Source organism: Chanodichthys erythropterus, chromosome 1 (genome assembly GCF_024489055.1).
Source record: "Chanodichthys erythropterus isolate Z2021 chromosome 1, ASM2448905v1, whole genome shotgun sequence".
In the NCBI taxonomy this organism is placed as follows: Eukaryota; Metazoa; Chordata; class Actinopteri; order Cypriniformes; family Xenocyprididae; genus Chanodichthys; species Chanodichthys erythropterus.
The window spans coordinates 37,500,590-37,572,678 of record NC_090221.1 but is presented as its reverse complement, the minus strand read 5'-3'; the positions used below and the strand labels follow the sequence as shown (position 1 = coordinate 37,572,678).

The following is a 72,089-nucleotide window of genomic DNA, read 5'->3' as shown; positions in this document are numbered from 1 at the left end:
CTAACTCTGTGCCACCGCATAACTGTAGATGTGTTAAAAAATAATGAGAATATATATATATATATATATATATATATATATATATATATATATATATATATATATATATATATGTATATATATATCCGAGTCCTGATCGGGAGGTAACGTCCGATTCCGATCGAGTCTGAAACCACGTGATCGGGCCCGATTTCCGATCACCTGATCGGATCTGGACATCCCTACTAGCTAGCTACCAAGGGGACACCATTGCACCCTCTATGAGGGCAACATCAACACCACACACCCAACCCCAGAAAGAGATTTCAACCAAGGGGTCACTGAAGTTCTGCACTGGGGACTCATCTGACCAGTATCTGCCCTGAGCAATTCTGATACTTTCTTCTTCTTCTCTTTTCTACTGCACATTCTATAAAATAATGACTCACTTCTGTTGCCAAGAATGCACACATTCAACACTCAACCAAACACATGCAGTACTTTTACTTTCACTTTACTTTTACTGCAGTAAAAGGAAACTGAATTTTAAAAACTATGGATTTCATGTTTTCTCCAGGTGGAACTGAAACATGAAGTAATGCAGTTTTCATAATGCCATCAACTGTTAGTCATTGTGCTTTGATTGACTATATGTTCATATTGGATAGAAAACTAGTGCTATGTTTTGACAGAACGACTCGATTTTGAATCAGGTTTGCTGTGTTTTGACAGAGTTAGTATGTGTTGAAAAAGGTTTTTAGCATTTTGAAATGTAGAGTTTGTGTTTATTTGACAAAATATGGTTTTGGGCAGAAAATGAACTATTTGGCTAATTGTGTGATGTATGTGTGCTGCTGTGTTAAGAGTTTAGAAAAAGTATTTTAAGAAGAGGATCTGTGACTTCTGGAAGCATCTCTTTCAATAGCTTAGTCAGTATAGGGTCTAACATACATGTTGTTGATTTTGATGATTTAACAAGTTTAGACAGTTCTTCCTCTCCTAAAGCAGCGAATGAATTGAATTTTTCCTCAGGGACACTACAATGCACTGTCTGACGCGATACTAGACGGTTGCATGGTTATAATTTTCTCTCAAATACTATCAATCTTGCAAGTAAAGAAGTTCATAAGAAGAAGTCATTACTGCTGTGCTCTTTGGAAACATCAGAAGTTCAAGCTTTATTTCTTGTTAATTTAGCCACTGTATCAAATAAATACCTAGAGTTGTGTTTATTTTCTTCTAAAAGATTTGAAAAATAGCCAGATCTAGCAGTTTTTAAGGCCTTTCTGTACTGTAATCATTCTCTCTCTCCACGAAATGCAAAAAAACTTCTAGTTGTTTTCTTCCAGCTGCACTCCATTATTTTCTGGCTGCTTCCTTTAGGGCCAGAGTGTGCTCGTTGTACCACGGCATTGAATTAATTTCTTTAATCTTTTTTAAGCACAAAGGAGCAATTGAGTCAAAGGCTGCGTTTACACTGGCACAAAAATCAGATCTTTTGCTCACATCTGACACAGATCAGAATTAGTTGCACACGTGTAAGCAAACAAATCCACACAAGATCCAATTTTTTTCACATCTTTCACATTTTTCACATTTTTCTGTAAAATGACACTAGGATATTGGATTTATACCACTGTAAATGGGTATGGGGAGACATTTGAACAGACAGAACTCAGGGTTTAAGTACACAGGGAGAGTAATCAACGTATGAATGGAATCAAATCAGTAGCTAATTAGAGCACAAAGAACACGGGCAAACCAGGGTTTCCCTAAAGCATCGTTAGCCAACTATGGTCACAAGTTCCAGCGTTGTCAGCACAGTTTAACGAGTTGAACCAAAAGGTTTGGGAAACAGTAATGACTAGCTAGTTGAGTTACATCATTGTATGGGAAACACATCCCAGATCAGGTTTCTTATTAAATCTAAAAATAGACCCTACAAAGTTTTTATGCCTTTTCTCCGCCCAGCACAGACATCCTCCATCTCTCAAAAATATAAAGAGGCCATTGAAACACAAACTTCAAATCAAATGAAGGTTCATGTTCTCAGGCTGCTGGCATTTGAAGACAGATTACTGAAACAGTTGACATGTAAGTACATTTTTATAGATTTATCCATCATTAATAACATTCAGTCAGTGGTGTAGTCTAGTGAGTATATTGTGATTTTACCCTTCCAACCTTATACTCACCCGTCCCAGAGTGACAAGCTTATGTGTGTGTTATCAACATGTCCATTTATTATAAGCAACACAATGAAATTTACATCCGGAGAGACTCGACTGATTCTCTACTGTTTAGTGTCGATCACCATCAGCCAGTTAAGATCTACATTTAGCCTTAGATGTTATATGAATATGGTTGCTGGATCATAGGTTTTATCAGCTGGCAATTTTCAACGCACATTTAAGAGTGCAAGTTGAAACTATTATTAACAATAATGGAAAGATGAGGCTTATCAGTATGTCACAATATCATCGTCTTTGGACTGTTTTTTCTGTTTTGTACCATTTCCTGCCAGTCTATCATCATAGTTATGCATTTCGATACACAAGCTTTCAATTCGATTCAGTTTCAGTTATTTTGGATACTGTATATCAGGTACAGTACATGGCAAATTCTCTCAAGAAAAAAAATCTCAGCTAATACTGTATAATATATATATCAGTTGGAACTACATTAATATTGAAGGTTAAAATTAACTGATTTGTATACAAACTTAAATTATGCTTAAGGAATTTTTTTTATAATAATAAAGTTATAATAGGCCTATTTACTTTAAAATTATTTCTACTCCAATTCATTTTTTGAAACATTAACATTTAAATGGTGGCTGTCTGCTTGATAATTTTATTCAAACATGTAACATTAAAAATTATTATTAATATGAAATATGCATTAACTTAGCTAAATACTCCTCTCTAGAGTTCATTTTTCTAGCTGACTAACGAGTTTATGTTCACTGAATGTGGTTGTAAATGACGTAATGTTTGTTTGTTTACAAGCTGTTTTATTAACGTCTTTCCGAGGCTGAAACACTGATTGAGTGATTACATGATTGAGTTGTACTGTATCTTTTAAAAAGTAATTAATAATACAATAATGTCTAATTGTTCATGTGTTTATTCTTGTTAGAAGATTTAGTTTTTATTTTACTGATAATGAACACAAATTAATTATGACAAACCAAATTAATTTTAATTGTATTAATTATACTATTGATTAAAACACAAGCTGATACCAAGGTATTTAGTCCTATAATTATAACATAATTTTACATGATTGTATTTATTTATTTATTTATTTTCTAAAGTAAGGTTAATGTTAGCAGCTTCTCCAAAATGTGTGAAAAGTGCAAACATTACCGCTTTAATGACCGTCGTTTTTACTGTCCAATGACAGCCCTATATATATATATATTTTATATCTACTCTGAGTGGCATGGGAGAGAGTCTGAAGATGATTTGTTGCCCCTACGAGTTTATAATAGCATATTTTAACTAGATTTTCATGTCTGTTTGGTGATGTTTCACAGATATTGTGACGGACGGTGATGATGGGTTTCAGCGTGATCATCATCTTTGCTCTGCTGCAGATCCGTCTGCTGAATGCTGGGGTGAATCCAGAGGATCTTTCTAGCATTGAAAGCACTGGTATGTTCACCTTCAGTTCTGGTGTTTCAACAACTCCTAAACTAATCCATGTGTGAAGCTAAACCTATTTATAATTATTGTTAATAATCAATAAGTAATCAGTCTTGGGTTTGTGCATTTCTTGGATTTGTCTTGCAGACTCTTCTAATCGCCATCAGCGTTATGCTCGTGCATTGCCCCTAAAGAAGCTTTTTGCTGGGAAAGATAAGGAGGACCGGAGCATTCTTGACCCGAACACTTACTTGGAGTTGGTTGACTCAAAAACTCCACCTGAAGATGCAGTTAAAGTTCCCAGTGACTCCAATAATTACATTATTCTAACTGGGAAATGTAATGATGTGAAGTTAGAAATACTTAATAGCCAAGCTGCTAATGGTAAGGAATGTCGATTTCTGGTGAATAAAGAAAACTTTGAAGATTTACAGTGGAAAACATGGGCAGATATAGAGAGTAGCAAGACTCCATTTGCTCCAGTATGGATTTGTGAACATTATTACATTGCTAAAGATGAATATGGTAAGACTTCTTTGACCAAACAAATAGATAAAACAAAAAAGCAAACTGAATATCTCTACCTAAACAATGACAAATTGGAGACATTACATATGGATTCTGAAGATCCAGTACAGAAAACGCCAGGAAATATAGAAGTGCTAAAACACTTCATATTTGTCAACAAGAACTGTAAGTCAGCCAAACATGTGGTGAAGTTGGATCAAGGCAGTGATGAATCAGATTCTTCTCAGAAGGGCCGTACGCATGCGTTCGGAGGATCAGTCTCTGGTGGAACACTTAATTTGAAATATGACTACAGTCGCTCGAACACTATAACAACATCCAATGTTGATAAGATGCTGCACTCCTGGAGTATGGAGATAGAGGTTCCTCCCAACCATTCTTGCTCCATTAAAGTTACAAGCAAAACCTTCACGAGTACAGTCCAGTACTCTGGTACGCTCACCCGACAATACGGGATCAGTGACGTACGCAAAACCTCTGTTACCGGCATCTATGAAATTCAGGAAGCAGCAGACCTCGAATCTGTGTATAACTGTAAAGCCGAGAAAGAAAAGGTGAACTGTTGAAATGCATGAAACCTGTGCAACTTCTAAAAAAACGAATGACATGTTGCTGTGTGTGATTATAACAGAATGTAAAAAAGTAAAAAAAAAAAATGCATTCAAAATGATTTCAAGAATAACCATTAAATTTAGTTTTAACATGCTTTTTATTTCACTTTTATATTGTCTTTTTATTCCTATATTGTATTTCTGTTTTATTTTTACAAGCAGATAACAACAACTTTGTTTAGAAGAACACATTTAAAACTACTAGACAAAAAAGTGTCATCTGAGAATTTTAAAAAAATATATATTTTGCATATTAATGTTAGAAACCATATAAGATCAGATGTTTCATCAAGCAATGTTTATTTTCACATTTAGGTGTATGGCAGAAGGCCATGTAGTATTACAGTTTTTTACAATCACTTTGCTACTATTTTCAGTACCTTGATGTCATTTTTCAAAACTCTAGACACAAAACTCAAAACGGTTATCACTTGTAACACAGGCTGTCTAATGTTCAAAACATTGCATTGTGCATTCACATCTTTAAAGAAATATTGCACTTGCACAATCATTGGTTCAAAATACAAATTCACTGTGAAATATCATTGAAACATAACTATAGATCACCAACACACAAGCAACCGATAGTTTCACTGTGTCATTGTTCGTACAATCATTAAATATTGTAGAACAAAATAGGTGATACAGGTTTCATTATGGAACTACATGTACTCTGTAAAACTGCAGTAGTAGAGAGAATACTACAGACAGAATCATTGAACAAAGTTTGTAATATATTGATGAAAAACACTACAGTACAATCACAACATAGGTTTATTTGAATCAAAGCAAAAATAATTAGCTATGAAATAGAAAAGAAAAGTCAGTACTGTAAAACATCAAATGCAGTGTTCCTCAACTTGCTTGCTTGTACTGTAAGAAACAAAACAGGAGTGCACTGCAAAACATGCTGTTCTTACTTAGAGTTTTTGTCTTGTTTCTAGTCAAAATATCTTATATTCATGAAGCATTTTCTTGACAAGTAAAAATTATTTTCTTGTTTTCAGGAAAAATAAGTCAAAATTAAGTTTTTTCTGAAAACAAGAAAATAATTTTTACTTGTCAAGAAAATGCTTCTTGATTTAAGAACTTTAAGATATTTTGACTAGAAACAAGACAAAAACTCTGTAAGAACAGCATTTTTTGCAGTGTGAGAAGGTGGTACAGTATTTGGGGCCATAGACACAGTGTCTGATGAAGGATTATGATAAAATATTAGGCTACATCCATGGATATTGTAGTCTAATTGGTTCATGTTCCACACTAATTGGTGACAATGAATCTCGTTAACCTGAAACTTTCATGATTTACAGTAAACATGGAAGATTGTTTTTCTGTTTCCATACAACTATGCATTAAGAGTAATGCAACAGTTACTTATCATTTTGAGAAGTTGTATCAGTTGATAGTTAGATCATTGTAAGGAAATGAATAGACACTCATTTGAAATGTAATGTGTGAATTGCCTTTTGAAATAGTAGTAATTTGATATTAAGTTGAACATATTGAACAGGTGATTTTTGTTGAATGAACGAATGATCTAAGTTTTATGTGTATTGTATCCAAGCAATTGAGAAAAGGGTTAGAGTTTTGAAAAATGTGCATTTTGATCATTGGTTGTGAGTTTTGTGTCTAGAGTTGTGAAAAATGACATCAAGGTTCTGAAAATAGTAGCAAAGTGATTGTAAAAAACTGTAAATAACATCAGACATGCATTACTGTAATCTTCAAATGATATATTCAGCCATTTTGAGAAATATGTGTCAGGATCACCAGCTGTAGTGCTCTGATTGTCCACCAGAGGTCACTCCATCACAGACTGCTGTCAATCCTCCAGCAGAATGGACCAGATTAATTCTTATTATTCAGTGGAATGAAAGACGTTTATTAGGACAGGAATTTAAATGATTTATTAATAAGTTAGAAACAAAACCAGATATAATTTGCATACAGGAAACTTAGATCCTCCACCAATAACACATGCAACATTTATTAAGCAAAATATACAATACAAGGTAATGGAGGGAAAGGACTGGGATTTATCATAATGGATGCATGGACAGATGATGGTAATATTAAAATAGCAAATTATTATAATCAATGCCAGAAATGAACTAAAATGAAATTACACGTAGAATGTAAGATCATTTGTTGTGGAGATTTTAATGACCATAATACATTGTGGGATAATTATAACAATATGAATGGAGAGATTATAGAATTCATGGATAAGAAAACTCTAGTATGTGTTAACAATGGAGATGGTACTAGAATAAATGTTATAAATTTGAACAAGTGAATGAGAGAATACATTAAATATATTTTTTGTGTTTCCGTTTACTCGAAAAACTCCACAATAATGTTTTCACAACTTTCAAAAAGAGGAAACAAATAGAGAGCGATTGATAACGGCAGTCAGAAGAGAGAGAGATGTCATTTTTACTGTCATTCCCACAGCGGCTGTATTAGAAACACCCTCACAGCAGCGTTAATTAGGTTTTTGTAATTTGATGCAAAGGTAATATAATACTAAGTATAGTGTTTTCAATGTACATGTTTTTAAAAAAATTAAAATATATGATATACGATATTGATGACTGCTCAAACGCGTCATTACAGTCTGTGAAAAGGGTCTATTCACCAAAAAAATTATTTGACACTTCCTAATCTTGAAAAACAGGTCAAAATGTAATAATATAACTTTTGAATTTATGTGAAAAATGCCATAAAAAGGTGCCCTAGAATCAAAAATTGAATTTATCTCAGCATTTATCTCCTCCTTCTTATATAAATCTCATTTGTTTAAAAGACCTCCGAAGAACAGGCGAATCTCAACATAACACTGACTGTTACGTAACAGTCGGGATCATTAATATGTACGCCCCCAATATTTGCATATGCCAGCTCATGTTCAAGGCATTAGACAAGCCAGTATTAACGTCTGGATCTGTGCACAGCTGAATCATCAGACTAGGTAAGCAAGCAAGAACAACAGCGAAAAATGGCAGATGGAGCAATAATAACTGACATGATCCATGATATCATGATATTTTTAGTGATATTTGTAAATTGTCTTTCTAAATGTTTCGTTAGCATGTTGCTAATGTACTGTTAAATGTGGTTAAAGTTACCATCGTTTCTTACTGTATTCACGGAGACAAGAGCCGTCGCTATTTTCATTATTAAACACTTGCAGTCTGTATAATTCATAAACACAACTTCATTCTCTATAAATCTCTCCAACAGTGTAGCATTAGCCGTTAGCCACGGAGCACTATCAAACTCATTCAGAATCAAATGTAAACATCCAAATAAATACTATACTCACATGATCTGATGTATGCATGCAGCATGAATGACGAACATCTTGTAAAGATCCATTTGAGGGTTATATTAGCTGTGTGAACTTTGTTTCTGCACTGTATTACAGTCGAGAGCTCGGGGGAGGGGAGCAGGAGATTTAAAGGGGCCGCAGCCTGAATCTGTGCATATTTAATGATGCCCCAAAATAGGCAGTTAAAAAATTTATTTAAAAAAATCTATGGGGTATTTTGAGCTGAAACTTCACAGACACATTCAGGAGACACCTTAGACTTATATTACATCTTGTGAAAGAACGTTCTAGGGAAGAAGATCATGCCCAATGCATGAGGCAAGCCAGGCTGGCAGACATGGTAATGTGGAGTCAAACTTTTCTGGTCCAAATCATCTGCTTTGACATCACTCTATATGACTGCACAGTCCTGCTGGTCCCTCAGCCATGGGTCTGCCACAAATGTTGGTCTATCAATTTCACAGAATCTGCAAAAGAAGGAACTGTTGCTGACATTTTCAACAAAACCCCCAACAGCATTTGAGTCTAGATTATCTCTGGCAACGGCTTTCCTAATCTCACCACTGGGCATTTGGATGCCACTCACCTCGAGGTCTATGAGATCCTTTATCAACTGCCCATCACCAAGTCTTGTCTGAAGAACTTGAAATCTTTCTCTCTGCAAAGGAGAACAAGTTGCATATGGTCAGTGGTGGATCGATTATGAAGCAAAATGTCTCCTAAAGTGAAATAGACAGCAAGCACTTTATGTTTTTATCTTCCTGAACCTAATGGATTGACTACTTCAGATGAATCCTGATAGAGAATCAAGCCCAAGGACTTGGGATCTGACTTAAACAAAGCATTTTTTTGCAATTACTATTCCATCCCAAATGTCCTTAAGAACATCTTTGTTGTGAACTTGCAAATGGGTGTAGCTGTGCTGTTCCTGCATGGACTCGCTCTTGAGAAGACCAGCAACTGGTTTTTTTTTTTTTTTATTATTGGAAAGTATTGGGCAAAACATTCATTTCCTGCTTCATTGTTCTCTAAACGAAAGGGAACTGGTTCAACGTAGTTGAAGATTTGTTTAAACACGGTTTTCCTCCTCTGATCTGTTTTCAATATCCGAGTATTGCAAGTGTGGATCTACCACTCTTTCTACTTCTGTCTCAGGAACTCCAAGTAGAATCATTTTTCTTTTTGTTTATTAGATTGTCAATTAGACTGTGCTCTTTCCTTTATGACATCTTGATAAATGTGATGTGAATGCTGACAAGACAGTTTATGTCTTTTTGCAGTGATTAAATGGACAAGTTACTGCTGTGTCCTCTTTCAAATGGGTTTTTAGATGTGAAAAGAAACCAGTCAAGTTCTCACAATACACAGAGCAACATTCAATGTCAAATCAGAAATCATCAGTATGAGTGTGACTTAAACACATTAAAGCTTTTGAACACCAAACTGCAGTTAGCAATTCCACACTTAAAAGTTGTATTTGGCAAATTCCTGTTTAATTTCATATGCCTTACATAAGTAAAAACCATATCAAATTCATGTGAGCAAAACTGACCTTATTCTTTTGAATGCCAACTAAGTTATCCTTAATTCCCACGCTCAGAAAACAATGCTATCTGGAGTCAGACATTAATATGCAATGGATAGAAGAAGGAACGAGGCTGTAAGCACGAGAAAAAAGTGAGTGGGACTTTTAATGTATTTAAATGCTATGTATCTACAACATACAACCTTGTATATTATGTCTAAACAAGACACTAGAATACATTTTGCATGCTAATTATTAACTGAAATTAATTATCATACAAATGTACAAAATAAATCTTTTGATAAATCTGAACCACATCTAAATCCATTCATTCTGTGCTTCAGCATCAGGGGGATTTAATCAGTTTCTGTCACATTTTTCAAGCAATGAGGTACTTGTCGGGATGCTCTTTATCAGTTGGAACAAACAGCAGGCATTTAAGCCACCAGTTGAATCTGCTCAATCTCCTCGTTGGTCCCCCTAAGGGACTCTTCTGCCTCTGCGCCTGGTGTGAACTCAGAGTGTTCCACTTTTCCATTTAAAAAAATGCATTCAAAATGTGGACACAGTGTACTTCATGCACCTGTTTTACTTTGCTCGATGGAATTCATCCTGACATGCTGAAAGGGAAAGTTAAGTGTTCGCTGTGCAGGTGATCAGCTCATCAGCAGCATCACACACTCACAGAGAGTGAACCAGTGAACCATGACAGGTACAATCACGTACACTATTAATATGTCATTAGTAGCACTTTTCCCCACAATCAAAATATAGCACTTTAATTCAGTGGTCAATTCAATTCCTGGAGGGCCACAGCTGTGCACAGTTTTGCTCCAACCCTAATCAGACACGGAACACACATTTTCAAAGCAGAATATCTGGCTGTAGCATTATGTTTCTGAGGAACAAGTAGGTGAACTAGCATGTTTTCTAAATATCTGCAAACATATCGAGGTATTTTTATGCTTTATTAAAGTAAAAATCTTACATAGAGCCCCTTTAAGTTTAATGTGGCCACTAGAGGGCGATCTTATACAACAAAGAGCTTACCTCTGAGTTTGCAGAGTAGTTGTTCCCCTTCAGCTCCTGTGTTCCGATTAGCAGCAACTGACACATAAATTACCTTCTTCCTCAGTATTCTGCTGCCTTCCAGTATATTACAATAAACACTTTCTGTGAGACTTGCAAGTTGCAACAGGCGCGAATACTGACGGCTGCGACACGAGCCAGAAACGAAACGCGCCGTGCGTACAGTCAAGTCATAATAAAAGTCCCCTGAGTTATTTTAGCATGCTTTAAAAAATAAAGCAGTTTTATATTCAGGAAAGCTGCTTTGAAATGACGTGGACTGTGAAAAGAGCTATTCAAATAAAATGAACTCACTTGGCCTAAATGAAGATAGCATGAATTTGACATTGTTATGAAGCGTATGTCCTGCTAAAACATCTTAGAACAGCTTCTTCTAATGTGATTTCTTAAATGATAACCAGAGACATTTCCTAGTTCAGCGGTAAAAAATATAACTGAAATCTCACTTTTAATTATCTCTTATGAATTATGTAAAACCTTAATAAATGCACATCTTTCTGATTCTATAGTTTGTATCAGAACTGTTCAAGGATTTTGTTGAAGAGCCTCCAAATACTGATGTGAGTTTTTTTTTTTTTCTTCAGATCTGATATAAACACTCAATATATACTCAGAAATACACATTATGCAGCAGAATGGGTTGTGAATGGTGAAACACTGATTTTGAGTTTTGTGTGATGTGCTCAGGATGAAGGAAATACACACACATTTGTTTTCTTCAATAGATTTTATATAGAAAACATTAAAAATGTCAAATTTAGAGTCTCAATGCTAGTGTATTACAGCAATATTTATACATGTCATATTTCTTAGGTTTCTCTCTAAAATCATTTAACTGATAATAATTATATGAAAATGCATAGCTTAAATGTCTAAATACACATAAATGAAAATCCAAGCAAAAACATCTGAATTGCACATATTGTCACACATATTTTGTTAGAGTAGCCCTGCCAGAGCAAATCTCTGATCCTACATATAAACTGCTGCAGATATACTGTCTAACATGAAATATACCATCTACTGACTTTCATATGAATATAACATACATAATTCAGCCTTGAGTTTTAAATGAATGCAGACTTGCAGTTTGTGAAATGAAATGGTGCCAAAATTTCAAAATTGCACTCAAAAACCCTTTACTTCAGCTGATCGCATTGATTCTCAACATTCATATCTATGCAGCTCAGCAGTTTTGGGTTTTTACGCTGTACAAATACATGAAATATGATCTCCATGAGCTCATTTCTGATCTGACAACACAAAACCACTGAAACAAACAAAAAACATCTTAAAGGAATAATGCACTCACAGATGAAGCTTCTCTCACACATCAGTCATATGGACTATTCTGATGCTTCTGTTCTTTCAATTCAAATCATCATTCAGTTACAGTATGGAAAAGTTTGCACTGCACACAATGAAATATTATGGGTTTGATAAATGAAATAAGATTGTTAACAAGTCCCAAATACAAATACAATAAAAAGTTAACTAACTTCTAGACGCAGCAACAACTGAAGAAATAATATTAGTAATAATTTGTCAGATCATGACAGAACATACAGACATTTACCCTGCATAGGTTTGTGCTAGAAGTCTCTCCATCTTAAAGTCCCCCTTTATGCTGTTTTAATGTTGTTTCAGAGTCTCCTAAAACAGGTTTACGTTCATCAAAAACACTTTAATTCTCTCATAATATCCACTGCAGCATCAGCTCTTTTCTCTCAGTGTCTGAAAGGCTTCGATCAAAGATTCAGCCTCTCTGAATCCCGCCTCTCTGAGAGCTGCTCTGCTCTGATTGGTCAGATGGCCCAGTCTGCTGTGATTGGTCTCAAACCAGATGCTCATTATCATATCTGAATCTCAGCTCTTGATACACAGTGATTCAAACAGTAACGATGGCGTCGGTTTTACCGTATCAATCTCATCAAAGTGGAGAAAACAGCGTCTTCTCGACATGAACAACACGAACCAAACTCTTCCAGACTCAGACACAACTACAGCGATTGAGGGCGGGGCAAAGAGACGCTGTTCAGCCAATGAAGACCAGAGGTGGGCATTATGCAAATTAGTTACAGTCCTACACAGGTTCAGCAGAAAAGAGAGACTGAATGAACTTCTTTCAGTTCAGAATCGATTCTTTCTTTTAGGAGACAAAAACTTAATTTACTTTGAAACTTTGCCGGCATTTTACGTTCTCAAACAGCTCGATCACACCCTACATGAAAGGAAATATCTGAAAAAGCATAAAGGGGCACTTTAAAGAGACATTAATATTTCTCTACTTTGTAGCTTCACAATTACACTAATACAGGAACGGATGAAGACAGTGTGCAGCAAATATCCCTGCTAAAGTTGGTTGAGAAATACTGTACATTACACTATATTCAGAATAACTTCTATTGTTTATAAAACACACACAGATATGTGCAATAAATAACACCTGAACATAAATAAACGATGAGACAAAAAAGTAACATTTAAATAAATATGTTACACTCAATATTGCACTTGCAGTTATTGTTAAAATGGGTGGAGCCTACATGGAGCTGTCAATCAAAACAGACCAGGCCAATCATCATTAAAGGGTGGAGCTAACATGAAGAACTGTCCAATTCATAGTTTTCAGTCACATGACACATGGAGGGCAAAAAATCCACTGAACTGCAGCACAAGCCTGTTCATTTTAAAGCATTCAGATCACATCTCAAAAGAAAAACAAAAATATGTTAAGAAAATATAATCAGTATTTCAATCACTACAAACAGCAGGACATACTAAAATGCTTCGTTCATGTACAAAAACAGTGAAATTAAGAGATTAAATTCAGTATACAGCTAATTAATCATGCATACTATATACAGACGAGCAGAATGCAACACTCTCAATAGTTTAGTGTTTCTTTATAAAGTGTTTTCTATGGAAAAACGGTGTGTTGCTTTTATATTCTGAGTTCTTCTGCTCGTCTGTGTATAGTATCATAAGATTTATACAGAATTTGATCTTTTAATATCATTACTAGTATATTAGTGTCGATGGAGGAAGGCCTTGTTTTGTCCTCCAGGAGGGCGTTACGTCACGTGATAACTATGATTTAAATTAAAGGTGAAGCATGTCGTTTATGCCGTCATCTGCCGCTGTTCAGCGACACAAACTCAATAAAGGACATGTTGGAGTGAATACATGATCTCTGCATAATAAAGAGGGATATATTTAACATAAACACGAGTTGACCTGCAGGGGTCAGTGCGGATGGACGGGTCGTGGGTTGAGTTTGTCACTGAGTTTCTGAATGAGGATTGACAGCTCTTCTGTGGCCTGAGACTTCTCCTCCAGCAGTTCATATCTCAGGCTGGAGATGTCCTGCTTTATCTCCTTCAGCTCGCCTGCAGATCAAACATCAGGACACAATCCGTCAGGAACATGTGCGGCTAAAATGTACAATGCATTTTTCAAAATCTTTATTTATTCAATGTATTTTGCTTTTAATTATGAGGTGAAATATGTTTTAGTGAGACTCAACTGTACATAAACGTCAACTTCTGAGTATTATTATTACATCATAATCATATTATCATCATTTGATTTTTATGAATCCAGTTGGTTTGTTTTTAACAGTTCCAGAAACCCAAGAATCTCTCAGTAAATCACACGTCACCTTCATTCACTTCGTCGTTCTCTTTGTCCACTTGTGCTTTCAGAACGTAGCGTTTGATCAGACGCTTCATGATTTGCTGTGAGCAGAAAATCAGACAAAAGAGATCAGAGAGAAATCTGCAGTGATGATTCATCATATGAGCGAGAGAAAGTGTGTGTGTGTGTGTGTGTGTGTGTGAGACGACGGTGTTCTTGCCTGATAGCGTGTGGGTTGGTTTAAGATGCTGTTGAAGCTGTGTGAATCTGTCATCTTCATGCTGGACTGAGTGAAGAGGTTCAGCTGCAAACATTGAGAATTATTGATTATTGATAAATACTGATTGACTCGTTCAACTTTTCAGTAGTTGATATCAAAACCAGCAAAATTTCACAACTTTTGATACCACAATCAATCTTAATATGCTAGTAATTTATTAATTCATTAATATCATACATTTAATAGTTGTATAATCAATATAATATTAATATTGAATATCCATTCATCCATTTCAAATCCAAACCCAAACCGCTTGTCCTGAGGGTGATGCTGGAGCCTTAATATTAATTATTTAAATATACATTTAAATATTAATAAACCAAAGCAATGCAATGAAAGCAAATCAATTCAAATAATTAAGTAAACAGTTAATAATAAAAAAAGCAAACAAAAAAAAAATCAAAAGAAATAGAAAACAAAAACAATAGAATAAAGACATGTAAACAGTTTCTCAGGTCTCTGTCAGCAGTTTGAAGTGTTCAATTAAACATTCAGCAATAAATAACATTATCAAATGTAAAATAAAAGATCATATGTAACTTTTGGCCACCAGAGGGCGAAACACACCAGAGAAATCACCAGACTTTCTCAGAGCTGCTGTTATCCTGAACTGAAACTACTAAACATAGTTTTTGATAACTGGAATAAATATGAACAAAAATAAAATATAAATATCACATGAAACACACACACACACACACACACACACACACACACACACACACACACACACACACACACGTATGTATATATATATATATATATATATATATATAGTTTTATTTTAGTTCAAATTTTTATTAGCTTTTATTTTTATATTTTTAGTTTCCATGTCATTGTAGTTTGTAGTACTTTTTTTGTAATTTCATTATGGGCTTTTGTCACTTTCTTAGTCTTTTTATTTCTTTTATTTATTTATTTATTAATTAAAACATTGCTAATTAGGTTTAATTTATTTTTATTTCAGTTTCAGTTTTCATTTACTTCCAGTTAATAACTTTAGAGCTTCACATTAAACGTATTTCAGTTTATTACCAAGACAACATTTCTAAAATTCATTTAGTTTTTTGACTAATATTTGTATTTTATTTTATTTTATTTCAGCTTTATTTCAGTAAACAGAAATGTTTTAATAGCTTTAGCTTCAGTTAATGTTAATAACCCTTAATTATTCTATATTAAAGTTATATATAAAAAAAATAAAACAAAAAAAAAAATTCCAAAAGCACATCATAAAATTATTTAAAAAAAATTACATTTAAAATAAAACTGAAAAAAGCTAATTCAACATAAAAATTATATTTAATTTATACATGACAGGATAAATTATATTAAAATATGTGGTTATAATTTAACTCAATTTATTTTATTTCAGCTTTATTTCAGTAAACAGAAATAGTTTTAGCAATAATAACCCTTTATTATTCTATATTAAAGCTATATATAAATTTTATATATATATATATATATATATATATATATATATATATATATATATATATATAAAAATGATAAAAATACATCATAAAATTACAAAAAAAAAAAAAAAAATTACATTTAAAATAAAACTGAAAAAAGCTCATTCAAAATGATATAACAGTATATAAATGATGCTAAAAGAAAGCTGTTTCTCAGTAGTTCCTGTACAGACGGCCTGTGGTGGTTAAAAATAATATAAATCACAATTTTATGTGGTTCTAATTGAACTCATTCAACATCTGAGAACAGCTCCAGACCAGCCCGTTCAGTCGATGAAGTGATATCTGCCCTGAGGACACAACGATCACCCTTCAGCTCTTCATCAGGGTTTGTTCCCGCTCTTCCTCGCGTCGCATCGATTCTCTCCGCAGGATAAACACGGACAGGAGAATCTGTCCTTTATTCGTGGAAACACTAAAAACCGGTTTTGCTTGAGAAATGTCAATAAGTTAATGACAGAGAGAGGCATTATGTGCTCTTTATTGGACAGATAGATCACTGCGGCTTATTCTCACTGGTCTTATTGAGAATAGAGGAAGATTGATCTAAAATTAATCGTCTTGAGTGAATTATCACAGAGAGAGAGAGAGAGAGAGAGCAGGACGGATGAGAGGAGAGGAGCTTCATCCTTTAAATCTGAATGGAACTGTCACACAAACACACACACACACACACACACACACACACACTCACTCTGGATTTGGAGTTGTCCATGCCCAGCTCCACGTCCTTCTTCAGGCGGCGGCGGCGGCAGCGCAGCAGGTTGATCAGTCTCTTCACACACAGATAGAAGGACTTGGGGCTGGGAACGATGCTGAACGGAGGCGGGAGAGTCTTTCCGTTGTCAAAATACGACAGCCAGAGTTTAGAGCGGGCGAACTTCCACTCCACATCTGCATCGTCCTGAGACAAACAGACAGTTACAAACTCTATTAAACTATTAATCACCTTCACGTAAGAGAGATCAAACACTTTCATAACATGAGGAAGATCATCAGAGCCGGCCGAGAGGATGCTGTATTTATCTTCCACATAAAAGAGTTTACAGTTAAAGGGTTAGTTCACCCAAAAATGAAATTTCTGTCATTAATTACTCACCCTCATGTTGTTCCACACCTGTAAGATCTTCGTTCATCTTCAGAAGACAAGATATTTTTGATGAAATCCAGTCACGTGACTGCAGTGGTTCAACCGTAATGTTATGAAGAGACGAGAATACTTTTTGTGCACAAAAACAAAAAAAGTAACAAATTTGTCTGTCATTCTCATACGTTGTTTTCTTTGAAGCTTCCATGTTTACGACAGAACGCCGGCTCAGTATTGGCCAAAGCTGATCATGTGATCAGCACGACGCATGCATGTGATGCTGATGCAGCCAATAATGAGTCGGCGTTCTGATAATGAACCTGGAAGCGCTGGACGTAAACAACGAATGAGAATGACACAGAAGAGAAGAGATTGTTGAATAAAGTGGTTATTTTTGTTTTGTTTTTGCGCACAAAAAGTATTCTCGTCTCTTCATAACATTAAGGTTGAACCACTGCGATATCTTTAGTTCCTTTCTGGAGCTTGAAAGTGTTGATTATATTGGACGAGTCATAAACCTCTCGGATTTCATCAAAAATATCTTAATTTGTGTTCTGAAGATGAACGAAGGTCTTACAGGTGTGGAACGACATGAGGGAGAGAAATTAATGACAGAAATATGATGTTTGGTTGAACTAACCCTTTAAGAAGTCAATAAACAAGGCAAAATCACTGAATTAACTTGAATTAAGATGCCTATAATCTTATATTTTTTAAGATTTTAAAATAAAAAATGTGATTGATGTTTAATGTAATTTTTTTTTTATTCAACTTAATTTTTTTAAACCAATAAAAAAATAAAAATTAACAGAAAAATTGTTTAAACAATAAATAAGAATGTATTTAAAAAATTAAATTGATTAAAATGATTTTAATGCTCTGAAGCAGTTGAGTGTGAGGATGGTGTCGTCACTGCAGCAGCTGACCCGTCAGTTAGTGACGTTCATTCTTCTGGATTGTTTTGTTTGTAGGTTTGAGTAAGAGTTTCATTTTTGTCTCTCCTCTAGAAATCTGAAGTACGGCTCATCTGCACAAGTGTGATTGCTCAGCGAGAGCCGAAACCCCGTCTGAACGATTACAGTGATCAAGAGCTTCACACACACAGAGATCACTGGACACACAGAGGACACGCTTGATCTGATCCCAGCCGTATTTTTGGCAAAGAAGCCTTTAATGATCTGTAACTCCTGAAAATAAAGATTCTGTGGTTCCATGAGGAATCTTTAACATACATGGAAACTTTCCATCGAACAACAGGTTCTTTAGAGTTTTCTTTGCACTGAGGAAAATGATTCTTTTAAGACCTGATCACTGAAAGGGGAACTGAAAATGGTTCTTCTTTGTCATTCCTAGTGAAAAGGGAATGTTCTCAGAACGTTCTCTCAAAGTTACAACCAAACGTTCTTCCAGTAACGTTAATAGAATGTTCGTTCAAAGTTATCTGGTCTTTGATAATGTTCTCAAAACGTTGTTAATGTTGTGTTTATTTCAGCAAATAATTTACCTCATGCATTCAGTTTAACAGCATTAAATTAATCTTTATAGTTCAACTGAATTGTGCACATGCATTTTAGACACATTATATGTTCTTGTATGGGATGAATTTAGACTATGCATGAATGCATGCACAATTTTCCATGAATTTGATAAATGTAGCAAATATGTTTTACAATCCACAACCAAATGCCTTTCACCATGCGTGTGCAAAATTCTGAATTAAATATGTGCAGCAATTTCTACAAATAGAGAATTTTTTCTGACATACAGATACAAATGTATCATCATTTGCGCATGCAACAAAGAAGATGTGCGTTTGTGGATCAGGTGTCACGTGTGTGTGTGTGTGTGTGTGTGTGTGTGTGTGTGTGTGTGTGTGTGTGTGTGTGTGTGTGTGTGTGTGTGTGTGTGTGTGTGTGTGTGTGTGTGTGCGTGTTGTGAAATGCTTGAAAACAGTGAAAAGTCTCTAAATCCAAATGAATCAAATGAGATTGACTCAGAAAAGACGATATCAAGTTCATGGATAACTGTGCATGCATTCATTAATCATTGTATAATTTCATCCCATATTTTTTCTCCCAGCATGCAGTAAACACACATCCTTGAATGAGCAGCTTTTCTGCCGTATTTCATTCAGCTACTCAGATAATGTCAGTATGAGACATTTGGAAATGTGTCAATGTCAATGTGACAATGTAAAATGAGTCAGAGCTATAGAAATGTATCCTAATAATTTCTTAAGCAAAGCTTGTTCTCGCTGTAGCTCTAAACTTGTGCAGTACGCTTTCGTCCAGATGTAATGTAATGATAAATAATGATAGAACTTTAACAGTGATGTCCAGACCAAACAAAATATGATAGAAAATTAATAGTTTATATATGATTTACCTCATTTACTGGTTAAATTCACCCCAACATTATTTATAACTCATTCATAGAATGTTTCCTTCACTTTTTAAATGTTACAACTTGTTTCAGAACATTCCGAGAACATTCAAAAGTAACATTTCCATAATATTTACACAATGATGAAACGGAATGTTCACATAACCAAGCAAAACATTTTAAAAACTGGACGTTTGTTTTTAACATTCAAAGAACATTTACAAACAACTTAATGGGAACATTAGCAAAACGTTCTTAGAAGATATTTGTGTTAACTGGAACCTTCATTTTTAAGAATGTATGATAAATGATGAATTTGTTCTCAAGTTTCATTTTGGCTCAGTATCGGCGCTGGTGATCTGAAGTAATCTTGATCTTCATTCAGGTGAAATCAGAGCGTGTGAAGGTAACTCACCTCTATCTCCTGGTACGAGCTGTTGATCATGGCGATGAGCATGTTGAGCAGAACCACCACCATGGTAACGTTGTAGATCCCGTACAGCACATAGCCGATGTTCTCGATAAACTTATGATCGTATTTCAGAACCACAGAGGACACTTCAGACAGCCCGAATATGGACCAGAAGAGCGTTTTGAAACTCTCCTCAACCCTGTGAACACAGACACCAGATCAGAGTCAGCGAGAAGCTTCAGAAACACAGTGATGAGACGCTCTGCAGGAGAAAACAGGAGATTGAACATGTTTTAGTTGACAATTACAACACTGTTTCATGATGACTTTAAATATGAACTTGTTTAGCGGACAGTGTGAGTAAAAAAACTCCTGGTTCATTAATTTTGCTTTGGAAAAACACACTCAATTACAGTAACATGACACACTGCATTAGAGTAACGCTCAACGCTTCAGCACATGCAGCACTTTTACATTAAATCCGCAGGCGCTCCAGACAACGGGATGAAATCTTCTGGGATAGTAAATGTCTGGAGACTAGAGAAGGAAAATGACAGCAATGCAAATCTATTTTTCCTCCCTGGAGATCAGCTGTGAAAATGAAGATTCTCTCACACGGACACAAGAATGATGTGCTGAAGGAAACTCTGATGTTAGAGCACACACACACACACACACACACACACACACACACACACACACACACACTGACTTGTCAGGCTTGTTTCCTCTCTTCTCGATCGCTGTGAAACAAACCTCATCCTGTTGGACTCACTCAGCTGTGAAATGAGCTCAGCTCTCTCTGGTTCATCTCACAGCACTGACACTACTGTATCTGACTGACTGACCGCGGCTCCTGTGTTTGAGTTCAGCAGATGACCGGCTTACACAAAATACACAATTACTGTGGCAGGATGAGGAACATACTCTAAAAAGCTGATAAAAAAAGGTAAAATTCATATATATATATATATATATATATATATATATATATATATATATATATATATATATATATATATATATATATATATATATATATATATATATATATATATATATATAAAATGTAATTAATTTTTTTAGATAATCTTAATTTTAAAATAAAAAAAATCTTTGTTTATTTGCTAAAAATTAAACTTAATTAAAATCATTACAATAAATACAAATTATATAAATGTAATATATATTCTTTGTATTTATTGTAATGATTTTTAAATCAAGTTGATTTTTATTTTAAAATAAAAAAAATTAACTAAGTTCACTAAATTTGTATTTAGTACTTATTAAATTTGTAATTTAGTATTCTCTACAATAATTACAGTAAAAACAATAGAATTTCAAGTAAAAAATAATAAAACGTTTTTTAAAATCATTACAAAATAAATACAAACATAAATAATAAATAATTTAAAAATATATATATAAAAAATAAAAATAATACAAATTTAAAATTTTCATTTTTTAAAAAGATTTAAAAGATAATTATAATAATTAAAATCCACTTAGAAAATATTTTTAAAAATCATTTAAAATTCCAATAATATAAATATTTTTTTTATTTTTTAACTTTAAAATAATAAAATTAAAAAATTAATAAAAATGTTAAAATATTTTAAAAATATTCTTTTTTTAAAATATTTAAAAAATAATTATAATAAATAAAATCCACTTAAATCCACTTGGAAAATATATTTTTTAAATCATTAACAAAAATCAATTCCAAAAATGTCAATTAAAAAAATAATAATAATATTTTTTTTTACAAAAAGTATGCTATTTTAAAAAAAAATAGAATAAAAAAATTGCAAAATATTTTTAAAAATTAAAAACAATTAAAAATCATTTTCAGATTTTTTTTGTAGAACTAATTGCTTTACAGTTTTTTACAGACGCTAGGACACATTTCTCAATACTTAGGTCACTTTTGCAAAACTCTTCACACAGTGAGCACAACAGAAGTCTATGTGTGCTAAACTGAGGATCAATTATCATTGTTTTGGCACAAAATGCATTCAATGAATACATCTCTCAAATTTCATGAATTCTTTTCTCACTCAGACACAACAACTGCCAAAACTCTTTGTACGTACAGACCAATTTGCACATGCATACTGTTTTCAAAACTGTTAAACTTATGTTCAAAACAATAACATCATACAAAACTCAATAAGACAGCAATTTGCTACATTCCTACAGTAATATTTTAATGAAATATATTTTAAATCTTAAAATCAAATGCTATAAAAACAATTGAATTGTATCTGTATCAGTGGATGGTGTGTATACAAATTCTTGTATTTTGGAATTATACAAAAAATATAAAAATAAATAAACGACATAAAATATTGACGAATTCTGCATCATGTCTGATTCATTCCAGTACCATATATTGCAGTGAATCATAAACAGAGATGTGTCCTTGTTTTACACAAGAAAACATTGTATAATGCTGCATGTTGTTAGTGTTTTTCAGGTCATTGTATTGTGGGTGACAAAGTGTGTTTGTCAGCTGTCAACCTTTGCTAGTGTTCTGAAAGAATGAGTTGATCTGAGACCTGAATACAGTGTTTTGGTAGTTGTAGTACATTTTAAATGTGAAATTAACTGCTTTGCCAAGATGAAAGTTGGTTAGGAGAACTGTGTGAAGAGTTTTGCAAAAGTGGCCTATGTATTGAGAAATGTGTCCTAGCGTCTGTAAAAAACTGTAAAGTATTTAGAAATATGTTAAGTGTTTCAGGATGGTCGACTAGTAATTGCAACAGATGACTATGTGATTTTTTGAGGTTGACTAGTTTGTTTATCTGGATTGTTTGGTTGTTTTAGCTGTAACAGTGTTTAGCACAAGACATGACATGACCTATTTACCTCAACTACTGAGTTTTAAAAATATATAGTTATGCACATCCCTGAGCGTAGATATTTGTGTCAAGTAATGTTTCTTCAAACAATATGTTTCAGAACATGGACACTGACAAAAAACAATAGGATTTACTTTAAAACAATTTTCTTTTAAAAATCGCTAGTACATTTTCCAAGTAATTACAAAGAAACAGCATGTGACGCATTGACTTAAACAAGAAATTTAGAAAGTACAAGAAACAAGAAAGCAGAAAGAATGCAATAGTATTTTCTCGTAAAACACTCCAATAATCTTAGTTTTATTCATTAATTTGTAATAATCATATTTTACAGTTTATGTCACTCACGTGGTGAAGGCGGGGTTAACCTTTGCCCCCAGATAGTAGGAGTAGAGGATGAACATGCCGATCATGAATGCGAGGAAGACCATGATGAAGAGGACCATGAACTTGAAGATGTCCTTCACCGTTCGCCCCAGCGAGATCTGCAGCGGCCCGAAGCTCTCGTTGGCCGGCAGGATGTAGGCGATCCGGGAGAAGCTCAGGACCACGGCGATGGCGTACAGACCCTCGGAGATCAGCTGAGGATCCGACGGGAGCCACTTATCTCTCGCTGAAAGAAACACAAATCACACGTGATGAACAGATGGGTGCAGTTTTAGTTTTGCCTTCCAATGAGCTGAAATAAATCATTCTGAATTTATTGATGTTAATGTTTATTTTGTTTCAAGTAACAAAAATGCTTTTTAAAGGTTTTAGTTAACGATTGCTGTCTAATAGTACGAGGTTAATCAAAGGTTAAATCCTTTAACTCAGTCTTGATCAATCATTTACTATGGTGAGCACAGCAATCAGCAAATCCTTTCATGTCGAAAAATTCAGTGCATTTAATCACAATACTGCCAAAACTCATGTATGCTTCAGTGATTTAAGACACTCAGAGTCACTGCAGATTCTCCTCACCGTAGGTGTAATATCTGACGTCCGGCGGCAGCGTGACCAGCGACAGGTCTGGAGCGTGGATATTCTCATCCACATACTCCTGGGCTTTCATGGCCTGCATGAAGGCGAAAAACCGGGCGGTGAACGCTGCGATGAAGATGGAGAGCATGCCGAAGTCCAGAACGTTCCAGAGCTGCATGACGTATTCCCTCGGCCCCTCCGTCCACAGCTCTTTACACTCCGACCACATCATTCCTGCAGGAACGCAGTGAAGGTCAGCCATGAATTATCATTATCAGCTGTCAGTATGGGGTGCTTGAAATAGAAAGAAACTTAAACTAAACTGTTTCTTGTGATGAACGCTTAACTCAAGCAATTCAAACGTCTCTTCAAACATTTAATGAATGCTGAATGATGTTCTTCCTCAGCATTTCTGTCTCTTTTCCAGCATAAATATTTAATCATTCTTAAATCAAGATAAATTTACTGGAGAAGCAAAATGAATGAAGATAATAAATGTTATTTTCTAGTTTTCATATTGAGATACGAGGAGATGAGATTAGAGATGAGGGAGAGATAAAGAGACAGAGAGAATTATTCAGACAATCAAAGAGCTGCAGAATTACAGCATGATGGAGCCTCAGCGAATTCTGTTAAATGAACTTCATTTGCCTTTTACTTTAATTTTTAATCTAGGTTAGAAGTATCAAGTAATACTTCAGAATCCAAGAATCCAAGTAATACTTCAGTCAGTTCAATCAGACAATGAAAGCATGCTGGGATATAGAGAGGTGATTTCATCTCCAAAACTATAAATTACTTCACCAGACTCCCACGAGAGAAGCCATCGGACTGAGAACAGTGACAGGAGCTGGAGCTGAAGAGAGAAGGTCAGGGTGTGTGTTCAGAAGGGTCAGACTGAGCCTCAACCATCACCACAATATGATTAAACTTCCACACACACACTCCTCATGTTACACTCGTACGAGCACGATGATCACATTCGGCACTTCGATGGAACATCCTGAACGCACACTGTGACCGAACGTTCCAGAAACGCACTACGAACGAACATTCCAAACGCACACTTTGACAAACAAACATTCCGAACACACACTTTGATTGAATGAACAAACATTCCGAACACACACTTTGACAAACGAACATTCCAAACACACACTTTGACAAACGAACATTCCAAACACACACTTTGACAAACAAACATTCCGAACACACACTTTGAATAAATGAACGAACATTCCGAATACACACTTTGAACGAACATTCCAAACACACACTTTGACAAACAAACATTCCGAACACACACTTTGAATAAATGAACGAACATTCCGAATACACACTTTGAACGAACATTCCAAACACACACTTTGACAAACAAACATTCCGAACACACACTTTGAATAAATGAACGAACATTCCGAATACACACTTTGAACGAACATTCCAAACACACACTTTGAATGAACGAACATTCCAAACACACACTTTGAATGAACATTCCAAATGAACTTCGAACGAACATTCTGAACACACACTTCGACGAACGAACATTCCAAATACAATTTGGCGAACAAACATTCCAAACACACTTCGACGAATGAACATTCCAAACACACACTTCGAATGAACAAACATCCTAAATACAAACTTCAAACGGACATTCCAAACATACACTTTGATGAACGAACATTCCAAACACACACTTTGACAAACAAACATTCCAAATGAACTTTGAACGAACATTCCAAACACACACTTCAAATGAACATTCCAAACACACACTTTGAATGAATGAACAAACATTCCAAACACACACTTTGACGGAACATTCTAAATGAACTTCGAACGAACATTCTGAACACACACTTTGAATGAATGAACAAACATTCCAAACACACACTTTGACAAATGAACATTCCAAACAATGAACTTTGACAAACAAACATTCTGAACACACACTTTGATGAACGAACATTCCAAACACACACTTTGACGAATGAACATTCCAAACACACACTTTGACGGAACATTCTAAATGAACTTCGAACGAACATTCTGAACACACACTTTGATGAACGAACATTCCAAACACACACTTTGACGGAACATTCTAAATGAACTTCGAACGAACATTCTGAACACACACTCTGACGAACGAACATTCCAAACACACACTTTGACGGAACATTCTAAATGAACTTCGAACGAACATTCTGAACACACACTTTGATGAACGAACATTCCAAACACACACTTTGACGAACGAACATTCCAAACACACACTTTGACGAATGAACATTCCAAACACACACTTTGACGAATGAACATTCCAAACACACACTTTGACGAATGAACATTCCAAACACACACTTTGACGAATGAACATTCCAAACACACACTTTGACGAATGAACATTCCAAACACACACTTCGAATGAACATTCTGAACACACACTTCAAACGAACATTCTAAACAAAAAACGAACATCCTGAACTAATAATGCACCAGCATTCTGACCATTTCATTCTCTCCATCCATCTTTATACGTCAAAATAAACAAAGACATGCAGGAATACTAATCTCAGTTTGGTGTGCGCACCAATACGACAGGAAACAAGGAACTGTGAGTCTTTCAATGGAAACAAAATTGACAATTCTTATTTTATTATGGAATTTTGCAGTATTTATTATTAATGATTTATCGGTGCACATCACTAACGGACTCCACGCATGGTCACTTCCACAATCCAAGCAGGTTCGATCGGTTAACACACTCAGCAGTGAGGATGGCCTTTTCACGCTAACATGTCAAATGTGTCATCATTTTCTGAAAGCCTGTCACTCTGCTACTATCACGGTGGAAACCAAACAACACTTGTGGATTTTTGCACCATGCAAGAGAACAAGTCACATGTCATGAATAATTAAGAGGCACTGCAGCAAAATCCTGTGATTCTGACTCAAACCTGGAAGATGAAAACATTAAAAATCTCTAAACGTACTGCTTTCTTCTTAAAACAGATGCAAAAATCATGTGCAACACGTATCTGTTTCAGCAGCTAAGGGCTTCCTCTGCTTCAGCATCTCATCCTGATTGAAACAGCCAAACATTTTCTTACACCAGATGTAATGAGGTGCGCTCAGTGTGGCTGAACTCTCTGAACCACAAACCAAACGGGAAAATGTTCTGAACTCAATTCAGTCTGTGGTTAGCCCTCTCAATGATGCATTGCCCGCGAAAAGCCTCACATTACTGGATCCATTTCACAATACGACAATGATGAATGAACACGCCTCCTTGTGAATGGCTAAAAAATGATATGCTGAACAAAGCTTGTTTGCTTGCTTTTTTGTTTCTTGAAGAGAGTGTGAAACTGTGCCTTCCTGAACGATAAGATACTAGATTCACTACAGTCAAGATGCAATACATGAACTCATAAAGGCTTTTAACGAGGAATACATTTTAATATATAACTGGTGGAAAATATTTAACAAATGGTTACATTACTGTTTCAAAGCAGGTTAGAAAACTGTTCACTGTTCTGGAAACAGATGAGCAATGGTCGTTCATGCTACTAAAAACTGTAGTAATGTTAGTAGTGTTTAGTAAGTTATTGCCCAGAACTGGTCAGGGAGGAAATGAGTGTTTAAGAAAACATGATTTTCAGTCAATTCAGAGGCTCTAATCCACTCAAACTCTCTCTCTCTCTGTGTCAGTCTCTTCAGGACAAAACGATTGAAAGGTTCATTGATCATCCTGCTTTGGTCCTCGACTGAGGAACTCTGACAGTGCAGGAAATAAATGTATTAGTCTCTTAATGAAATATCCTATATTACTAAAACTGACCAAATTTTGTATACATGAAAGAACAGTCACAAATCAGATCTCTTCAATATCTCAACTGTTTCTCCTAGCCAGTAAATTTCTCATCAGATGTCTAAATGTAGGTGTACAGAGGGATATTATGATCATATACATGAAATAATATTAATTACAAAAGTGGTGCATTACCTGCTACCCAGACCATGATCAGTATTTCTGTCCACGAGAACTGTGTGGTCTTGACTCTGAAGATCTGCAGCGGGTAGTCGGTTACGGTGACGTTGGGAAGGGTGGTGATGCCTTCAAACCGATCGGACGCATTGAACACCAGCAGACACAGGAAGATGATAAAGGAGGCCGCGTGAGCAACAAACTTCATAAAAGGACTGCGTAGCATTTTACCAAGCTAAAAAAACATGGAAAAGATCAACAAATATGTTTAAACACAAACCCAGACTCTCTACATTGGAAAAAAAAAAAATATGTAGGATTTACTTTTCAAAACACTTTTCACTCACAGAAATTGCTAGTGAATTTTACAATTTCATGGAAACACCAAGTAACACATTGAAGCTACAAAATACAACTAAAATGGACTGATAAAGGAAGAGTAGGAGGTGTAATCTGACAATGCCCAACAACGCCATTGGTTCAGAGCGCTGTCAATCACTGCCTGATTCAATTCCCACTACTGGCTGTAAATTTGACAAATGCAAACACCGTTGGATCAGAGTCAATGCTTTGGCAATGTAAAGCCTTTTTACAAAGCCAATAAAGCTAAAAATTAATATTTAATAATGTCTAAATATATATCCAAATGCAAAACCTAATACAAGTTATTACAGTATGTCTGAAAACAATGTTCCCAGCAATAGGGAATACACAGCCCTGTTCATACTTAAGGCTAAACAGCCATCTAGTTTTTACAACATGGTATTACAGATGATAAATGATGCATAATTTAAAAGTAAATATTTAGTAAAAATACAAATTATTAAAAAAAATGAAAATTGTATTGAACTAATAGGAATACGCTTATTGTATATAAGCCAGTATTATATCTGATAGATTCTTGATAGGTTTTGTGAGATTCAAGCTTTTAAAAGCCTCTTACCCTACTGCACGGGGCGAACCAATACCCCACAGCCAGCAGAGGGAGTCCCAGCGCCACGACCAAAACCACCAGACACTTGACAGCAGTGGTTTGCTCCCGAAGACCAGACAGATTCTCATACCAGATCGTCAACAACTGCTGCTGACAGTTCGGATGAGCCACAAACTGAAGAGAGAGAGACAGATTAATGGTATCATTAACATTTACTCTACAGTTCAAAAGTTTGGGGTCAGTGTTTTTTATATTTTTATTTAGCAAAGATGCATTTATATTTATCAAAAGTGACAGTAAAGACATTTATAATGTTAAAAAAGATTTATATTTCAAATAAATGCTATATTTTTTGTACTTTCTATTCATCGAAGAAGCCTGAAAAAAGTATCATGTTTACCACAAAAATATGAAGCAGCACAACTGTTTTCAACATTGATAATAATAAGAAATGTGCAGCAAATCAGTATATTAGAATGATTTCTGAAGGATCATGTGACATTGAATTGGATTATGCAAACTTCAAACAATGTCTGGCACAGCCATAAACACTGAATTATGGCCTTGATTGAAACGATGACTTTGCGTGAGACGATGGTATCTTGCGAAGTTTGCTAAACACATCACCATAGCAACAAACCATGGTGACATCACAGCACAAACATAAGTCATCTGGAGCGGATGGTGCAGAAAGGGGTTCTGGTCATTATTATGTTATGTGGAATCACTGAAAAATTAACTTAGAGAGCATGCATTATTCCTGTCAGCAGGAAGACCGGAAGGACAGTAAAGAGAGACTGTTATAGCTGTGCTCCACTCCTGGTCTCGGTTATTCTGCAGATCTTTCTCCATTGATGACCATTCAAAAGAAGCTCGGTATTCTGGCAAAATATATATATTTTGTAATACAGTATATAAATTGCGAATATGTCATCAGGGTTATTATAGTTAACTTAAAACTAAATCCATAAAACTTTTTGTTACTTACTTAAATATTTTTTTTTATTATTATTTTATTTTATTTGATGTATACAGTATACATAGTTAGTCATGAAACTCTAGAGGGCGCAGGCTGATCGGTCCTTTACATGCAATCTGCTAGCAATCACATGATTACTGCATGGCACATTGGCCTCTGCTGATCCTGCAGCCAATGAGATTGCTTGCTCAACATTTAAATAGTTTACTTCAGTGTTTGCTGTAATCTAGTCCTGCAGCCTTCCTCTGAACTCCTCCACCTCCCCAGCTCCACCTGCCTAGGTCTGCTGTGGGATTTATGTATGTCTATTTATGCAGCAGCAGCATATCTTACATACTCACAGCAGCAGGTCTGTGTATCTATTAGCAGTGGCAAGACCATACTTGCTCTGCAGCAGAAGCAAAAATCAACAGCAGCAGCAAAAATCAACAGCAGCGGCAATCAACTACAGCCACAGAAAAAATAATCATCATCAGCAAAAATCAACAGCAGGAAAAAAACAATTGCAGCAGCATCGTATCTACTCCACCAAAACCAAATACATTAACATAGCCACAATCAATAACATTTTAAAACTATTCAGAGAATTGTCATGACTGAAAGAATGTCATGATGATAACTAATAAAAACTACATCAGTGATACTAAAATAACTGTGTATTACAGTAGACGTTTGAGAGGCTCTTAGAAGCATTAAAGGTGCCATAGAATCAAAAATTGAATTTATCTTGGCATAGTTGAATAACAAGAGTTCAGTACATGGAAATGACATACAGTGAGTCTCAAACTCCATTGTTTCCTCCTTCTTATATAAATCTCATTTGTTTAAAAGACCTCCGAAGAACAGGCGAATCTCAACATAACACTGACTGTTACGTAACAGTCGGGATCATTAATATGTACGCCCCCAATATTTGCATATGCCAGCTCATGTTCAAGCATTAGACAAGGGCAGCCAGTATTAACGTCTGGATCTGTGCACAGCTGAATCATCAGACTAGGTAAGCAAGCAAGAACAACAGCGAAAAATGGCAGATGGAGCAATAATAACTGACATGATCCATGATATCATGATATTTTTAGTGATATTTGTAAATTGTCTTTCTAAATGTTTCGTTAGCATGTTGCTAATGTACTGTTAAATGTGGTTAAAGTTACCATCGTTTATTACTGTATTCACGGAGACAAGAGCCGTCGCTATTTTCATTATTAAACACTTGCAGTCTGTATAATTCATAAACACAACTTCATTCTTTATAAATCTCTCCAACAGTGTGTAATGTTAGCTTTAGCCACGGAGCACTATCAAACTCATTCAGAATCAAATATAAACATCCAAATAAATACTATACTCACATGATCCGACGCATGCATGCAGTATGCATGACAAACACTTTATATAGGGTTATATTAGCTGTGTGAACTTTTTTTATGCAATGTTTAAGGCAGTCGAGAGCTCGGGGGCGGGGAGCATGAGAATTTAAAGGGGCCGCAACCTGAATCGGAGCATATTTAATGATGGGCAGTTAAAAAAATGAATGAAAAAAAAATCTATGTGGTATTTTGAGCTGAAACTTCACAGACACATTCAGGAGACACCTTAGACTTATATTACATCTTGTGAAAAAGGGTTCTAGGGCACCATTAAACTGATAAAATATTTTCGACGCAGCAGCTCAAGATAGTCATATAATATCAGCAAATGACATCTTGCTGATTACTTTTTTAGTCAGAACACACTCTGTCCATCAATAAAGAGCGATTGTAGCAGAGAGTGTGTGGTTGAAGTTACTAAAATGTCTGAAATCATTCACAGATTTTTAAAGATACCTGTGAGAGGCTATATGAGAAGTTTCATTTAATTATTTTCCAACCAAATTTCATGAAATCCATCTCCATTCCACCCCAGTGTCCAATCCAACACGTGTTTTCTGGGCCACGTACACACAAACCGCCACCTCCCGTGTGCCTGCCGCTCTGTATTAAGGTAGTAGGTTAATTAATTTCAATCCCCAGAGAAAAACAGGTGTTAATTTCACGGATGTCCTATAAACCCCTTCCTGCCATAAATTATGAGGCTCAGAATAAATGACTTGAAAATACATCCACATAATTATATGAAAGAATGTGAACTCAGGACGAAAGAACAGCTATGAATAACAGGCCAAAATTATATTACCGAGAAGAGACGGAGAAAGAGAATGAAGTATCTTAAAACAGGGATCAGATTTTAATGCATTTTGTTTCATTTAACCCGTATTTAACATAACTATTCATGCATTATCTGCACACTTTATGACTAGTTTGCTGTAAACAAAACAAAACAATTACAAAATGTACTATAGTATTACATTTCATTTATTTATTTTTATTGTAGTACCATGTAGCACGTAAATTATATAATAATAGTTCACAATATTTTGTTAAAATAAATGAAGCCTTCATGAGCATAAGACACTTCTTTCAAAAAACATTAAAATATGAATTAGAAAATCTTTGAGTGGTGTTTATATATACATATTTAACATCTTTCTAATTTTATATATATTTATATATATATATATATATATATATATATATATATATATATATATATATATATATATATGCAACTTCATATTCTAAAATATAATTTTTTAATATATTAAAATCCAGAAACATGTCTGCTTGTTTTTTTGACATCACAATAATTTGTTCTAGTATATTGTTGCACCATCCAATCAAACAGCATCACACTAAACGCTGGCACTCTGCATGCATAACTGAGCCAAAAGAGTTTAAATCCCATGAGAGGAATCATCAGACATTATTGTAATTCAATAAACTGTGTCTGATAACATCATCAGCGAGTCTGCAGCCTGCGGCGGTCATTTGTAAACAGCTGCCCGAGCTTTCCCATCCGATCTCTGGAGTGAGTAAGTGTGGCCTTCAGCGACAAACCGGCTCATCACAACACAACCATCACTGTCTGAACATCTCTCTCCACTCACAACCATCTTTGAAACGGAGGAAAGAAGGTTTATGTATGCATCTCATGTGTGAATGAATGTTTAACTCGTAGCAGAGCTTGAAGGGAAGAGGAGTCATTAGTAGAGATCATGGTGAGACTTTTGATTTGGGTTAGTAATCATTTCACTCCTGTTACCTCAAACATGTGGTTTAACTGCTGCTGTTTCCTGAATAATATCACAGCAAGGTCACGGAGCACGTTTTTGATTTTGGTAGATGGTCTGAGATGATTCCTTGTGTCCTGGAGTGTGTGTGTGTGTGAGGAAAGATGCATTGGTCTTGTCAAGAGCAGCCGTTGGGGTTTGGTGTTTCTGCTGATGAATCGAAACACAGCGGTGACACAGACCTTTGAAAAGGTTCCTGAGGTGTCGTCTTCTTCTCAGGTTACGCTGGCACAAGCTCTCTCAACAGCCTGGAAAAGCTCCAGTCTGATTGGCTGTGAATCAAGGCGCACAAGTTTATATCTGTCTGCTGGGTAACAGCAACTACCTGACCATACAATCACTGAAACCTCAGCAGAGAGGCTCATTACACCTGAAGCTGCAGGAACATCACTTCTGTCCAGAACCTTGTGTCATTTTTCCACTTATTTAGACGAAAAAAGATATTTCAGCTGCACACCCTCTGAAATTAATATAATGTCAAAATTAAGATAAACATTTTATATATATTATATATAGGTTTATGAAGATTGAGCACGCAAGCGCATTGGCTACTAATACAGCAGGAGCCAATCATCTGTGTCCGATAGATGATGATGCGATTATTTGGCTTTATTACAGGTCGAGTTAAAGGTGCAATATGTAATATTTTCTGTCCACTAGAGGTCGCTAGAGGCCTATTCAAAACAAAGGCGTAGCTTGATGACGCCAAGTTTCCGAGCGGAATCTTGGGACATGTGGTCTTCACATCACAATCGGGATTGGATTTGGGCAGAAATCATGTTCATGGATGAGATTATTAACGTTACTGTAGTGTGAAGCAGAGCAGGAGCGAGTGTTGTGGAGCTGAACGAGGAGCTGCAGCGATTGATCAACACACGCCTCACGAGCAGCGGGACTTTTATTATGACACAGTCGCTTTTCCGGTCATGAGTATGAGGTAACGCAGCTCTGTTTATCATATTAGATACATTTGAGAGTGTTGAAAATGATGTTATAACGTTACTCTGTGCGTTCGCTCGGCGGCTGCTGTGAGACACTGTTACACACTGCAGTAAGATAGAGCGATTTTACAATATCAGATTAAATGCTGGATGATTGTGTTGATAAATGGCATGCAATTCATTTAAAAACGTATTGTATGATGGAGAAAATGCTGTATTACTGTTACTAAAAATAAAGCTGCATCTGATTATGCTATGTTAGCTACTTCACAAAATAGTGTTTTTCTCTGAAAAAAAATAAAGCATGAGACTCGCAAAAAATCAAGAAAATTAGATTTAAACAATAAGACTAAACGTGTTGAGCTACATAACTATAATTAGTTTATATAAATATATCAAAAAATCTTACATATTGCACCTTTAAGGACCTATTAGCCTGTGCATTTAGAGTTTCATGACCGAACTTTGTAAATATAAACATATATATTCTGCATCATTCTTGCATCTCATTACTCGTCACTAAATCACCACTTGTTTTCTATTCCTTAAAACCTTGAAGATTGACGATTCACACCTCCAGCAGAGCCAATCCCATCGCTGACGGTAAACAATCACCCCTTCATGCCCATCGCATGACTTCTAATTTAACACTTCTCAGGCATGACGCGACCATCGAGTTAATCGTCGTAATGCGGACGGCTGACTCTGAACTCATTTCCTGACGCGAGCTCAGAGCCTCACACTCCACGTCCTGCTGGGAGCGTTTAGGGCTCCTGAAATCTCATCTTTAAATGACACTTTATGTCAGGGTGGCTGCGTTACGGCTGAAGCTGATGTTAGCCTGATTAACACTTCATCGGATTACATCCCTGAGAGTGTGTTAGTGAGTTAGCAGACGATGTGTGTGTGTCCGGTGATTAAACAAAACTAAGTCGGCACAGAGGATTAGCCACACTTTCAACAATAAAATACATGTGATTAATTGCGGCCCTCTTTATCTGCTTCTTGTCATTTATATTCTCAGTGAAATTCATAGACATCCTCCACCCAATTATCTTAGACAAGATAAATTGTGTCCACAGAGGAAGCTAGAGACAGATAAATCAAAGCAGCGCAGACAAACACCAGTCCTCGTCTTTCCTAAATAATGTTTCAGCAGATGAGCTTTACATAAACACTGATTATGAGGTCATTTTATAAATGCATATTGAGGTCAACAATCTCCAGCGATGCATTCACTGGTTAACAAGAGATTCATCCAATTAAGCAACATTATATTTTGCATAATTTTGCTTTTTTTTTTTTTTTTTTTTTTTTTTTTTTTTTTGCCTTGATGCATTGATGAACTTTGAAAGCACATAAAAGTAAAAAAGTAAAATAAACAGAAAAATAACACACACACAAAAACACAATTTCTGAAGGATCATGTGACACTGAAGACTGGAGTAATGATGCTGAAAATTCAGCTTTGATCACAGGAATAAATTACACTTTACTATATATTCACATAGAAATCAGCTGTTTTAAATTGTAATAATTTTTTGTGATTTTTACTGTATTATTAATCAAATAAATTCAGCTTTGATCACAGGAATAAATTACATTTTACAATATATTCACATAGAAAACAGCTGTTTTAAATTTGAATAATATTTTGTGATTTTTACTGTATTATTAATCAAATAAATTCAGCTTTGTTCACAGGAATAAATTACACTTTACTATATATTCACATAGAAAACAGCTGATTTACATTGTAATAAAATGTTACTATTTTTACTGTATTTTTGATCAAATAAATGCAGCCTTGCTGAGCAGAAGAGACAAAAACATTAAAAAAAATGAATTATTCCAAACTTTTGATCAGTAATGGTAATACAACAAATTAATCACACCCATTTCTGTCAAAAATCATATTCAAAATCAGTAACATTTCATTTTCCTGTAAAAAGGATCTGAACAGTGCAGTGTTATGTATGCACTGGCATCATTATATGGACACTTGCCTTCTTAACCTCGTATTTAATGGCCAGTTTGACTCGACTGAGCAGAGAGCGATGATGCTGGCCTTCCTCCAGCTCGGCGGATATATCTCCATTCAAGATGGCCTCCACCTCCTCTGTGTCCCTGCACAGATCCAAAACTCCAACCACAAAGTCTTTACACTGCATAGACAGCTTCCTGTAGTCATTCTGTAGAGATGAAGAGAAAGAACAGAGAGCACCTATTATGCCCTTTTACACAGTTGTTTTTGTGCTCTACTAGAACAGGTTTTCATTATTTTCCTCATATTCTCCATTTTTGCAGCTCCTCTCTTCTCAGTCTGTCAGTAACACTCTGTTTAGTCTCTATGAAGCCCCTCCTTCTGAAAAGCACAATGTGCTCTGATTGGTCGGCTGGAGCAGTGTGTTGTGATTGGTCATTTGGGAAATGTCCCGCCCCTTACCATAACCACCAGTTTCAACTAACTCAAGCAGGCCCCGCCCCTTTATTCTGCATACAAATTATTTAAATGAGGAATATTGTGTAGAAACTCAAGATGGAGGCGTTTCAGGAGTTCAGAAACACTGACACTGACATAGAGAAGAACTGGAACTCAAACAGCAACATCACACACTAAAGACAGATGAAGATGGAGAAAAGCAGAATAGCTCCTCTTTAAACGCTGTAAAACAGGAGCTGATCCTTCACAGAGGTTTTCACTGAAGAGTGTCAGAATCCATCAGACTCCAACACAACACCTCTCAGCTGTAATAGTTCTCTTGGAAAGAAATCGAATGACATTATCTAATCTACAAAATTCTGTCAAGATTTGCTATTGTTTCCAAAGGAGAGATGGTTCAGTTTCTAATCGTGATCACAGTGAAATGGTCTTTGGTTTTGACTAAATCAATGTTCTTTAGTCTGTCCTGGAATAGTAAATTATTCTTTCAGAGAACTGACTGTTGATATCAAAACATTGCTGTAATTCTAGAACATTTTCCACGTGTTCATACAGAAACAGCAGGGAAGAGGCAAAACCTGATTTGAACACAAAGTATTTGGTTGATTAGAGCGTACAACTAATGAAAGTCCAAAATCTAGTATCTCAAAATATTAGAATATTTACATTTGAGTTTCATTAAATGACCATCCCTACAGTATAAATTCTGGGTATCTCTTGTTCTTTGAAACCACACTAATGGAGAAGACTGCTGACTTGGCAATGGTCCAGGAGACAATCATTGACACTCTCCACAAAGAGAGTAAGTCACAGATGGTCATTGCTGAATGTGGTGGCTGTTTACAGAGTGATGCATCAAAGCATATTAAATGCAAAGTTGACTAGAAGGAAGAAATTGGGTACGCAAAGGTGCACAAGCAACAGGGATGACCACAAGCTTGAGAATACTGTCAAGTAAAGCCGATTCAAACACTTGGGAGAGCTTCACAATGAGTCAAATGAAGCCGGAGTCAGTGCATCAAGAGTTACCACACTCAGAGATCTTCAGGAAAAGGACTACCAAGCCACTTCTGAAACAGAAACAACGTCAGAAGTATCTTACCTGGGCTAAGGAGAAAAAGAACTGGACAGTGAACAGTGGTCGAAAGTCCTCTTTTCAGATAAAAGTAAATTTTGCATTTCATGTTGAAATCATGGTCCCAGAGTCTGAAGGAAGACTGGAGAAGCACAGAATCCAAGCTGCTTGAAGTCTAGTGTGAAGTTTCTGAAGTCAGTAATGATTTGGGGGGCGTGACGTCTGCTGGTGTTGGTCTATTGTGTTTTATCAAGTGCAAAGTCAATGCAGCCATCTTCCAGGAGATTTTGGAGCACTTTATGCTTCCATCAGCTGACAAGCTTTATGGAGATGCTGATTTCCTTTTCCAGCAGGACTTTAGCACCTGCCCACAGTGCAAAAACCACTTCCAAGTGGTTTGCTGACCATGATATTACTGTGTTTTATTGGCCAGCCAACATGCCTGACCTGAATCTATGGGATATTTTCAAGAGAAAGATGAGAAACAGTCGATCCAACAATATACAGATGATCTGAAGGCTCAATAGTGCCTCAGCAGTGCCACAGGCTGATCACTTCATGCCACACTTCACTGATGCTGTAATTTGTGCTAGGAGCAAGTCATTTGCTGTAATATGTGCTGCCGACCAAGTATTGAGTGCACAAATGAACATACTTTAAAGAACTTGAACTTTTCTGTTTTGAAAATCCATTTTTTGATTGATCTTAGGAAATATTCTAATATTTTGAGATACTGGATTTTGGACTTTCATTAGCTGTACGCTCTAATCATCAAAATTAAAAAAATAAATAAATAAATAAACTTTTGAAATGTTTTACTTTACATGTAGGGAATCTAGAATATATGAAAGTTTCATTTTTAAAAATAATTTACAATAAAAAAATGAACTTTTTGATGATATTCTAATTATATGACCAGCACCTGTATACATGTTTATTAATGTAAGATCATTGTTTCTCTTCACTAACATCATTTTATTCATCATGTTTTTGAAGTCTCAATGTGTTTGAATCAGATAGTATTCTGGAATCATCCACAAACCAAAAACAAACACAATCCTTGATTTTGTTAAATAAGAGAGATTTTTGTCAAATGTTTTGCTTGTAAAGTGTACTTACACCATATTATTTATTTATATTTATTTATTTTCAATAAATGGCTCTTGTTTGACACGCACTCTCAGAAAAAAAATGTTCAGTGGGTTCTATATAGAACTCTAGGGTTCTTGACTCAGTTCTAAAGAACGCTTTATGCCAAAAAGGTTCTATACAGGGATGGGTAGGTTACTTTTAAAATGCATTTCACACATTACAAAATACATGCTTTCAAAAGTAATGTATTTCATTAGATTACCCAAGTTTTGTTACTTAATCTAAATTCTTTGGAATACTTATAAGTATGTTACACAAAAACAAGGTAATAACAAGTTTTGACTTTTTTCTCAGAATTGCGTGATATAAAGTTGCAATTGTGAGTTATAAAGTCAGAATTGTGAGATATAAACTCGCAATATTGAGAAAAGAAGTCAGAATTCTGAAATATAAACTCGTCAGAATTGATAAAGATTTCAAAAATTTCAAGTTTTCATCATGCAATTCTGACTGTGTATCTATGAGTTTAAATCTCCCAATTCTGACTTTCTGAAACGCAATCGTGAGTTGAAATATCGCAATTACGAGGCAAAAAGTCAGAATTGTGAGATAAAAACTTGCAATTACCTTTTTTACAATTACTAGGGACTCACAAACAACAAACTATCAAACTCACAAACTATTGCAAAACATGAAAACAGTCGTGGATCATCCAGTAACGACAGACAGTTCAGATTCAAGGGTATGGACATTTTTGAATGGGGCAATTTTTATAAATTCAACATTTTGTCTTGTGGAATATATGTAAACATCTAGTATGTGAAATAGCTTATTCAGGACAGTACTAAATAGAAATAACATGCAATTTTTATGATCTCTCTAACTTTGTTAAAATGTTGCACATTCTGCAAGGGTTATGAAACTGATAAGTAGAACTGTTGGAGAATCATTAATTGCCCGTCACAGTTTATATTAATGTTTAAATTAAATAAATGACATTAAAATTCAAAGTAATCACTTTGGTAATCTAAAATGCTTTAAAATTACCACCCATTTAAAATTCAACTGTAATGAAATACAATTACAAAGTCAAATTCAACATGAAATCAAAACTAACCCTATTTATAAACATTACTGTGCTTAATGTAAATGATTCACTGGTGCATACTATTTCAAAGAAAAAAAATATGAACCTTTCATCAAAATCAAGTACATTGAAATGAATGAATCTCTGAAATGAATTAAGTGATGGAGTCTGAACTATTTCCAGTAGCAATGAACTGTGTTTTCTAGAACTCTAAATTGATTCACCTGACATGACAAGCTGTTTCATGAGAGTCGAGTTGTTTATGGATCATCCTGGACTGAATTATTAAACCACAGAACTGTAAATCTTTTACCACATGGAGAAGTCAATACTGAACACTTCTCTGCTTCATTTAAAAACATCACTGTCAGGATGGAATAAGCATAACCAAACAGCGTGCAGTCCTCAATCAGATAGACGTCATATCAGTGTGATCTCCCAGCATGCACTGCTGCTGAGGTTCTGTTTAAAACATGACATGCTGTGTGCTTTATTGTTCTCTGTGGGATTCATTATACCTTCTCACACCACCAGGATGACAGTAAACCTCTTATCAGCATGAGAAAAGCAATATGACTGACCATATGTTACATGAGAACCACACATCATGATGCTTATCAAAGTGGATCATGGGAGAATGGGACATTTATTTGCTCACTAAGACTAAGGTAAAGTATACAAGAACTAAAGCAATATTTATGTGAATCTCACAAAAAGGTCACATTTCACTCCAAAATATATATAATTTAAATCAGCATAATGTTGTATCGCCTTTACGATGATTTAAATACAAAATACAAATACTTACATCACGAATAAACACTTGAAAATCACAATAGTTATTTGTTAAACATGTTGCAGCACTGACATTTGCATTAAAGTAATGAGATGCACTTGTCTGTCATGAAAACAATGCAAAAAAATTAAAAAATTAAAAAAATTAAATATATATATATATATATATATATATATATATATATATATATATATATATATATATATATATAAGTATGTGTGTATGGCATATATGTGTGTGTGTTCTTACAAATAATCTTAATTTCTTTCAATTTAAACAGGCTGGTTCACACATTTAGGAATTATTACATATCTATCAGTGTTTTTTTGAGTGTAACTTTATATACACATGAGATCTGCAGCTAAATAATACACAACATTCAGAGCTGGAGAGAGAGAGAGAGAGCTCAGTTTATCTGAAGTGAATCTCTGGCTCTGCACAGATCAAAGAACTGATCAGAATCGACATCGATTCAGTTCTCCAGACGGACAGACAAACAGATACGCTGACAGACAGTCTGACCTTGACATTAAAGCTGAATCAGCAAGCATGACAATTAGTTACTGTTAGTCTGAGTTAGTGAAAATTGTGTAGTCAAACATATTTACCAGAAAGAAGCCAGTGTGCTGAGATGTCTCTTTATTACGGTTCTTTTTATCCTGTCGACGGCGGCGGCACACACAAACACACACGCAACAGAAGTTAAAATGTTGTTAAAATGGAGATAAATGTTAAGATAAGAGATGCAAATATAAGATGAACTCTGATTCTGAGAGAGTTCGGGATGGAGGAGGAAATTTAAGTTTAACATACGACAAAATGCAGCTGGAGAGAGAGGCCACGTTCACACCGCAGGCTCCTTCTGAACAGGACAACCAGAAAATCGTTAATCAAATCGAGCGTTTCTGAGATCTGTTTAAACAGATTTGGTTTACGTATTCGTAAACCAAATGTTTACGAATCCGACATCACGGATTGTGCTGTGTCACTTTAAATTATGCCACCTTATTTGTGGGAATTGGAAAAAATATAGGCAAAACAATCTCATGGCAAAGACACGTAACTATTTTATGTTTTGCCGAATTGGTGGCTAATTCATATGAAATCGTACAATTTCAATTTCAACTGCTTAGGTCTCACCTTCATGCTTTTTTCTAAAAATCATGTGTGCACAATTCTCATCATACAAATTCATATTCAGTTGTAAAATAGTTACGTTTTCCCACGAGATTGAGTTGAAATGACACTGTAGTATGGAAGCTTGTTTCCGCCACTGAATAAAAAATCAATAATTGCGAGTTTTTAATTACACAATTCTGATTTTTTTTCTGACTTTTATTCTCAGAACTGTGTGATTTAAACTCACAATTGTGAGTTATATAGTCATAATTGTGTGATATAAAGTCTCTAAACTGGCAATTGCAAGAAAAAAGTCAAAATTGTGAGTTTATTTCTCGCAATTGCAAATTAGTTTCTTGAAATTCTGAGAAAATGAGTCAGAATTGTGAGATATAAACGTGCAATTGCAAATTAAAAAGTCAGAATTGCAAGATAAACTGGAAATTGCATTTAAAAAATTGCAAGAAAAAAGTCAAGTTTATGAGTTTATTGTGAGCTTATAACTCACAATTCTGACATTATAACTCGCAAATGCGAGTTTATCTCCCAATTCTGAGAAAAAAAGTCTCCGATTTTTTTATTTAGTAACAAGCTTCCATACTGGAGCAAGACAGAATCATACTGAAACGTGAAAGAAAAATACGTGTAGATCGAAACTAAAAACAAATCGATCCCGCACAGACCTCTAAGTTGAAGTACTAAAATAACTCAAACAAACTAAATAAAATAAAAACTGTAAAGCTAAAAACAAATATTAACAAATATTTGCTAACATAACACTTGCGAACACTGATGGGATCAGGAGTGACTCCTGAATTCTAATTTCGGAGATTCGCTCTTGCGTTTAAAGTGGTTGTGACTCCCCAGAACGTTGCTGTGTGTACGTGGCCAATTAAAACTATTATGCAAAATGTTTAAGGAACAATCAATTCTATGCATGATCTAATATGCATGATATTAAAGCAAAAAAATATGGTGCAAACAAAAAAATACCATGTTGGTCCAGTCCTCTTACCTTAAACTCCTTTTCGATGTTGGCGAGTTTGGCGAGCTCGTTGCTCAGCTCCAGCGCGGTCAGTACGGGGTCCTCGCTGGACAGAGAGAGATACGCCGGGCTGGCGAGCCCACGATACGCATTTATCCTCGAGCGCGAGTGGCTGAACGAGTCCTTCCTCTGCTTCTCCATGCAGTCGGCGCACTTGCAGAAGTAGTCGTGCGGCCGCTCGATCCTGGCGCCCTTCATCAGCAGCATGTGCACCACCTCGTATTTCTGGCAGTGGGCGGCCAAGATGATAGGCGTGATATCGGGCGAGAACCGCGTGCCGTCCTCGTCGTACGAGTAGAAGTCGTCGTCCTGCAGCTCGCAGGGGCTGCGGGTCAGTCGTTCGTCGCTCGCGAAGGACGGATGTCCCAGCAGGGCCTCCACGATACGTATGTAACCTTTGGAAATGGCCAGCAGGAGCGCATCCCCGACACGGGCCAGGTTGTCTCGCCGCAGGAGCAGCTCGGTGACCTCCAGGTGTTCGTTCCCGACGGCCAACTGCAGTCCGTTCTGTCCCATGTAGTCGACGCAGTTCACGTTGAGCGTGGGAGATTCTTCCAGCATCTTTCGGACCACTGGGATATTGCCGTACTCCGCTGCGTCCAGAAAGCGTTCTTCCTCCGCCGTGAGGCTGCTGCCCCGAGCGTTGAACATGAACGCCGGACCGCGAATCGCCTGCCGGCGGCCCTTTTCCCGCGGGAGGGTCATCCTGCGTTGCGGGAAAGTATCCGAGGATTTCCTGCAAAGTGAAAAACAAGTATTTTTACCAATCAGAGCCTATCCATCAAGCTCATCCGAGTGGAAATGACTTCCTCTGCGCCTAGCCGCTCGGTTAAATCTCATATCACTCTCTGACAAACCTCCAACAAGCTGAGTGTCTCACAGAGAGCTGTATCAACAGGGATGTGATCCCACAGGGACGCAAAGCAGAAGGTGATTCAGGCCGGACGGTCCTGCTGAAGGCGAGATCGCCCTCTGACTTTTAATAGCTTTTTAATGAAACGCAACAGATGCCACGATCAGACAACAGGTGGAGTGACGTCTGCTGACTCACATTAGTAAGCTCTGGAGGTGAACAGAACACACAACAGCAACAGTAAATGAAAGTTTCGTCCAGAGAATGTTTATTCTGATGTGCAATAGCACTGCTCGATTATGATGACAAAAATCATAAGCATGATTATTATTATTGTTATATATTTAAAACCAGGTTTATATACCAGGTTTATTAGGCTGCTGTCACTTTAAGAGCTGCACGGATCCAATATACTGTTACACATGCGTTTTCTTTCTCAACTGTTTACAATCATTTTTGTACATAACTGACTTTGTTTACGAGGATACTTGCCAATATTTTGATATTTTGTGTATCTGAAGTAGAGCTGGGCGATTTAGCAAAAAAATAAAATATAGATTTTTTCAGAACATTTGTCCGATTCACGATTTCGATTTTTTTTATTTTTTATGTTTAACTAGTCAACTTAAAAACTTAACTACAATATGATTCAAGTAACATTCTCTTTATTAAATATCTTTGCAGAAATATGCATTAAATATGAAGGCAAATTTTGCACAAACCTACCTGTATCTTAAACATCTTATATTAATATTACTTATATTTCTTATTTAAAATAAGAAAAATGCTAAATATTTCTTAGCCAAAAAGAAATAGCAATAAATAACACCAGTAATGGGCTATTATTAACAGCAAATGCTTTGTAAAAACAGAAAAAAAACAGCACCTTTCAGCCTGTCACCATCATGCAAACATGAAATATCAAACACACAGTAGTAGTTCTTTACAGGTTTTTATGTTTGGGTGTTCCCCTCGGGTCTCGCGTCTTTTGCAGCGTCTCACCCATGAAACGGCATTCTAAAAATGCGGCAGTCAAGTTAAAAAAAAGTTGTGTTTAATAACTTTGCTTTTTTCCCATTCCACAGCCCAGTCTCATTTTTTCAACGCAATAACGCATTGTAACGTTTGCTAACATTTTTAATCAAAATTGCAATTTCTCGATTTAAAAATAATAAAATTGAAGCAAAACATTACATTCAAATTAATCAAGAAAAATCGGCCAGCCCTAATCTGAAGGTCGCTGTATACTTCGCTTATGCGTGTTCAGCCCCGTCTCAGAGTCGGAGCGTGCGCACAGAAAGCCGCCTGGGGAACAGTATTTCTTTTGCAGCGTAATGCACCTTTAATAACACCATCTAATATCAAGCACATCCCACAGTTTAGCAACAGCAGACTGCATTTTACAACACTCATTTATTCATCTGGAATGCGGCAGCGGCACAACGTTTTACAATGTTTTCATAATCTTTGGAAGCCAAAACCAAAATAGAAAAATCAATTACGATTAATCACACAGCACTAACGTGGAACACATTTGACAGTGCTAACATTTATTGGGCCTGTGGCCTTGCGGATAGCTGACAAACTCCTGACATCATGGTGAAAACTGCAGGTTTGAATGCAGCCGGTCCAATCACATGCTTAAGTCCAAAAAACAACTTAAAAAGTGTGAGAATTGGTTAGGAATTTGGTACTAAAACTTTGCCACATTGTTTTCTCCCAATTACAAACGTTCATTCTGAGAGGGTTTCCACACCTTTTGACCAATGAATTTACATGACTTTTGACAGAAATATTGTATGAAAATGTCAGAAAATCCACCAACACTGTTTACTGAGCCATAATCATGCTGTACTAAATCAAATATAAACACATTATGCCACAAACAAACTTATCTGCTTCAACTTCAACAACAGCACACAGTGTCAGCAAAACACATGAAAAGCCAAAAGAAACTGCATTCATTCTGGTAGTGTACTATTATAAAAAACACAACTTGACTTCAGCACAAGCTTTATTTACAACAAGCTTTTCCTGGTGATAAAGCAATGTTTGAGTAAATGAACAGAATGCAGAGCTGCACGATATTGGAAAGAACGGACATTTTGTCACAATATTTTGTTTTTCTATTGTGATATGAAAAACAAACTTTGTTAAAGCTACAAAAGTGATTTTCTCTTTGTATGTTGTTGTTTGATTAACATTAATGACAGACAGCAGCAGGTTTATTAGGCTGCTGTCACTTTAAGAGCGAATGCACGGATCCAATACAACAATACGCATCCATTTTCCTTCTCAACTGTTTACGTTCACATAAGTGACTGTGTTTACAAAGATACTCGCAGAGATTTTGCACTTGTGTGTCCGTTAAAGCACAAATAGATGTGAAAGAGCACGGAAGTTCAGCATGCAAGTTCTGAATTGAGTTCTCTTTCTTCCACTGAAATGGTTTAAAATCGATTGAATGTTTAAACTGACAGAAGAATATGATAAACTTTCGCTTTTTGATGGTTAAACTTTGCAATTAATCAGAGAATCACGTGCGATTTGAACTACAATGCCTCTTTGACATCGCACATCCTGTGACGTGACCAACACGAATGCGCACATCACAATATCGATGCGAAAACAATATCTCATGCAGCCCTAATAGAACGAGTTTGTTTAATTTAAGGGCTGAATTTATTCTCTGAAGCGAGATGGACCCGGTCTTCTGGATTTACTTGAGCGGGAAATTCATTTCACACAGCTCAGGTCCCTGGAGCACCAGACGCCCCGTCACGAAAGCGGAAGCATTCAGCTCGAAATCTGGTGCACAAACTCTCCATGCTGACACTTCTACCATGACCATCCAATAAACGCAAAGAGCGCTAAAAGCTCCAGCAAACAACCCAAACTGAGCTATGAATTAACTTCCTACTGCATACACAACGGCATCATAACACATATTGGGAATTTTGGGAGTTGTGTAGTGACCAAAACTGTGAAACAAGGAAAAACTCAAACACATGACCTTGGCGTTTACTTGAGCTTCACCTTACTTGAGGAACGCCAGTTTAAATGTGTTAGTTTTGTAAAGAAGTGCATATGGCTCAATTTATATTTGTCTACAATATGATGATGTCAAGCATTTAAGCATTTATATTTAAAAAAGTATTTAAGATCATAAACATTTTAATAAAAAAATGTCCCCAAAATGTTCTCAGAACATGCATTTGGTGAGCCAAAAATGTTTTCCGTTGTTTTAAGGTTTGCAGAATGTTATGGGGAAATTCAGTGTTTGCTGGAAAGAAACATAAATTCTCAAAATAAATAAATTGAAATGGTCAAATATTGGCTAATTAATGGTCCTGGTTGATGCATTGTTTACTGAATATTAATATCAGAGAAAGGAATTTTGATAATATCAAAGCAATTTCATAGCATCTCGTCCGAATGCTTACCTAATGTTTATGATATTGGAGCAAAACAATGAGAAATACTGCGTTGAGTTGAATCACATTTAGAGAGAGAGAGATGTGAGCTGAATCTATTTTCACTCCTTCCATTAAAACACCCTCTCCACTATTATGAAAAATGGATCGATAGATATAAATTATGCATTTCGTTGTTAATCAGGTGCAAAAAAGAGAGTTAAACATGCATAAAAATTTAAAACGTGCCTGCTGTGTGTGTGTGTGTGTGTTCATTCAGACTGAGGGAGGCCTATCTGTGATCCTGCCACTCTGTTTACTCAGAAAGAGCACATCTGTGTGTGTTTCAATCTGGACAGCATGTTCACAGCAGCACATCCACCGCTAATGATCTGCATCCGTCACACAAATGGTCATTTTGACTCAGTGATGTATTGAAAGACCATTTCCAGCTCTGAATTAATTTTCATGTCTATCCTGAAAATCAAATGTCCACACGGTTATAAATCAAGATGTGAAGGTTGACTTTGTACTTCTTTAGAGGCCACACTATATTATTTTGCAACTTATTGTGCTATATTTTCTAATTGATATTTGTGCATATATCCATGTAGTGCATGTGTAGGATCAGTATAACATGCTTTTAAAAGTGTTGAAAGAGCCTTGTCTCAAATAAAGCACATGCATGACCCGTCCAATCAGATCTTGGATATTATTGAATAAAAGCATGTGCCAAATGCATGTTAATGTAAAAGCAGACATGCATAAGTCAGTAAAATGGCTTCTTTGTCTTCTTGCTTATTTTTATAGCATTTTATGTAGGCTATTACATTTTCTAAGCTTTTTGCATAATTTGACAAAATTGCATCTTAATTGGAAATGATGAAAATATTCTTCAAGAGATATTTAGCTGGAGTTTTCTTCGTTTTCCCTCACACTTTTGAAACAAAAATTTTTAGGCTCAAATTGTTCATTGTGGTGGACATTTTATAGTTTTAAAGAAATTGCTATGAATAATTTGTACACAATAAACACTGAGATAGATGATGATTATTTCAGCTTTTGTTTTCATTATTATAGTTTAAAAATATATAAACATTTTAATAATCAACAGAGAGCTTTTGAAAGACTTTCTCTGACTTTAGTAGATAAATGATCTTCCGCTAGGTGGCGCTTTAAGGTTTAAGTCAGCTTATACTGTATTAGAACACATTTTAAGACATTTCTACATCGAGTTATTAATGAAAACATCTTACAGAGGGAGATGAGCAAGACAATGAACTATATTCATCTTTTGGGGGGGAAAAATCAAGATTATGTGATAATATCTAATATTTTACTCAAAGAAATGTACTGAAATCTTATTTCTTAGACTTTTCATATTATTAAAATGATTTATTCTGTCGCGTTATGTGTCATTTCACTCAGCTCAGAGAGTTGTGTGAGTGTGTGTGTGTGTGTGTGTGTGTGTGTGTGTGTGTGTGTGTGTGTGTGTGTGAGAGAGAGAGTTTGTAGAGTTGTGAACACTCACATGTTGTAGCGGTAATATCCTGAAGAGTCTCGGAGCGTCTGGACGGATGTCAGGTGATGTGCGTCCAGACCGCCGTTCTCCTCTTTCCAGCACTGCTCATCTTCATCCTCAGAAAACGACACTCTTTTCTGGTATTTGGATCCTCTGCCTTTCATGGACATGCAGACAGTGAGAGTGAGAGCTGCTCCGGGACTCCAGCGCTGCTCACTGCAGGTGAAGCTCTGAGAGACTCCAGCATCAGCATCACGAGCGCGCGCGCGTGCACGAGCAGCGCCCTGCCCACATCAGTCCATCCTTAACAAGACAAGCAGAGGTCAAAGGGTAATCACGGCACAACGAGCTAAATCAATTAGCCGTTTGTGTGTCACTTATTTAAGGATAAATATTTTCCATGAATTTGCATAAATCTGACTAAAATATAAAATGTTTTAAAAAAACACTTTTCTGTCATTCTGTATTTCTCACTTTCCCACTGTTATCTTTTGATGAAAATGTATTTATATTTATTTTACTACTGTTATTACTTTGTCTTTTATTATTGTTATTATTTATTTGTTTAATTATTTTCTTTCACCCTGAATGTATCTTAAAAAATCATAAATAAATCATAAATAAAAAATAAACAATATTATTTATAAAATATTAATTAAAATGTATATAACGTTATACTTTATATAAAATAAACGCTTAATAACAGTGCATATATATACATATATTTTGTATTACTCTTATAAAGTTTATAATATAATTATAAAAGTATTTAAATTATATATATATATATATATATATATATATATATATATATATATATATATATATATATATAAAAGCATTTTAAATGTTTTAAATGTTCACTGTTCACTTTATATATATATATATATATTGAACACATTTTAAATGTTACAATTTATTTAATGCTATACTTTATATAAAATAAACACTATAAATTAATAACAAATAATTAACAAAAAGGTCTTTGTCTATGTATATATCATTATAAATATAAATCTTTACATTCTAATACATTATGTATCTAATGTATGTATGTATGTATGTGTATTTACAATAATCAATAATGTATATGTATATGTGTGTGTGTGTGTGTGTGTGTGTGTCTACTGTTTTATTGTAAATGTATTAGTTATATGCAGTATATATATATATATATATATATATATATATATATATATATATATATATATATATATATATATATATATATATATATAATATATAAACACACACACACACACACACACACTTTGCACAATCCAGTCTGAAGTCTCTGAATATCCTTTAGCAAGATTTGATTCTTCGTCTTCTGAGATAATGGAACGAACACAGAGAGATTGATTACACGAGAGAAAGCCGGAGGACATCCTGATCAATAACAGCGCTGACAGACAATTACCGCTGAAATGGCTGATTGGCTGCGTATTTAGACAAACCTCTTCATATGCATTTGATTAACGAAAGGGCAAAGGTCAGTCTGGTCAATAACTGTTTTAGTGATGAGGTGGTTTTCTTTCTGTCTATGAGAAGGAAAAAACTGTGGCGTTTAAGAGCTTTCTGTCTCTCTCCAAACTCAATCAGGTTTGGGAATTATAGATAATCATAATCATGCAGAACAGTTGTCTAAATTTGGATAGAGCTTATCGATAGAGCAAACTCAGCATCTGTCATTGGCACATGGAAATCATTCGGGAACAGATTGACCTAATTTAGTCACAATCCAAAGTAATTCTTAAAATAACATGAAATTTTTAACCCAACAGTTGGGTTTGTCGATATTTGACCCAACTTTGGGTTGAAATAACCCTGCGTTTTGTTTTTTTTTAGAATGTATCTTTCAGACAGTTTAGAACCAACTTTATAGAGTGAAAATGTCACTATAATTTCCTCTGCACACTTACATGAGTACAATGTTTATCACAAGATGATCTGCTTTCAAATATCATGTCACATTTAATGGCCTTTTGAAATCAGATGAAATCAGAGCATTGGACTCTTGTGGACATGGGGAATGTCTTCTGTTTCATGGACTGTGACTGCACAGAAACAAATGCTCTCCATCATGACAACCAGAGGAGGATCAAAGTATCCTTCATATGTTTTCCTCTGGGAACAGAAGAACATTTAACGTCCCGCTGTATCATAGGCCTCTTGTATTGAGTAGAGGACACAGATGCACTTAAGCAGAAGTGAAGAGATGGAGTCGATATGAAGCTCGGTGTGTGTCCTCGTTCACGAGCTGCAGGTATCAGCGTTGAGTGGGAAACAAAAGGACCCCAAGTGACCTGATCATTCAGCAGGTATTGAGACGGATTAACCTTTTAATGCTCAAAACGAATCATCAAGAAGGAGCTGAGCAGAAGACAAACATCTTGTCCGTTAAATATCTGAGTTACTTTTTCAAATATGCAATGCACGTTACTTTCCTGTCCCCGTGTTGAAAGAAATAAAGCGTTGAGGCGCGGTGTGAACATGATGATTATACGTTTACACGACAACAAATATACTGAAAGCAAAAAAAGTTTTCCTTTTGTGTTTTTCACGTACAGACGACACCAGTGTTAAAATGATCCGGTTCACACAGATACGCAAAAACAACTAAAAACGCGTTATTCTGCTGCCAGGCCAGTCACTTTGTTTGACGTCACCGTTTTCACACATTCATGTTTTTGTACACTGTAAAAAAAAATCCCAGTAAAATTTACGGTAACAAAACCGGCAGCTGTGGTTGCCAGAACTTTACCTTAAAAAATACAGTAGCAACGTAAAAAAAAAATCAGTTAAATTTACGGTAACAAAACCGGCAGCTGTGGTTGCCAGAACTTCACCGTAAAAAATACAGTAGCAACGTAAAAAAAAAATCTGTTAAATTTACGGTAAAAAAACAGCAGCTGTGGTTGCCAGAACTTCACCGTAAAAAATACAGTAGCAACGTAAAAAAAAATCAGTTAAATTTATGGTAAAATAACGTATTGTATTAACTGATATAATGTTAATTTACCAACCTAATGAAGTACTAATATCTGTTTTGTACCTTTATAATACACTGACAGTCACCAAACACAGTGGTGAAAAGAGTCACATGATGAATCAAAGCTCATCACAAGCTGAGAAGGACAACACTAACATATAGAAGATGCACACAGTGTCATTCACACACACACTAAACATGCATGCATGAAATTTTAAAAATGCAATAAACATTAATTTAACAACATTAGATGTAACGTAAATCCCTAATGTACATAACTGATTAGAAAAAAATGAGAAAAACTCAGAAGAAACGAAAATATATCAAATGTGAAGTGTCACACAGGGAATTGTGGGAATGTCAATTTACGTTTTTTCACTGTAAATTTTACAATGAATTGTTATTTTTCACTTCCAAAAACTGTGAATTTAATGGTATTTTACCGTAAAATTACATTAAATGTACCGTTAGATCTATTACAGTTATTCACCGTATATAGTACGGAAACTTTCTGTAAACCAATTGACAGTTTTTCACCGCAGCATTTTTACAGTCTTTTACTGTTAAAATCACGGTCATTTTTTACAGTGTAGTTTACAGAGAGATGATTACGGTATTGCTTTCAAATACCAGTTTTCAAAAGCTTGAGTTTTCAGGCCCTCAAATGCTGTTGTTGTGTAAACACATAAACATTTTTTACATTTTCGTGTAAACAACCCCTAATGTGAACATGCATTCAGTGTTCCTCAAAATTAATAAAAATAGCAAAATGCAAACTTATACTCTTAACATGCAGTTATTTAAAGCGTTAGTTCACTTCTGATAATTTACTCTCCTCCATGTCATCCAAGATTTTCATGTCTTTCTTTCTTCAGTGGAAAAGAAATTAAGGAAAACATTCCAGGATTTTTCTCCATATAGTGGACTTCACTGGGGTTCAACAGGTTGAAGGTCCAAATGTCAGTTTCAGTGCAGCTTCAAAGAGCTCTACATGATCCCAGACGAGGAATAAGAGTCTTATCTAGAGAAACCATTGGGCATTTTCTAAAAAAAGTAAAAATTATATACTTTTTAAGCACAAATGCTCGTTTTGCACTGCTCTGTGATGCTCCACGCATGACGTAATCATGTTGGAAAGGTCATGCATGATGTAAGCGGAAGTACCGCGGTAGAGCGAAAAACTCAAAATCATCCGATATCGTTGTTTTATCTTTTTTTGTAAAGGCCGTTTGATTTAGTCTTTGCACATTCGCTTTGCAAACACTGGATCGGTACATACGCCTACGCCTTTTGACATCTTTTGAAAGCTCAAATCACTTTCAAGTTGTACCATTTGTATTTATCTGCATGTGTGTGTTTGTGAACTCCTTTTTCTCTCCGTCAGGAGTGTGTGTGGTCAGTGCCGTCACGTGTTTAATTAATCCACCTGAACCTGATTATCCAGATCACGGGCTCTGGGGACGGACAGAGCGGGAGACTGAGAGAGGAAAGAGAGATGGACTAACCTGCCCTGCTACTCTATCGTTAAGTGATCCGCGGATATAATCAATGTGCTAAACTCGTGAGTGAATAGAGATCGCAGCTTCTCTGGAAGTGAACTTAACTGTATAGCATGTGTGTTATATTAAAATTTAATGGCAGCTGTCGCACTTATATTGTGTGTCTGTTCATCAATATTTCATGTTGTCACTCAGATTCTAATCTTCTTTATAGATCATGTTCTGTGGAACAAATATTTGTTAATCAGGTTTATCACGTGGTCACTTTGGGCAAATGATGCCTTCGTTTTTTTGTTTAAATGTGAATGTTTATCACTAAAACATGCTGTCATTTTACATGACGTCATGCACCCGCATCTCACGGAAATACAATTTTCAGATTTTATTATGAATAAAAAGATGCACCACAAAGACTGTGTAAAAGAGTCATATACTGTATGAATAAACAGTACAGTCCAAAAGTTTGGAACCACTAAGATGTTTAATGTTTTTAAAAGAAGTTTCGTCTGCTCACCAAGGCTACATTTATTTAATTAAAAATACAGTAAAAAACAGTAATATTGTGAAATATTATTACAATTTAAAATAACTGTTTTCTTTTTGAATATATTTCACAAAGTAATTTATTCCTGTGATCAAAGCTGAATTTTCAGCATCATTACTCCAGTCTTCAGTGTCACATGATCCTTCAGAAATCATTCTGATATGATGATCTGCTGCTCAAGAAACATTTAATGTGTACAATTGCACAAAATATTTGTGTACAATATTTTTTTTCAGGATTATTTGATGAATAGAAAGTTCAAAAGAACAGTGTTTATCTGAAATCTAATCTTTTGTAACATTATAAATGTCTTTACTGCCACTTTTGATTGATTTAATGCATCCTTGCTGAATAAAAGTATTCATTTCTTTAATTTCTTTTCAAAAAAATAAAAATAAAAATTCTTACTGACCACAAACTTTTGAACTTTTTCAGATAAATGCTGTTCTTTTGAACTTTCTATTCATCAAGGAATCCTGAAAAAAAAACAAAAAAAAAAACACAACTGTTCTCAACATGAATAATAATCATAAATGTTTCTTGAGCAGCAGATCATCATATTAGAATGATTTCTGAAGGATCATGTGACACTGAAGACTGGAGTAATGATGCTGAAAATTCACAGGAATAAATTACACTTTTTATATATACACATAGAAAACAGCTGTTTTAAATTTGTAAAAATATTTCACTATTTTTACTGTATTTTTGATCAAATAAATGCATCTTTGGTGAGCAGAAGAGACTCATTCACAAACATTTCACTGAAACTTCTGAACGCTGTACATAATCATTTTATTTCACTCCATAGTCAGACTGTCCATAAAGGGATGTTAAAGATATGTAGACAATATACTGTAAAAATGCTCGTTTGATCCCACAAATATGAATCACACCATCTCACTTTAATCTAATCATATCATATAAAACATTTGGATTGAACGTTTGAATTGTGAATTATTACCAATCAGGAATGAATGTGATAATCTCTAATTTAATTCACTTCATTATTGTTCGATTCCACTCAATCACCTCGTCAAATTGTGTCTGCAATCACTAATTCAGCTCCACATTTGACACCTAAAAGACATTGATTGGTTCAGACGTTTTATATTCCCTCATTTATGCTTCTGCTGTTTATCCAGGCCAGTTTGTCCTATATAATGAATGTGACTGGCTCTGAAATGACAAAGTAAACACCCAAAGTGTCATAAAAGTTTTCTGAAACCGTACAGTAGCTTTGAATAGCACCTGAAAATCTCCTCCTGCACTTCCTGACATATAATAAAAGCAGATTGACCTTCAGCGAGGCCAGTGCGAGACAAATGGTAGAGCATGTGTCCAGTGGGACTTATTAATGCTTTCAAACACATTTAGTCTTCCTGCCAGGGTCAAATGTGTGGGATTTTTGCCCTGTGGCATCAGTCAAGCTGAAGAAAGCAGTGCGGTCTCTGAAACAGATGAGATGAGCATCAGACCTGATGTCAAAGACACGGGTGATCTATGAACTGAAGATGACACTGTTCATCAAGGAAGGAAAGAAAACACTTTAACCCTGTAAGGCCTGACATATGAAATGCTAGTCAGAAAAAAATCTATTTTGTTAAATTGTTGAACATTTCAATAATCAGCACCTCGTCTGAAGGAGGTTGTTTGCAGTCTGACACTTTCTCCTGTCAGTTCAACAGGTTCTTCAGAAGAAGAGCTTCAGATGAAGAGGAGAAGTGACCTGCTATTAATAAAACACTGCAAAGTTTCACAAAGCAAGTCTCTACAATCTGTCTCTGCATCACAGTTTACAGAAAACTACATCAAATATATAAAAAGGCTGGATGGCACAAAGATATAAAGTTGTAAAAATAATCACTTGCATTGATTCGTTAACTAGAATGAAGACAGAGGTCATTAAACGGTACAGAATAATGATTCTAACATTGATTCTGAATTCATTATTGACACGCAGCGCTGCATCTGCAGACTCGATGTCAGCTGATTTTCCTAAAGTTTATCTGTTATCTGCTATATCTATTAGAGTTCGTATGGATTGAATGCAGACAGTGCAGAACAACTGTGATGTGCGTGAATATAAGTGTAGTTTTGCGGCAGTAACTCTGAGACGAGAGACGGTGCGTCATCACTGCAGAAAGAACAATATTAGATCATATCTGCCCGAGGAAACACACAATATGAATTACTTTAATTTCACAAGTCACATTAAAGTGGATGAAATGGTTCTGTTGTACAGTAGCGGAAGTGAAATATACAGAGGTAAAGGGAAAGACTTGCTTTGCTGGTTGGCAGAAGGATATATGGCTATAGGTCACAATGAAGAATTGGAACAAAACCATTGTTACGTATTGTCATGTTCAAGTCAATCAATTTACGGATTTATGAATGATTTATGTGCAAAAGAACACATTCTTTCATTTTTCAGAATGAGGTCCATTTTCACCAGCATTTTTCCTCAAAAATAAATAAATACAGAAAACCATAAAGCAACAATCGACTCTTGAAGTCCGTGAATCAGACTACACTGGCTGAGTGGTGTGTTTTTGATTCACTAAAAAGAACCGGTTCATAAGAATCATTTGTTTGTGAATCAGACTACACTGGCTGAGTGGTGTGTTTTTGATTCACTAAAAAGAACCGGTTCATAAGAATCATTTGTTTGTGAATCAGACTACACTGGCTGAGTGGTGTGTTTTTGATTCACTAAAAAGAACCGGTTCATAAGAATCATTTGTTTGTGAATCAGACTACACTGGCTGAGTGGTGTGTTTTTGATTCACTAAACAGAATCGGTTCATAAGAATCATTTGTTTGTGAATCAGACTACACTGGCTGAGTGGTGTGTTTTTGATTCACTAAAAAGAACCGGTTCATAAGAATCATTTGTTTGTGAATCAGACTACACTGGCTGAGTGGTGTGTTTTTGATTCACTAAAAAGAACCGGTTCATAAGAATCATTTGTTTGTGAATCAGACCACACTGGCTGAGTGGTGTGTTTTTGATTCACTAAACAGAATCGGTTCATAAGAATCATTTGTTTGTGAATCAGACTACACTGGCTGAGTGGTGTGTTTTTGATTCACTAAAAAGAACCGGTTCATAAGAATCATTTGTTTGTGAATCAGACTACACTGGCTGAATGGTGTTTTTGATTCACTAAAAAGAACCGACTCACACGAATCATTTGTTCAGGAATCCGACTACACTGGCTGAGTGGTCTGTTTTTGATTCATTAAAAAAAAAGGCTCTTAAGAATCATTTGTTCGTGAATCTGTGTTTTTGATTCACTAAAAAGAATTGGTTCATAAGAATCATTTGTTTGTGAATCAGACTACACTGGCTGAATGGTGTTTTTGATTCACTAAAAAGAACCGACTCACATGAATCATTTGTTCATGATTCCGACTACACTGGCTGAGTGGTCTGTTTTTGATTCACAAAAAAAAGGCTCTTAAGAATCATTTGTTTGTGAATCTGTTTGTTTTTGATCCACTAAAAAGAATTGGTTCATAAGAATCATTTGTTTGTGAATCAGACTACACTGGCTGAATGGTGTTTTAGATTCACTAAAAAGAGCCGACTCATACGAATCATTTGTTCATGAACCCGACTACACTGGCTGAGTGGTCTGTTTTTGATTCACTAAAAAAAAAAAAAAGTCTCTTAAGAATCATTTGTTCATGAATCTGTCTGTTTTTGATTCACTAATAAGAATCATTTGTTTGTGAATCAGACTACACTGGCTGAATGGTGTTTTTGATTCACTAAAAAAATGTCTCTTAAGAATCATTTGTTTATGAATTTGTCTGTTTTTGATTCACTAAAAAGAATTGGTTCATAAGAATCATTTCTTTGTGAATCAGACTACACTGGCTGAATGGTGTTTTTGATTCACTAAAAAGAACCGACTCATACGAATCATTTGTTCATGAACCCGACTACACTGGCTAAGTGGTCCGTTTCTGATTCACTAAAAAGAACTGGTTCATAAGAATTATATTTGTTTGTGAATCTGTTTGCTTTTGATTCACTAAAAGAACTGGCTCATAAGAATCATTTGTTCATGAACCCGACTACACTGGCTAAGTGGTCCGTTTCTGATTCACTAAAAAGAACTGGTTCATAAGAATCATATTTGTTCATGAATCTGTTTGTTTTTGATTCACTAAAAAGAACTGGCTCATAAGAATCATTTGTTCCGACCACATTAGCTGGGTGGTCTGTTTTTGATTCACTTAAAAGTTTAATTCACTTAACCGGCTCATAAGAGAGTCATTTGTTTGTGAATCACCATAGTCACGCTGTATTTGTTTGTGTTTGTGTACAGCTCAGTAAACAGACGTGTTCTCTTACGTTTGTTTTGTCTTTTTATCCAATCAGACTCCAATCTCACAACTCTGGTGAATGATAATTTCTTACACCTTGATGCTCTTGATTCAGTCAGTAGCTTTCACATTTGCCTTAGTTTGTGCTCATTACGAGAATCGATTCTGAATAACGTTACAAGTCTGGTATAGGTGGAAGATTTTAAAGAGATCCTATATAAAAAAAATATTAAGAATAGGAGGCATGAATGAAATGATTTCTTATATATGTAATTTTCACTTGTATGCTGTCTCTGTTCCATCACCATTCCCAATAATTGCAAAACTCAAGAATAATGGCTCACGCCTCACAGAACATTTCTTTCATCACTTATGACAGGTTGATCAGAAAAAGCTTTTAACAGGTTGATCAGACGCAGCAAGCTCGATCTCCTCTGTCCTTGTGCGCAGGTTAATGCAATGAAGACATTATTATTTTAGACACAACAGCTTTTTCAATGGAGTAGCTTACTTAAATTGTTGTAGTTAAATCACGTGTATCTTGTAGATTAGTAAGTTACATTTCAGAGTAGTTTCCCCAACACTAATGCATGGATAAATGAATGTGTAATCCAACTGGATGGACATGGTATGTTTAAATATTTGTGTGTGTGTGTGTGTGTGTGTGAAATGTTCAAACGGATGTGGACCATCTTATCCTTAGAAACCTCAAGATTGAAGCTTTCATGTGGTTGATTGATGGTCTCTATGAGATGATAAACTTGATCCTCTGGCAAGAATTCATTTTTAATACGCTTAGGTGGTATGACGCAGGAAAGCAATGAAAGTGAGCGAGAGAGATTTGATTGAGGGAGAGAGAGAGAGTAAATATATCCTCAGAAGCGTTTGCTCATTAAGGACACGTCCCTGTGGCAGACAGTCATTAAGAGCGCGGGTAACTCGTCATGTCACCGCGCTAATCTGCTGAATCGCCTTGATGAATGAACACACAGATGAATTGGACATGATGTTCAACAGAGTTGAGAGTGTGAAGGTGTTTATTGCACATTACGTGAATGAAATTTCACCAAACTTTCTGAGAGGGAAAAACTGAAGAGATTCCCTCAAATGTGCTTTTGTACCGTATGATGGTTTGGGCTTTAAACCTGCGACCCCTGCAGATTAATCAAGCACTCGAGCAATTACAATAAAAGCAACACATTTAGAGATGCATCACCTCATTTAGTTAAAAGGTCAATTTATCTAGAAAAACATTTACTAACCCTCATTACAAATCTGTATGATTTAGTTTCTTCCGTGAAAGACATAAAGCGATATTTTTCAGGAATCATGCAAAAGTTTGGCAGCCATTAGAAAATCATCCTATAGTCATCCATTATTAATTCATTATGCAAAGGAACATGTCTGATAATTAGGAGAAAGCAAGATCTGTGATGTCAAATAAAACCTGTTTTCATCACACACACATCATTAAAATCTTTCCCAAACATATCCATTTCTTAGTGTAATCATTATCTTTTTAATGAGTAAAAATGTCTGCTCCTTTAACCATTTGATCTCTTCATGTTCATATTAATTGGGTAGTTTGGATATTTGTTAATTAGCAGTATAATTTAAGATGATGCATGGATAGCCTATATGTAAAAGCAGTGTTCTCAATATGCAAAGCAGTTTATGAATATGTATAAATTAAGTGTATCATGTACAACTATTATCAGGGTTGTGGAGTAATGAAATACATGTAACTTAGTTACGTATTTAAAATACAACATTTGAGTAATGGTTACATTTTAAATACATCTGAAACGTATTTTGGATTACCAAAGTGATTACTTTGAATTTATTTATGCCATTTATTTAATTTAAACATTAATCTAAACTGTGACGACATTTTAATCATTTTAACAAAATTAGAGGGATTGCATGTTAATTTTATTTAGTACTGTCCTGAGTAAGATATTTCACATAACAGATGTTTAAATACTGTATACTTCACAAGATAAAATGACTGAGTTTATAAAAATTGCCCCATTCAAAACTGTACCCTTGAATCTGAACTGTCTGTCGTTACTGGACGATCCACGACTGTTTTCATGTTTTGTGATAGTTGTGTGTGAGTCTCTCGCAATTGTAAAAAAAAAAAAAAAAAAAGAAAATTTTTTTTTTCTTTTTTTTTCTGCAGAATTGCGAGACTTAAACTCACTATTGCGTTTTATGAAGTCAGAATTGTGAGATATAAACTTGAAATTCTGACTTCTCGCAGTTGTGAGTTTATATCTCACAATTCTGACTTTATAACTCGCTGTTGTAACTTTATATCATGCAATTCTGAGAAAAAAAGTCAGAATTGTGAGATAAAAAAACTCACAATTACACTCTAGAAAATGCTGGGTTAAAAACAACCCAAGATGGGTTGAAAAAGGACAAACCCAGCGATTGGGTTAAATGTTTGCCCAACCTGCTGGGTAGTTTTATTTAACTCAACTATTGTTTAAAAATTACTGTATTGCTTAATTAAAATTAACCCAAAGTATGTTGGAAATGAACATTTATTAAATTGCTTATTAATACATTTATATTAATAAACTATTAAATTTATATTAATGAAATATTAAAGCTTATTAATAAACATTCACCTTTTGTCTATTATTGTTGTCTCTAATTGCATCTGGTTTTTAATTTCCCAACTATTTTGGGTTCATTTTAAGCTAGCCATATAACAATTTTTTAAATAATAGTTGGTTTAAATAAAACTACCCAGCAGGTTGGGCAAACATTTAACCCAACCGCTGGGTTTGTCCATTTTCAACCCAACTTGGGTTGTTTTTAACCCAGCATTTTTTAGAGTGTACCTTGTTTTTGTGTTACATACTTATTAGTATTCCAAAGAATTCTAAGTTACAAAACCTGGGTAATCTAACAAAACACCTTACAAATTACACTCTAAAAAATGCTGGGTTGTTTCAACCCAAATTTGGGTCAAATATGGACAAACCCAACCGTTGGGTTAAAAAATGCATTTAAAAATGTAACACAATGGTTGGGTTTGTCCATTTTTGACCCAAACTTGGGTTGAAACAACCCAGCATTTTTTAGAGTGTACTTTTTAAAGCATGTATTTTGTAATCTGTAGTGAAATACATTTTAAAAGTAACCTACCCAGCCTTGACTATTATTGTGTTATTAATTAGTTGATTTTATGTCAAGGTAACATTTATATTCTGATAAATGAGCAGCATGCGGTATTACATGCATACTGATTCACACGATAACTATTATTCACGAGTTTTCAAATATTCAGATGTGTATTTGGAGTGCTGTCCGAGGAGAGCCTCTGAGCTCTGTTTTTGGCCCAAACCCATATTTCTGGTTAGGAAAGTAAACAGGCGACTGTGAGGAGACGGAGGGATGCTGAAAACTGTCGAGAAACAGGTGAGTCCCCTGCTTATACATTTATAGGTCTCCACTCATGCTGATTGGGTAGATATGTTGATTGCTGACTGCTGGTTGTAATGATCATTTGAATGTGTTCCTCCCGAACATTCTTAATAAAACATTGCCAAAACATCGCTCAAATCTTTACGCTTGCTCATTTTTCTGCTTCTAACATCAACTTTGAGGACAAAATGTTCACTTGCTGCCTAATATATCCACCCACTAATGAAGAGATGATCAGTGTTATTCACTTCTGTCAGTGCTCATGATGTTATTACTGATTGGTGTATATCTGGGAGTGTCTTGCGATGCAAATTTGTTACACTAATGTGCATTGGCTTGTTTTTGTTACCAGTCGAAGGTGAGATCCCAATTCATCAGTCAGTTATGACATAACATCGAATGTGATAGGGAACGATTAGTAAAACTAAAGTTATCGTTCTTAGTGAGAACCTGCTTGTGTGCTTTAAAGTCGGGTGGATTCTGATTGGCTGTCCATGCTTTTAGCGTTCATCAAAAAATCTTTCCTCTGTGTCGTTATCGTAATAGTTGTAGATTCTCATAGAATTAGACTGATTATTAAAACTTTATAGTCCTTGGTGTGAACTTGGCCTTTAGTGCAAAACATTTTGAGTCAAAGAAGAAATAAATAAATAATGCTCCTTTAAAACCTTTTGAGAAAATGTAAACAACTCCTAGAGATGTTTTATCATGTTCATACTAATGAGAAAGACAATCGTCCTTTAAATAGATGCTTCATGTTCTTCTCTCTCATTCTTTCCCTCCCTAACAGAAAGAAAATCCCTCTCTTGCTCCTGTGAACCCTCTAAATAAATCTCATCAATAGGCAATCAACTCCTCCAGCCCCGCGGTGCATTGAGTGAAGCCGAATCGCTCCCGTGAAGGTTCAGATATATTCAGCAATATTCCAGCTATATTCAGTTGTGTTCTCTGAATACCCATCAAGACATCAGCATTTTTATAATCACCTAATTACATGACGCAGTACAGTATAAGTTGATGTATGTATGATATGCAAAAGCAGTGTTTGGAATATGCAAAATAGTTCATTACTATTCATATATTACTCATGCATGACTATTATTGTGCTTTCAATTTTATGTCATAATATTGATATTGTGATGAATGCGTGCAGCATGCAGAATTACATGAATAGGCTGCAGATTTCTGTAGGCGATCTTCTCTTTGCTATGCTAATGCAGACCTGTGCTGTTCTCCTGCCGTCAGCTTTGAAGTGGACGTGCACATGTTTGTGAAGATCAGACAGGTCTCAAAGTGCTTCTATTCTACCCAGACCGCTTTGATTTCAGACTGAACAACAGCCAGATACAAAGACAGGCCCGGTTGAAACTCTCCGAGCGAGTCGGACCGCGGCGCTGGTGGTCTCGCGCTATGAGCAGCGTTTGTTTGAGGGGAACAAATGAGTCCCAGAAGGCCGTTACAGATGGTCAGGAGCTGTTACACCAAACATACGACGTCTTGACAGTTTCCAAAACTGGAGAAGCTGTAGTTTACATCAATCATGAGAAAAGAAAATATAGTGTAGTATAGAAAGCAGGTTGAGAAAACCTTTTGTTGTTGTTTGGAGAATTATTGCAGACAAAATCCTGTCATTTTAATCTATGCAATCCAGAATTTTTTCACAGATTCGCCAAAAAAGATACTTGTTTTTTACGTGACTTCTGAGCTTCATGCATCACGACTGACAACATACTCCTTATTTTGCAATGTGCAAGTAAGAATTTTTTTTTTTGAGTGTGCAAAACTTCAGAGACTTTTTCAGCACATGTGCAATATAATCATTTAAATCATGGTCTGTCTGAATACTCGATTCTGATTGGCTGGAGAGTGTGCATTAAAAGCATTTAATACTCAAGTCAGTTTAATCACCGTTCTATATCCCATGATTTACTCACCTTCAAGCCATCCTAGGAGTATATGACTATCTTCTTAAATGCATCCATCCATAATTAAAGTAATCCATATGGCTCCAGGTTCCAGGCAGTTAATTAACGCCTTTTGAAGCAAAGCAATGGGTTTTATTATTTAAAACTTTATTAACTATAATATCTAGCTTCCGACATGCTCAAAGTAAAGATATGGTGTAATTTTAATAAACATTAAAGCTTATTCACAATGGAATTTGCATTCAAACTGCAATAATTAACATACATACGCTCTTAAAAATACAGGTTCTTTATTGACATTGATGCTTCTATGGAATGTTCTGCAATTGTTTTCATAGAAAGAAACAAGATGCATGTCTAGTTTCAACATTATTTGCTCTTCAGATATCCCCCTTTAAAAGAAAAAAGTATCCATTGTGTGCAAACTGACCCACGTTTGTTCATTGCCACATTGAAGTTCGAGTATCTCAGGAATTAAACCAAACACCACCTTCAAAACAAAAGTTTGCTAAGAACCTAAATCTAAAAGGATATTAAAATATCTTTATTTCTTCTTGAGCTACAGGTATGCAAAATGCCTTTTTCCCCCATTTTTGAACTATCAACATTAGAATATAATGCAACAAACAAAGCTAAAGTCAACAGATTTTACTATCAGACCCAAAATAATGCTGCTGCCATCTTTCTAAAGTCGTTTTTACCCTGCTGTAATTTGGCTTCAAATCTCAGGTGAAAATTGTAATTTTGACCCTCATCTACAAAATAGAGGATTCCTCAGTAAATATTCATCCGTGACATTTAATATTTTGGCTTTCTTCTTCATTTATGTGTGTCTTTCACCAGAAGAAATATGAAAAAAATTTACAATTTGCGACACAGAATGACTCAATAGTGGAAAAAGGTTCAATTCACAGCGTGAAATTCTATAAGAATGAATTGAAAATTCTCGTCTCAATCTGCTAAACAGCTTGTTTTATGGGACAGATATTATGAGGTTGGCCTTTCTTGTGTCATCAACTCAAAATATCAATCCCATATCCTGTCCAGTCTTATATATACAGTATATGAGGCACTTCGGTGTTGAAGTAAACAGTAAAACAACAAAGCTGAGATATATTGAGAGAAGACTGATCGTTCTGGCAGCATATAGTATTTTTCTTACAGAAGACAGGTGTTGACAAAGCTGCCAGAATATCTCATTTGGAAAACTAAATTAGAGCAGAAAAGAATGAATGGCTGGAGATCGTGCTTGTCTTCCTACTCACCCATCTGCCGACTGACTGATTGACCGAGAGCGAGATATTGTCTCTTGTCAAAGGCAGACAGGTGCATAATGAAAATTAATGCTTATTAAGTTATGCAATTATAGAAGGAAGGGAAATGAAAGTTGACACTGCAGACGAGTGGGATGTAAATCAAGGTTCAAAGGAGCATGTTGAGGATATGTGCGGTCAGGACGGGAGATGTTACACTGCAATGTATGCATGTATGTATTTTTGCAATAGCAATAGATCTAATATTCATCTGTTTTCTTTCCTTGCTCTTTGCATTCACAGACATAACTGACTGTGTTTATGTGAGTTTTTGGCAGTTTAAGACGTGAAAGAGACATCAGTTTAACAGTTTAACAACTTCAGATGTGTGATGTTGATTTAGAATATTTCCCCGTTAATCACTTCAGTTTCAGCTTACTAATTAAAGTAACAGGCAGGTGAAACGAGTTGAGCTCTCAGGGTCAGACATGCTAACAGTAGAGAGGTACTGAATCATCCGATCAGAGTGAAAGCAGGACATCAAGCCCTACTGTGTGTGTTCTCATGGCTAAGACAGAAAAAGAGGTTTCGGTCGGTTCACCTCATCGTCTGAACTGTAGCATTGACACCGTCCTCTGGACTGTGACTGTCTTTGTGAACGAGAACAAAAGCAGAATGTAAAAGAAAGCCTCTCTCTCTCTGTCCATGTTTGTTTCAGTAAGAGGGTCCTCTCTGTTTGCTCACTGTCATTCTCTGTGGCTTAAAAAAGAAGCTCAGACGAACAGATGTCAATCAATTGTCATAGCAATTAATGCATGCATTGCAGTATAACAACATCAATCCACTACTGCATACAGTATATTTAGTCCGTAATAGAACACAGTCTTCAGTTAAACACTTTTGAACATATATTTTAGGTTAGATTTTATGTTTCTTATTTTTCTTACTTTATTCTTCCATATATCACATTTAGTAAAAAAAAAAAAAAATATATATATATATATATATATATATATATTTAAATAAAAGCTACTGTACTATTTTTTATACATTATATTGGAAATTAAATGTTTTTCTAAATTAAATAATGCACAAGTTCGACATAAAACCACCTTAACTTACCTTACCTTAAATGATTATGGAAAGTCTATGATAATTATTTATATTTTAGAGTTGTCGGGATGGATTTTTAGGGAATTACATACTTTAAACATTAGTCAGTGCATGTTCACATCACATCCGTAAATAAAAGAAAAAAGAGCAAGCTACCACTATATGCAGTGGAAGTAGCTTGAAGCCACAAAAAAAGACAGTATAAGAAAGCAACAATATCCGTAATAAAACATGAATCAACATAGTTTGCAAAGCATCACACTATAGGAACACAAAATAATGTTTATGTTGGGTAACAAACAATGGCAATCTTATTTTGGTTTATTTGCCTATAAATATCCTTCCCAAGTTATAGTTTCCACCATTATCTGATACGACTTTTTAAACTTTTTAATGTTATTTATGATTTTTAAAACTCAACAGCGTATAAGCTTCTCACCTGCACAAGACGAAGCCTCTTTCCAGATATCTGTCTTCATTATTGAAGAGTTTTGATGATATTACTGATAAATCGATCATCGTTGCGGCTCAATTACACCATATCCATCCGCGCAGAACAGCAGAACTAAAAGAATGTTCTTCCACAAATCACGTGTACTTTTATTCATCAGAGGGCCAAACGTTTAGAGCAGCTTTAGATAAAGCTTAATAAACAAAAGTGTTAATGTAACCAATGTAAGTAGAAGTGTTATCATCACTCTTTAGCTTCATGGTCAGTTGGTTTCGTATCTTTGCACACCACATCAGAACAACACAGAAAGCTCAAGACAGAGAGAATGTTCAAGGAAATGATAAATATGTTTTCCCGCTCTGCTCCTCCACATGTGACCTTGAGAACAACACACAAGATTGAATCTTAGGAAGACGTGAACTGAATAGCATGAAATAACTGAGTTTTGTATGGTGTGTTGTCTGTATCTGCTGAGGTAAGCAGGATTGTAATGGTCTTGCACAGAGAGGATCGGTATTGAATTGCTTTTCCACTTATTTCTGTGGTCTGATTTTCCTCAGTAAAAGTGCGGCTCCTCCTTCAGGCTACAGCGGGCATTACTAATCTGACATTATTCTTTCAAAACTTTCAGCTAATTTTCTTGTTTATCACACTAACCTGCTCTGATATTGAGAGAAATAATTCAAGAATTCTAGTCTTTAACAGACTGAAGCATTAAAATTTTAGTTCATAAACTTTAGAACTTCATGTCCAGTTTAGAATTTGTAACGATCTGTAAAGTGAGACAATATACTAATGAATGTGGGTAATTGATATTGCTGGTGTCGGATTTTCTTTGAAACAATTTTCGTTCAGAAATTGCTAGTAAATTTTACAATTACAGAGAATTTGCAAGTAGCGCAGTTAGATTTTCCTCCCAATTCTCATTACTAATGCTAAAACGTTGACATCAGTCCAACATTATTTTGAGCAGGAAAGGCTGATTTTGGACACGACAGCCAGCAGTGAGAACATTAGACCTAATCATCTCAAGGCTTTTGTAAGGACAGCTGGAGAGAGTCGTTCATGCTGAGAGGCTCTTGCTATGCCTCTGATTGCCTTTTGGTTTATCTGAGATGTGTAATTAGTGATCAAGAACACGCTGGACAACAGGACATGATGTCAGTCAACCAGAGTTTCTGATATACACTGGTCAAAGTTGGGAGTGATTAAGATTTAAAAAAAATGTTTTTAAATGAAGTCTCTAATGCTCACCAAGGCTTCATTTATTTGTTAAAAAATACAGCAAAAAATGTAAAATTGTGAAATATTTTTTGTCATTTTAAATATCTGTTTTCTATGTGTATATATATATATATATATATATATTAAAATATAATTTATTCCTGTGATCAAAGCTGAATTTTCAGCATCATTACTCCAGTCTTCAGTGTCACATGATCCTTCAGAAATCTTTCTGATATGATGATTTGCTGCTCAAGAAACATTTATGATTATTATCAATGTTGAAAACAGTTGTGCTGCTGCAGATTTTGTGGAAATATGTTTTGACTATGTTAAAAAAATAATATTTTTATTCAACAAGGATGCACTAAATTGATCAAAAGTGACAGTAAAGACATTTATAATGTTACAAAACATTGTATTTCAAATAAAAGCTTGGCATTTTTATTCATCAAAGAATCCAGAAAAATAAAATGCATCAAAAAATATTAAGCAGCACATTGATTATAATAAGGACCATTATTAATAGTTGAGCACCAATAATTAATAATTGAGCGGCATATTAGAATGATTTCTGAAGGATCATGTGACACTGAAGATTGGAGTGATGCTGAAAATTCAGCTTTGATCACTGAAATAAAATGCATTTTACAATATATTCACATATTCAAATTTTAAATTGAAATAATATTTCAATATATTTTTTTTACTGTATTTTTGATCAAATAAATGCAGCCTTGGTGAGACAAAAAAATCTAAAAAGTATTAATTATTCCAAACTTTTGATCAGTACAGCATAAAGGCACGTGGTGTCAATATTGTGTTATATCATGTTACACAAACACAAAAAAATAACTATGACGCTCCACAAACGCAACACAAAGTCACAATCATATAACACAAATATAAAAGAGTGAAACAGTTACTGTACAAGAACACAATTGTTCCTCATGATTTTAACACTTAAATCTGCTTGTTTGACCGGAACACTGATGCCGCTGATGGTGATGTTCTGCCACACAGTGGTCACTCTTGGTATGGACAACACAAACAACCTGCTTCTATTTCAGAGTTTGCACAGGAAAATAAACTGCAGACACTGCCAGCTGTCAAGTGGACTTCGAATGAATGGTGAGAAAATAACAACAGTTTTTTATCACTTCAGGAGAATTTCTCATTTTTGTTTCCATCTCTTTGTTGTTACTCAGATAAGATACAAAACTATGTGTAACGTGCAGGTCTCACATACCAGAAGTAAAAGAGCAAACAAAAAAATGAAAACTGGAAAGTTTTCCTAGACGCAACACAAGAACACAAGATCAGTTCAGTGCAATATAAAGATCTAGATTCGCACGCAACCTGAATTACAGCAGAAGTATCATCAGGACTTTCTATAGATGCCTGTTTGTCAAAGACATCTCAACTAGACTTAAAGGACGTGCCAAATAATCAGATATCCAAAAACAAGAAGTGCTGGCAGTTAGATTTCATATCAGAGTCAGTGGAGGACCTTAAAGTGTTTTGTACCCTGAGTTCTGTTTTAATATCTTATAAAAGCATACTTAACATGGACATATCAGCTTATACTTTGACAGATTAGAAACAAAATTTCAACTTCATAACACACATTACAAAAGTGTATTGCATAAAACATGAACAAATTCACATGCAGAGGTATGAACTGCAAGAAATGATGTTCTTCCTCAGTCTGTCTACAAATATCTAAACACTCTTAAATCAAGTTACATTTACTAAGCAAAATTTTTTTGGAAAAATGTATAAAAATTTAGTGAGTTTTTGCTTAAAACAAGAACAAAAATCAGCCAGAAAAACACTTGTTTTCCTTTTTAATTCATCTGAATTTGCAGTTTTCTCTTCTTGTTTTAAGCACAAACTCACTTCATTTTGACTCGTTTTTTCAGTCATTGTTCTTCTCCAGTAAATGGATCTTGATTTAAGAATGTAAATACTGTAATACTGAGGAAGAAAATCATGTTTTGCAGTGTAAAGCTTCATTAATATCTGCTTGGGTTTGGTCAGAGGAACATTTACAAGAATACTGTACAATTATTTTTAAATACTACTAATATTTTTACACTTACATGACTGTGAATGAGAATAAAGTCAAGCTGAACATTGCAGAAAAGTGTGTAGAAAAAGATCAAAAGAGGGATTTTGTTCCACTTGTTCTACTTGTTCTTCTTGTCTCGGGTTGCTGTGTAGATGAAGATTAAGAATACTAGGAATAGCCTTTAATATAATCACACAGGAGAAACTCAGGTGAGAATGTTACATAAGAACTATTACCAAACAAGAACAGACAAAGGACTGATGAGAACTCAGGGCTTAAATAGGCAGATAATGATTGGTAAAACAGAACAGGTAACTAATCACTTAATGAGGGAATTAACAAGACACCGGTGAATCAGATGAATGAAACTCGTGGGAAAACTGGGTCAACTGAAAACGAGCAAACAGAAGATGAAGGCAATGAAAACAAAGACAAAATGAAACCAAACCCTGACTGTTAGTCAATGCAATGTTTACTTTGAGATCGTGATAGTAGATAATGCAAGTCGCTGCTTTTAATGCAAACATATGTGCCTCTTACGGACGTCACTGCAGTATTTAACAAGATGTTGGAACTCTCTGAACACAGAAAGGTGTAAAAACGATGAGAAAACTCGCAGCACTTCTTCAGCAGGCAGTAATGTAAAACCCCCTCCGACCCTGAAGGAGCGGCACTGTCATAAAATGCTTTTAAGCTGGTTAATGGACACTAGCAGTCTTCAAACAAAACCATACAGGATGAGAATTTCCACAAACACGAACGGTTTGTTTGGCTTGTTTTTAAATATAGTGGCTTCCGTTCCACCACATGCTGATTAAAAGTTAGTTGACAGTTCTCAAATAACAGTCATTCCCGTGAACTCCAACACTGTAATCAGAGAGCATTCAGATCATTGTTTAGGATATCATTGGTTGCAAAAAACAGTTTCAGGGTCCTGCATCACACAAAGCCATCTGTTTTTCCAGTGCACTTGGCCACATACACACTAAAACATGTCACTAAACCTGCATTCACTGGAGTTTCATTCATTACATGTTAGTGGGAACAAAAACATTCACTAAATCTGCGTTCACTACACTAAAGCTTCTTTCATTACAAACATTCATCTCAAATTGCTTATATTCTCTCTTTATTAATAAACCATTTTTATTCTACACTGTAAAAAAATGACCGTGATTTTAACAGTAAAAGACTGTAAACATGCTGCGGTGAAAAACTGTCAATTGGTTTACAGAAAGTTTCCGTAGTATATACGGTGAATAACTGTAATAGATCTAACGGTACATTTAATGTAATTTTACGGTAAAATACCATTAAATTCACAGTTTTTGGAAGTGAAAAATAACAATTCATTGTAAAATTTACAGTGAAAAAATGTAAATTGACATTCCCACAATTCCCTGCGTGACACTTCACATTTGATATATTTTCGTTTCTTCTTAGTTTTTCTCATTTTTTTCTAATCAGTTATGTACATTAGGGATTTACGTTACATCTAATGTTGTTAAATTAATGTTTATTGCATTTTTTAAATTTCATGCATGTTACCATGATGGTGTTTAGTGTGTGTGTGAATGACACTGTGTGCATCTTCTATATGTTAGTGTTGTCCTTCTCAGCTTGTGATGAACTTTGATTCATCTTGTGACTCTTTTCACCACTGTGTTTGGTGACTGTCAGTGTATTATAAAGGTACAAAACAGATATTAGTACTTCATTAGGTTGGTAAATTAACATTATATCAGTTAATGAAATACGTTATTTTACTGTAAATTTAACAGATTTTTTTACATTGCTACTGTATTTTTTACGGTAAAGTTCTGGCAACCACAGCTGCCGTTTTTTTACTGTAAATTTTACTGGGATTTTTTTTTACAGTGTAGCATATTGCATTAATAATTAAGGCTTATGTCAATACTTCAAATGTCTCAATAAACAGTATTTGGAACTGATCATCTCTTCATCTCTTGATACGTTGCAAGTTGAAATATTTTTGCATGTTGTTCTGAAGATGAAAAAGTTCAACTACATTCTGTGTTTCAGCTTAACTCAGAAAAGGTATTTGTGCTGCCTTTAAATTTTAAGTTTAGTTAACCTAAAATGTGAAGTTGACAACTTGGATATTTGAGTTATCTCAAGTTAATTTCGGGAAAGTTATTCTAATGTAAAATTTAAAGTTGTGATAGCAAAAAAAAAAAAATGTAAACAGTGAACCGATCACACTTATGGGAACAGTAATGTAAAATATGTCAAATATTATTTAACATCATTTAACAAGGACTGCATAATTGACAATGAACTTAAACCATAATTGTAACACATCATAATATATTCCCCAGACGTACTTTATTATGTGAATCCTTCAGCAAAGAGCTACTATAATAATGAGAATTTCACAAACACAAACTTTACTTGTTTTATATAATGTTCAGATTGTATTTTTATCTAAAATGATAGGTTTCTGTATTTCACCTCTGCTCATCTTGTTTACTAATCAAAAATAGTACATTTTTACTGCCATTGTGTCCTATGATGATTGTGGCATTATGGCATTTGGATAGAAGCAAAATAAATAAATGATCGCATGCCAGCTGTTCATATCTGTGCACGCTTCCTGGTCAGAGACACACTTGCAGATCATGATCTTACAGATTAGAAACAGTTCACACATGTCATGGTGTCTACTTTCACTTAGTCTTCCATGGAAGGAAGTTGTGTGTTTGTACTGTAACATAATGAGGGTTTAAATGTTGCACTTAAATGAAAAAATAAATAAATACATTCTAAAACATTTAATTAAAGTCAGTATAAAAGTACTGCAGACTGCATTAATGCATACAAGTAAATATTTTACTTTGTGATGTTATTTTTTGCAGTATACCTATGTCAAACATGTGAAAATAAAGTAAATTTGATCTCTTTGTGTCTCATATCACATATTTCTTTTTATTTAAACCGTCTGGGGAT

At 35.2% G+C, this 72,089-nt stretch overlaps 1 protein-coding gene across 1 annotated transcript; it reads right to left on the bottom strand.

Annotated features, from left to right (window-relative positions):
- Window positions 1-13,769: 13,769 nt before the first annotated feature.
- Window positions 13,770-48,447, bottom strand: trpc3 (transient receptor potential cation channel, subfamily C, member 3). Its single transcript, XM_067383997.1, has 12 exons — window positions 48,287-48,447; window positions 42,460-43,225; window positions 35,839-36,024; window positions 28,750-28,914; window positions 27,825-28,041; window positions 23,813-24,046; window positions 23,198-23,462; window positions 19,992-20,187; window positions 16,802-17,011; window positions 14,570-14,653; window positions 14,375-14,450; window positions 13,770-14,102 (listed from the first exon to the last, which is right to left on the bottom strand). Exons 1-12 carry the CDS (start codon window positions 48,445-48,447, stop codon window positions 13,960-13,962), a joined length of 2,703 nt encoding a protein of 900 aa, XP_067240098.1. The 3' UTR covers window positions 13,770-13,959.
- Between the last annotated feature and the right edge of the window lie 23,642 nt (window positions 48,448-72,089).

Coding starts and splice junctions, on each gene's coding strand:
- trpc3 (XM_067383997.1), bottom strand. CDS start 48,447: ATGTCCATGAAAGGCAGAGGATCCAAATACCAGAAAAGAGTGTCGTTT. Junction 20,188..23,197: donor GTTAACCCCGCCTTCACCAC/GTGAGTGACATA, acceptor CTGTGTTCACAG/GGTTGAGGAGAGTTTCAAAA. Junction 14,451..14,569: donor ACCAACCCACACGCTATCAG/GCAAGAACACCG, acceptor TTCTGCTCACAG/CAAATCATGAAGCGTCTGAT.